This window comes from Solanum dulcamara, chromosome 8, assembly GCF_947179165.1.
Source record: "Solanum dulcamara chromosome 8, daSolDulc1.2, whole genome shotgun sequence".
NCBI lineage: Eukaryota > Viridiplantae > Streptophyta > Magnoliopsida > Solanales > Solanaceae > Solanum > Solanum dulcamara.
In genome coordinates, this window is record NC_077244.1 from 20,867,859 (window position 1) to 20,939,947 (window position 72,089).

General features: G+C 36.3%; 2 protein-coding genes across 8 annotated transcripts; both read right to left on the reverse strand.

Moving 5' to 3' along the window:
- Window positions 1-16,905: 16,905 nt before the first annotated feature.
- On the reverse strand, window positions 16,906-17,418 carry LOC129899843 (uncharacterized). Its single transcript, XM_055974852.1, has one exon. It carries the CDS (start codon window positions 17,416-17,418, stop codon window positions 16,906-16,908), a length of 513 nt encoding a protein of 170 aa, XP_055830827.1.
- A 25,493-nt stretch (window positions 17,419-42,911) lies between these two features.
- Window positions 42,912-56,412, reverse strand: LOC129900408 (uncharacterized). 7 transcript variants are annotated; one of them, XM_055975375.1, is made up of 8 exons: window positions 56,060-56,411; window positions 55,676-55,852; window positions 55,418-55,567; window positions 45,967-46,068; window positions 45,810-45,880; window positions 45,579-45,646; window positions 44,623-44,701; window positions 43,269-43,400 (listed from the first exon to the last, which is right to left on the reverse strand). In XM_055975375.1, exons 1-7 carry the CDS (start codon window positions 56,291-56,293, stop codon window positions 44,640-44,642), a joined length of 864 nt encoding a protein of 287 aa, XP_055831350.1. In that variant the 5' UTR covers window positions 56,294-56,411; the 3' UTR covers window positions 43,269-43,400; window positions 44,623-44,639. The 7 variants fall into 7 exon arrangements, 5 of the variants coding, with proteins under 5 accessions (XP_055831348.1, XP_055831350.1, XP_055831352.1 ...); XM_055975377.1 differs by lacking the exon at window positions 43,269-43,400 and adding an exon at window positions 43,956-44,059 and having other exon boundaries at window positions 56,060-56,412; XM_055975376.1 differs by lacking the exon at window positions 43,269-43,400 and adding an exon at window positions 43,956-44,068 and having other exon boundaries at window positions 56,060-56,412.
- Between the last annotated feature and the right edge of the window lie 15,677 nt (window positions 56,413-72,089).

The following is a 72,089-nucleotide window of genomic DNA, read 5'->3' on the forward strand; positions in this document are numbered from 1 at the left end:
TGATTATTGAATGACATAAAAGTAGACTTCTAGATCAATAATTCATATTAAGACACCAAATCTTAATAAGGAAGTTGTCTTTTTCAAACGCAGCTTCGAAAAAAGGGTATTCCGTTAAAAGAAGGTTCATCTCATCAACTATGGAAAGATCTAGATCCATTTGACATCACTCATGATATTAATAGTCCTCCAATTGACATCATACATGACACCACAATCTTTCATTAAATTTTTGTTTATAATTAGTTTAATTATTATTAGGTCCCTCCTTCACACCTATGAATACCCACCTTATTTCATCATTTTGTTTATCAAGCTTTCTCAAGCAACTCTTTTTTCTATACACTCCTTTACTCATTCTCAAAATATAGTTTTAGTTCTTAGTAGTGTATAAATACTATTCGGTGATTCATATACTCCGGGTAGCATATAAAAATCTCAGTGAGGAGAAAATGCTAGGATTCAAGAGTGTTTATTAAGTCCTTCGATTCTGAGTAACGCTTCGGATTTCAGGTATGTAAGGCTTCAATAAGAATATTCCATCCATTCTCATGCCTAAATTATTTTTATTATATGATAAATTATGTTTATTTTCTTTAATCTTTACTCTAAGTTATGTGGGTGTTTATCCATGAGTTTTGTCATCCATGTAGTTTAAAAACTCTTTCAACTAAATCTCTTGATTTTAAGTAATATTCTCTTATGGGTAATTCTTATTTTTATTTAATAGCATGAATCATGGTTAAAATAATAATTATTGGTCTATTTTGATGCAACGTGATTTTATATGTATGAATTGATGGTTTGCAAGTAATTTCTCCATTTATCTCTTTAAAGGTTCTTGGAATTCATAATGGGTTGTTTAAAGAATGATTTTTAATTAATGGATTTCAAAGTATTTATGCATATTTATTTATATACATGTTTGCAAGTTGAAGTGATTTGAACCCACCTAGTTTTACTTTATTTTTAATGAAGTTTGACTTAAAAGATTTGACTCCAAATGAATATTTATGAAAGCAATGTCTAATATAAAAAGGGAGTCTTATAAAATAAAAGAATGAAGAAATCTATTAATGATGGATTCTTTATGCTATAAGGATAATTATTGCATATTTGAATCACCAAATGTTTTAATGAATTATTCTACCGAATATGATATTTTGAATTCTCAAGCTATATGTTATGACTATTTTGAAGTATTAAATTGTTCTGTAGGATTGACTTAGCACCGAATGGTTCATTGAGGTGGGATTCGGTAAGAGAATCCTAGTAGCAACCCCTTGTCTTATAAACTATGTTCCAACATACGATCCCTTGTAGGCTTAGGCCAATGGATCCATGAAATCCTTTAAAGTTAAAGTTAAAGATATGAATGAAGTAGATGGAATTCTACCTAGAAAGTAGTCTTTCCAGCCAACGTAGGGGGTTATGTTGGATTCCATGTAATAGCTCGCATGGTCTTAAATATCGATTATGGTCATTTTCCCACAAAATGAATATTTAAAGGATATCTATATGATTGATTATGCATGCATTGCATTATGTTTCATATTTCATAAATATTTTAATATTTCCTCAATGTTCATGCATGATTACATACTTAGTACATTCAAAGTACTAACGCATACTTTTTTGCCTACATGATATCACCATGTAGGTACCGGTGCTCCTCCTCGTTCTCCTCCACGTGGCTAGTTGAGATTTTATTTGAAAACTACTTTTGGTGATTTCCCATGTTTCCAGAATAATACTCCTTTATCTTTCTAGCTTATGATATATTGAGATCTTTAGACAATTACTATGGCATTTCTTTCTATTATGATTGAGGGTGAGCTAGGAACTTGTTTTAGCCCCGTTAAATCTAAAAGTTAGAGGTATTGTTGGACATATGTAAGTTGAAGATTTACTATTATGATTTTTTCTTGTTTATTTATTGTCATTACTTATAAAAGGATAAAAGAATGCTAAGAGGCTTGTTTGAGGTACTTTTGGGTTCCTCATTCGCCATGTTACGTCTAGGCCCTAGGCTTGGGTCGTAACAAACTTGATATCAGATCCTGAAGTTTTGAATGGACTTCGGAGTCCAACATACCGCGTCAAATAGGATCTTGTTCATGGTTATGAAGCACGCCATAACTATGAATAGGAGACTATGAGACGTTTAGGAAAGTTTTCACTTCTTTCAAATTCATATCATTTCTTAGAGTGTCCTAAGCTTTCCTTTAACTAATGACTCATTTCGTGTTCTCTAAATAATGACTCATGGAAGAGCACCTCCAAGAACAAGGGTTGATGATTAGAATCAAGCTCCTCCGGTTCCCAATGCCCCACATCATGAGAAAGAGGTAACCCATGCCGAATTTTATAATATCATTAGGTTGTTGACTCAAGTTGTAGCCAACCAAGGGAATCAAGGTATTCCTCCTCCCCAAATGCAAAATCTGGCATCTAGGATTCGGGATTTCCAAATGATGAATTCGCCCGAGTTTAATGGTTCTAAACTAGATAAGGACCATATGGAGTTCATTGATGAGGTGTACTGGATTGTGGCTAAAATGGGTGTGCCACCGAATAAGAAGTCCGAGCTAGTGGCCTATCAACTCAAAGGTGTGGATTGAGTGTGCTATGAATAATGGGTTGTTGAGAGGAATGAACAAATGGGGCCAATAGGATAGGAAGAGTTCAAAGGTGTCTTCCTAGACCATTTCTTACCATTAGAGCTAAGGGAGGCCAAAATAAAAGAGTTTATCAACCTTCTTCAAGGGAGTATGAGCATGAGGGAGTATGCTCTCAAATTCACTAAGTTGTCAAAGTATGCTCCCTTCATGGTCTTTGATCCAAGAGCTAGCATAAGCAAGTTTATTTTCGGTGTCTCAAGCTTGGTGTCCAAGGAGTGCAAAATGGTCATGTTGGTCAAGGATATGTACATCTCTCAGTTAATGACTAATGTAGAACAAATTGAAGAAGAGAAGCTGAGAGAGAGATCAAGGGGGTTCAAAAAGGCTAGAGTGGATGGTGGAGGGTTCAACCGTCAAAGGTCCGGTTATGGTAACAATGGAAAAGGCCAAGGTCGGCAACAATTTATGGGACAAAATTCCACCAATAATCCTCCTCCAAGGTTCAACAAGGAAAAGGGTGCTAAACCAATAGTTCCAAGAGAGAATATTGTTGCTCAAACTTTCCCTACTTGCAAGAAGTGTGGAAGGACTCACAAAGGGGAATGCTTAGTCGGATCCAATGCATGATTTAAGTGTGGAAAGATGGGCCACCATACTAGGAATTGTAGAAATGGTGGTGGTAGTCCTCAAGGACAAATTGTTCATGGTCCACAAGCCCAAAGAGGTGTCTAACGCACCAACTGCTTTTACACCTTGCATGAGAGATGACAGATGAAAGGTTGAGGATGCACCCAATTTTATTACTGGTATGTTAAAGATCTATGCTTTTGATGTGTATGTACTATTAGATCCAGGTGAAAATTTATTGTTTGTTACTTCATTCCTTGCTAATAGGTTTGATGTGTCACCCGAAATATTATTAGAGCCCTATTTGGTCTCTACCCCCATTAGTGAGTCATTTATTATTAGAAAGGTCTATAGGGGTTGTCTTGTGTCTATCTTGCATAAAGTTATTTTTTATGATCTCATTGAGCTTGACATGGTAGATTTCGATGTCATTCTTAGGGTGGATTGGTTACATGCATTTTATACCCCATATATTTATACGTCAAATTATTTGCAAGCAAGTCAACTCAAGTTAAAGGTGGTGTTATATTCCATATTTTTGCACATTTGACTAATCATGAGCTAATAGACATAAATTCAAGGACTCTTATTTTGAATTTTAAAATGGCTCGACTTGTTTGTAAATTTCAATCAGTGTAGAAATATTAGTTGATACTAGGGCTTAATTACTCATGATTGGATTATTAAGTGGGGAGTTGGGCTTAATTAAGATGAATTAAGCCATTAGTGGGCTAAAAAGTGGTCCCCCACTACCACATGGCCAATTTCTATTGGACCATATTTTTGTAGGGGACAATTAGGATTTTTGGGAAGCACACTTGGTCTGCTTGTTGACCAAATATTTTCAGCCTAATCACTTCCAACTCTAGACAATTCCATTAGAGAAAGAAGTGAGAGGTGTAGAGAGAGAGAAAGCTCGGCCAAGCTAGAGAGTGAGGGAGAAATTAAGGGGTCAAGTGTGGTGATTTTTCAAGGTGATGGCAGAAAGGATTGGGTCGTTAGGTAAGCACATATAGTCACTTTGTTGACTGATTATTCATCCACAAAAATCACCCCAACTCCAGAAAATTCTTCAAGAAGAGAGAAGCTCTCATCTTCACCAAGAGAGGGGTGAAGTTCATCCATGGCTGACCATGGAAGGTCTCAAGTTTTTTGATCAAAATAATTAATATTATAAGATAATTCAACCCTTTAGAAGGTGACTTTGACCATTAGAGGAGCAAGAAGGCCTAACATTTCAGTCCTCAAATTTCAGCAAACTAAGGAGCTAAGTTATCAAGGTAAGAGCTGATCATTTTCCATAAATTTTAGGGTGAGTTTGGACATGTTCACTTTTGGGCGCAGGCATCCCTCTACCATCTATCCCATTGAACTTTTGTTATATACGATTAAATATCATGCATGTTGATGTTGAAGCATTGTTGAGCCATTAGGGGGTTGTTTGGGTAGATCATGGTGGACTGATTTTGCTTAGTATTTTGATTGTTATTGTTATGGATTTTATGATGAGAATGAAGGTATTTAATAGTTAAAGTTGAAGTTAAATTGGTTTGTGGGCTGTTGTAAGGATTATAGTGATAATAATATAGTTTACTTGCATATGAATAGGTGACATAGTTGTCTTATGGATGCTGTTATGTCTAACGAAATTAGATGAAAAGATAGTACGAAATAAGGTGTAAAACTCGTATGTGGTTTCCTTGGTATGTTCACAAGTATTCACAAGATTTTTGAGCATATTTATATTGATAGTTAGGGGCTATTTTAATATGTTGTTGTTGTTCTTGTTGAGCTTGGAAGTTTAATGATAGTTAAGATTATATGTTGTGTTGTATGTTGGTTGGGATGTTGTAGGGTTATTTCGATAAAAATGTTAAGATTATGGATCATTAAAAATGACTTGAAGATATAGTAGTTGTATGTGGACTTGGATTATTGTCGGATGTTATGCATTCTATGATTATAATTGTTGGGCTGTTATAAATCATTTTGGTAAAGTGTGGTGACTGCAACCTATTAAGAGTAATTTGATAGCATCGTAGTCATCATGTTGCTAATTAACGAAAGTCAAATATTATGTGGGTTGTTCAGAATATTCTTGAATCTCGTCTTGGCTAGTCTTAACATGGCATTTGAATATGTAATTGTTGATGCTACTTGGTGATTGTATGGCTGGTTTAGATGTGAGAAAAGTGAGTGATGTAGGGGAGGTGCTGTCCAATTTTCTAGAAATAACCTACTAATGATAAAGTATGTTTTATGCCTTTCCATAGCTTAACCATAGTGCTTAACATCTTAATATAGGTTGAGATACCATTGGGCAGCATATACATGTTGTGTGCAAATAAACGTTAAAGGTATGTAAAGCTAACCTTTCTTTCTTTTGGCATGATCCCTATGAAACAAACGAACGGCGAATTTATAAATTCCAAAGAAGCTCTTATTCTTAGATATACTAGGATGGCTAATGTTCTTGATTTCCAGAAATTATATCATTATGTCTTGATACATATGTATGATTCCATCCATCCTAATTTGGTATAATTCATATTTTGGTGCAATTCATATTTTGGTATAATTCATATTTCGGTATACTTCATATTTGGTATAATTCATAATGACAATCGAAGGGTACTTGAAATGACTATTGTCTTGATTTTCAAATGATAGTTTATTTTGATTATTCTATTGAGTCTCAGATGATGATCTAATTGTACATGATTGCGAATGATACCCTATTCATGCATATTGTTATTGTATTATCCACTGTGTTCTACGATAGGCCGGGTATGTTATCATGTATGGGTTCCACTATATTATTCACGGAGTCCCTTACTAGAGGGTCGGGTATGGTATATGATGATATGATTATTCACCGAGTCCCTTGATAAGCCAGGTATGGTATATGTGTACACAACTTTATTTATCGAGTTCCTTACTAGAGGGACGGATATGGTATATATATATGATGATATGATGATATGATTATGGTACCGAGTCCCATAATGGGTTGGGTAAAGTAAATGATAATGATATGCATGACTTTGTTTCATAAGGCACAAGTACAGTGATTTCTTGATTATAATTCTTGTCTTCTGAATCTCTACTTCATATGTGATCTCTTTTATGGTATTTTCTGCTTTATGTAGTCAATATATATGTTGTACTGACCCCCCCTCTCTTCGGGGGGGCTGTGTTTCATGCCCGCAGGTACAGATACTCATTTCGGGAATCCGCCAGCTTAGAATTTCCACTCAACCGTTTTAGAGTGATCCATTGTCCCGGAGCCTAGATTTTTGGTACCAATCTTCTTGATGTATATATTTGTTTATCCAGGGGTACAGCAGGGCCCTGTCCCATCATATGCTACTGTTAATACTCTTAGAGGTCTGTAGACATGTGTAGGTTGTACATAGATGTTATCCAGCTGTACTAGTATGAATTATGTTTGGGATGCTCCCATTCATAGTGTCAGCCTTGTCAGCTGGTGTAAATATATGTATAGTTGGGACGTTCCTAGATGTTGTGACAGCCTTGTTGGCTTACGTACTATGTTATCTTCTGATGTTGTAATTCCTCAGGAGATAGGTTGTGTTAATATATAAATATATGACAGTTTTGAGATGACATTCTATTTCCTTAAGTTCTATGTTATGAGTGGTTTGATTATAGTTAACAAGTATGTACATGAGTGTCCAATTCGGGCACTAGTCATGGCCCATGGGGTTGGGTCATGATAATGCATCTTATGCTTCCATAGATTGTAGGACTCGTAGACTCAAGTTCCAATTTCCAAATGAGTCTGTCATTAAATGGGAGGGTCATGATTCAGTGGTGAAGGGTAATTTTATTTCTTATCTTAAGGCCCGAAAATAATTTTTAAGGGTTGTATTTACCATATTATGAGGGTTAGGAATGTCGACTCCGAAAGTCCTCTTCCTGAGTCAGCTCCTATAGTCAATGAGTTCCGTGATGTCTTTCTCGATGAACTTCCTAGTTTCCCTCCCAAAAGGGAAGTTAATTTTGGTATCGATATCCTCCATGATACCCAACCTATCTGTATTCCTCCTTGCTGGATGGCTCCGACAAAATTGAAAGAGTTGAAGGAACAATTAAAGGACTTGTTAGAAAAGGGGTTCACAAGACCAAGTATTTCGCCATGAGATGCTCCCATGTTATTTGTTAGAAAGAAGGTGGGTCGCTTTGAATGTGCATAGATTACTGGCAATTAAATAAGATGACCATTAAGAATAAGTACCCACTCCTTAGAATAAATGACTTGTTTGATCAATTGCAAGGGGCAAGTCACTTCTCTAAGATCGTCCTTCGATCTAGCTATCACCAACTACAGGTGAGAGAGAGTGACATTCCGAAATTGTCCTTTCCAAATAAGGTATGGTCACTTCGAGTTTATGGAAATGAGTTATGGGTTGAGAATGCACCGGCAGCATTCATGGACTTGATGAATAGGGTGTTCAAACCTAACCTTGATACTTTTGTGGTGGTCTTCATTGATAATATTTTGATTTATTCTCAGGGTGAGGAAGAACATAAAAATCACTTGAGAATTGTGCTTGAAACATTGAGGGATAGGAAATTGTTTGCAAAATTTAGTAAGTGTGAATTTTGGTTGAAGGAGGTGGCATTTCTTGGTCATATAGTATCCGGTGATGGGATCAATGTTGATCCTATAAAAATGGAGGCAGACAAGAATTGGCCTAGACCATTGTCTCCTTTAGACATTAGGATATTCGTGGGTCTAGCCGGGTACTATAGAAGGTTTGTCGAAGAGTTTTCTTCCATCTCATTTCCTATGACGAAATTGACCCAAAAGAAAGACAAATTCATATGGACGGATGAGTGTGACAAGAGTTTCCAGACTCTGAAAGATCAACTTACCTCCGCTCCTATTTTGACTCTACTAGAAAGACTAGAAGGGTTTGTAGTTTATTGTGATTCTTCAAAGATTGGTTTAGGTTGTGTCTTAATGAAAAATGACAAGGTCATAGCCCATGTTTCTATATAATTAAAGGTGCATGAGCGTAACTACCCTACCCATGACCTTGAATTGGCAGCCGTTGTTTTTGCTCTGAAGATTTGGAGGCATTACCTCTATGGGGTACATGTTGATAGGTATATCGATCATAAAAGTCTTCAATATGTGTTCATCCAAAAAGACCTTAATCTAAGGCAAAGGAGGTGTCTAGAACTCCTTAAGTACTATAACATAAGTGTGCATTATCATCCTGGTAAAGCCAATGTGGTTGCCGATGCACTTAGTAGAGTGTTTATGGGGAGTGTGGCCCGTGTGGATGAAGAAAAGAGGGAGTTGGTGAAATATGTTCACCGGTTGGCTATATTAGGGGTGAAGTTATGTGGTACTGATGATAGTGGTATAGTTGTTCAAAATAGGTCTGAATCCTCTTTAGTGGTGGATGTTAAATCAAAGCAAGATCTTAACCCGATGTTTATCGAGTTAAAGATGTTGGTGATGGAAAAGAAGATAGAGGTCTTTTCCCAAGGTGGAGATGGGGTTCTATACTACTAAGGTTGGCTATGTGTTCCAAATGTTGATGGCCTAAGGAGTTTGATCTTGATGAAGGCTCATAATTCTACATACTCCATTCATCTCGGTCTAACAAAAATGTATCGAGACTTAAAAGAGTTCTATTTGTGGGATGTCATGAAGGACATAGAAAGGTTCATGTTCGAATTGCCAACAACTGAAGGCCGAACATCAAAGGTCGGGTGGCCTAGCCTAAGGCATTGAAATCCCTACTTGGAAGTGGGAAGATGTGAGTATAGATTTTGTAGTGGGTTTGCCTCATACCCGAAAGCGTCATAATTTGATTTGGGTAATTATTGATATAATGACTAAGTAGGCTCACTTCCTCCCGGTTAAGACTTCTTATACTGCCGAAGCCTATGCTAAGTTATATATTCAGGAGTTGGTGAAGTTGCATGGTGTGCTGTTTTCCATTATTTCGGATTATGATAACCAATTCACTTCTCACTTTTGGAGATCGTTTCAAAAGGGCCTAGGTACTAAGGTAAAATTGAGCGTCGTATTCCATCCTCAAATGGATGGGCAAGCTAAAAGGACGATTCAAACACTAGAGGATATGTTAAGGGCTTGTGTATTGGAGTTTAAAGGAAATTGGGAAGATCATCTACCACTCAAGTATTGAGATGGCGCCGTTTGATGCTTTGTATGGGAAATGATGTAGATCCCTGGTTGGTTGGTTAGAAGTAGGTGAGATTACCTTGTTGGACCTCGATTTGGTACTTGATGCTTTAGAGAAGCTAAATATCATTAGAGAAAGGTTGAAGATGGCTCAAAGTCATCAAAAGTCCTATTCCAACCTTAGAAGAAGGGATCTTGAGTTTAATGTGGATGATTGGGTGTATCTGAAGGTTTCACCCATGAAGGGTGTGGTTCGGTTTGATAAGAAAGGGAAATTGAGACCTAGGTATGTAGGGCCTTATAGAATCATGAGACGTGTTTGCAAAATTGCATATGAGTTAGAGTTGCCATTGGAAATGTCCAGGTTCATCCGGTGTTCCATATGTCTATGTTGAAAAAATGTGTGGGTGATCTTTGTTCCATTGTTCCTTTAATAGTAGTGAATGTTGAAGAAAACTTGACCTATGAAGAAGTTCCGGTTGAAATTTTGGACCGGCAAGTTAAGAGATTGAGGAACAAAGAAGTTGCATCAGTTAAAGTCCTTTGGAGGAATCAACAAATCAAAATTGCTACATGGGAAGCGGGAGCAGATATAATTAAGCGATACCCTCATCTTTTTCCCTCTACCCAAACCTAAGGTATTAAGTTTTCCTTGCTCAATTACTTGAAATCCTTACATTTCAACTTTTTTTTCATATGCATGCAAAATTATAAAATATATTTCGAATGATGTTTTAAATTGCACTATTGCATTAATGATGGTTTGTTGGTTTACACTCTACTCTACTCAAGCTAAATCCTTACTCATTCGAGGACGAATATTTCCAAGCGGAAGATAATGTAACACCCCCTAAAATTATTGTATATGATGTTCTAATTCTCGAGGAAAATGATATCTCTTTTGTATTATGGGCATAACTTTTAATAGGATGGTACAAATTAGGTGATTTAAATTTTTGAATAACCCGAACATCATTACTATAACTTTTTTGAAGACCATATTTTAAATTTTGGAGGTTAAGTAGGTCAAATAAATTAATTGTTGCAAGATATGGTGCTGTGATAAAATGGAGTATTCATAAAAGAAAAATCATATCTCACTATAGGATGCTCCAAATCGATTGATTCTTGAACGACATGTAAGTAGACTTCTAGAGAAATGATTCATATGAGACACAAAATCCTAATGATGAAGTTATCTTTTTCAAACACAGCTCCAAAAAGGGTATTACGTTAAAAGAAAGTTCATCTCACCAATCATGGAAAGATCTAGATCCATTTGACATCACCCATGACATCACAATATTCCATTAAATTTTTAGATTTTTCTTTATAATTATTTTAATTATTTTTAGGTCCTTCACACCTATAAATCCCCACCTTATTTCATCATTTTGTTCATCAAGCTTTCTTAAACAACTCTTCTCTCTATACACTCCTTTACTCATTCTCAAAATATAGTGATAGTTCTTAGTAGTCTAGAAATACTATTTCGATGATTCATATACTCCGGGTAGTACACAAAATGCTCCGGCGAGGAGAAAATGCTAGGATTCAAGAGTGTTTATTAAGTCTTTCAATTCTAAGTAACGCTTCAGATTTTAGGTATGTAAGGCTTCAATGAGAGTATTCCTTTCACTCTCATGCCTAAATTATTTTGATTATATGATAAATTATGTTTATTTTCTTTAAGCTTTACTCTAAGGTATGTGGGTGTTTATCCATGGGTTCATCCACCCACGGAATCTAAAGCTCTTTTAATTAAATCTCTTGATTTCAAGTAACATTTTCTTATGGGTAATTCTTATTTCTACTTAATAGCATGAATAATGGTTAAACTAATAATTATTGATCTATTTTGATTCAAAATGATTATATATGTATGAATTGATAGTGTTCAAGTATTTTTCTCTATTTAGTTCTTTAAAGGTTCTTTAAATTCATGGTGGGTTGTTTAAAGCAAGATTTTTAATTAATGAATTTCAAATTATTTATGCATAATTTTATTTACATACATGTTTGAAAGTTGAAGTGATTTAAACCCACCTTGTTTTACTATATTTTCAATGAAGTTTGACTTAAAAGTTTTGACTCCAAATGAATGTTTATGAAAGCAATGTCTATGATAAAAAAAGGAGTCTTATAAAATAAAAGAATGATGAAATTCTATGAATGATGGATTCTTTATGCTATAAGGATAATTCTTGCATATTTGACTCACCAAATATTTTAATGAACTATTCTACCGAATATGATATTTTGAATTCTCAAACTATATGCTAATGACTATTTTTGAAATATTAAACTATTCCGTGGGATTGACTTAACATCGAATGGGTCATTGAGGTGGGATTCGGTAAGGAAATCCTAGTAGCAACCCCTTGTCTCATTAACTATGTGCCAACATAGGAGCCCTTGTAGGCTTAGGCCAATGGATCCATGAAATCCTTTAAAGTTAAAGTTAAAGATATGAATGAAGCCTATGGAGTTCTACCCGGAAAGTAGTCTTCCCAGCCAACGTAGGGGGTTATCTTGGATTCCATGTAATAGCTTTCATGGTCTTAAATGTCGGTTATGGTCATTTTCCCACAAAATGAATGTTTAAAGGATATCTATATGATTGATTATGCATGCATTGTATTATGTTTCATATTACATAAATATTTTAATATTTCCTCAATGTTCATGCATGCTTACATACTTAGTACATTCAAAGTACTAACGCATACGCTTTTGCCTACATGATATCACCATGTAGGGACCGATGCTCCTCCTTGTTCTCCTCTATGTGGCTAATTGAGATTTCGTTTGAAGACCACTTTTGGTAAGTTTCCATATTCCAGGAACAATACTCTTTTATCTTTTTAGCTTATGATATGTTGAGATCTTTAGATACTTATTATGGCATTTCTTTTTATTATGGTTGAGGGTGAGATAGGGACTTGTGTTAGCCCCGTTAAATCTAAAAGTTAGAGGTATTGTTGGACATATGTAAGTTGAAGATTTACTATTATGATTTCTGCTTGTTTGTTTATCTTCATTACCTATGAAATGCTAAAAGAATGCTAAGAGGCTTGTTTGAGGTACTTTCGGATTTCTCATTCACCATGTCACGTCTAGGCCCTAAGCTTGGATCGTGACAGTTAGATAGAAAAGAGTCTATGTTGTTGTTTCTTGTTTTGAGACTTATGCTCTTTTTGAGATTTTGTTTCCGTATCTTGGTTTAGCTTTATTGCTTAATTTCCTTAAGTATGCTCATGAATGTTATACTAAGAGTCTTGGTTGGGGTCCTTCGGGATTCTAATCGCTGTGTTATAACTAGGCCCTAGGTTCGGGTTGTGACAAGAACATTTGTCCTTGAATGAAATTCAACTAGCATGAAAAGACATGGAATGAGGACTAGAAACCTAACACTAATGCAAAGACACATTAAAATGCATAAACCATGAGATTCTCAAACTTAACATAAAAGCATGACTTTAAAATCAACTTCATTGAATATGCGTGCAAATAAAAAACATAGGAAAGAACAACCTAATACCTTAGTGTACCGCCCCGCACGCTGCTACACTGGATTCCAGCAGCTTAAAATAGGCCCGTGACATTAGGCTCGAGTGGAAGGAAAGAAATACAGATAATGCTTCAACATGTCCATTTTTGTTTCCCACATAGTATTCTCTACTTGTTGATTTTTCCACAACACTTTGACGGGCACAACCTCTTTGTTTCTTAACCTCTTCACTTGTCGGTCTAAAGTTTTCACTGGAACCTCTTTATAAGTCAAGTTTTCTTAAACATTCATATTTTCCAATGGCACAATAGAATTTGGATTACCCACTAATTTCCTCAACATAGATACATGAAACACTGGATGAACCATAGCCAACTCAAATAGCAAGTCTAACTCATATGCCACCTTGCCAATATGCTTCAAGATTTTGTAACGTCCTACCTGCCTAGGACTCAATTTTGCCTTCTTACCAAAATGCATTACACCCTTCATAGGTAAAACCTTCAAATGGACCCATTCATCCACATCAAATTCAAGGTCTCTTCTTCTTATGTCTGAATATAACTTTTGGCGACTTTGAGCCATCTTCAATCTTTTCTTATGAACCTTACTTTCTCCATTGCATCCAGTATCAAATTGGGATCAATCAATGCCATCTCACCAACTTCAAATCATCCCACTGAGGATCTATATCTCCTCTTATACAAGGCTTCAAAAGGAGCCATTTGGATGCTAGAGTGATAGCTATTATTGTAGGCAAACTCAATCAATGGAAAATGCTCATCTCAATTTTCTTTAAAATTAATGACATATGCCCTCAACATATCCTCCAATGTTTGAATCATTTTTTCGGTTTGTCCATTGGTTTGAGAATGAAAAGAGGTACTTAACTTGACTTTCATACCAAGACCCTTTGAGAATGACTTTCAAAAATGTGAAGTGAATTGAGTACCTCAATCTGGTATAATAGACAAAGAAATACCATGAATCTTTACCAGCTCACGAATATACAACTTAGCATAGTCTTCATCACTATAAAAAGTTAAACCAGTAGAAAATATGCCGACTTAGTCATTCGGTCCACTACCACCCAAATGGAATCATGTTGCCTTCTAGTACGAGGCAAACCTATCACAAAGTCCATATTCACATCTTTCCATTTTGAAGTAGGAATCTCATTGTCTTGAGCTAAACCTCCCAATTTTTGATGCTCAACTTTCACTTGTTGACAATTTGGATACTTAACCATGAACTCAGATATGTCCTCTTCATGCCATTCCATCAGTACACTTCTCTTAAGTTACGATATATCTTAGTGGATCCCGGATAAATTGAATACCAAGAACAATGGGCCTCATTCAATAACAACTCTTTTAAATCATCAACATTAGGCACACACAAGCGACCTTGGTAATGAAGTACCCCATCTCTCCCTTGGGAGAAATCCTCAATGGCCTTTTTAGAAACTGACTTTTTCAATTCAACCAAACTCGAATCATGGTCTTTTGTTTGTCCTTAACATCCGCCACAAGAGACAATTTCGAGCCATTATTCACAAGAACACCCCCATCCTTAGAGTCAACCAAACGAACACCTAAACAGGCGAATCTATAAACATCCTTAACCAACTCTTCTTACCTTCCTCCACATGAGCAACACTATCCATGGACAACTGACTAAGAGCATCGACTACAACAATTGCTTTACTCAAATGGTACAATACACTCATGTCATAGTCCTTTAGAATTTAAAGCCACCTCATTAGGTTTAAGTCACTTTTTCTAAACATATATTTCAAGCTTTTGTGTTGGGTGAACACATCAACATGCACCCCATAAAGATAGTGATGCTAAATTTTCAATGCAAACACAACTGACGTAAGTTTAAGATCATGGGTTGGATAGTTCCGTTCATGCATGTTGAGTTCCCTAGAGGCATATTCTATAAACTTACCATGTTGCATCAAGACACAACCCAAACCAATATGTGAAGCATCACAATATACAACAAACCCATCTGAACCTTCGGGCAATGTCAAGATAAGAGCCGACGTAAGATGATCCTTCAATACTTGGAAACTTCTCTCACATTCATTCAAACATTGAAATTTCAAATTCTTTTGAGTCAAATTGGTCAAAAGCAAAGCAATAGATGAGAACCCTTCAACAAACCTTCTATAGTATCTGGCTAAACCCAAGAAGCTTCTAATATCGAAAGTAAATAATGGTCTCGAATAATTCTTTACCGCTTCTATTTTTTTGAATCAACCTTAATCCCATTGTCGGACACCACATGGCCAAGAAATTCAACTTCCCTTAGCCAAAATTTGCATTTACTAAACTTGGCAAATAGTTGCTTGTCCCTCAATATTTGCAACACAATCCATAAGTGACCTATATGATCATTCTCTTTTCGATAGTAGATCAAAATATCAAATCCATAAAGATAGTAGGAGTATTAGTCAACCCAAATGACATAACTAAAAATTCAAAATAACCATACCTTATTCGAAATCCCATCTTGGAAATTCACCCTCCTTTACCCTTAGTTGATGATGACTAGAATGGAGATCAATCTTCGAAAAGTAACATACCTCTTGCAATTGATCAAATAAATCATCTACCCTCGAAATTGAATACTTGTTCTTTATGGTGACCTTATTCAATTTGTCAATAGTCTATAAATATTCAGAGTGAACCATCTTTCTTCCTAACAAACAACACAGGAGCACCCCATGGTGGAATACTTGAACTTATGAAACCCTTATCCAATAAATCTTTCAACTGCTCTTGCAATTCCTTAAGTTCTGCTGGAACCATACGGTAAGGAGGATAGAAATAGGTTAAATATTGGGAAAAAGATCTATTCCAAAGTCAATTTCCCTTTTGAGAGGAACACCGGGCAAATTACTAGGAAACACATTGGGAAACTCATTAATGATAGGGACTGACTCAAGTAGGAGTTTCAGAATCAATATCTCTATATGATAAATGCAACTTTGGAAATCCCTTTTCAGACCTTAAGACATGAGATGAATCGACTCTTAAACACCAAATCATTACCCTTCCATTTAAGAATCGGCTCATTAGAAAATTGAAACTTGACCCTGTGTGTTCTACAATCAATGGATGCATAAGAGGCATGTAACCACTCCATACAAAAAATAATGTCAAAATATGTCATGTCAAGTTCAAAAACATCACAAGGAATAACTTTATGCAAAAACGACACTAGACAATTTCTACAAACTGTCTTTGCTAACACTAAATCACCAATGGGAGTATAAACCGAAAAAGGCTCTAACAAAATTTTGGGGCACATATCAAATCTCGTACAAATATAAGGAGTAACAAAACATAAGTTGGCACCCAGATTAAGCAATGTATAAACATCAAAGACAAAGACCTATAACATACCTGTAATGACATCGGGAGTCTCATAAACATCTTGCCTAGCATGAAGAGCATAGAATCGGTTGTTGCATTAACCACCCTTTTGTAGAATTTTTTGAACCTTATTGCAGTTTCTCTCCATGAGAAACTTGGTCTTGAGGACGACCTTCTCTACCTTTGTTGGCAATATTAGGGCACTCGAATTGCTTGTGGCCCATCTTTCCACATCCATAGCAAGCATTTGTTCCCATCAAACACCTTTCTTTATGATTTTTCCCACACTTAGCATACTTGAGAAATGTAGAACTACTAGCATTCACACCTCCACCTTGAACCTTAGGGTATGAAACCCTATCCTTATCAAACATCTTTCCCAAACCTTGGACTTGGGATTTTTGGCCTTGTTGAGAGCAGCCATTACCACCACCAGTCCTAGTATTTGAGAACCCATCTTCACACCGGGCCTTCTTGGAGTCTCTCTTCCTCATTTCCTTGAGATTTTCTCCTCCAATTTGTTCGACAAATATCATGAGCTGAGATATGTCCATTTCCTTAACAAAGCATAGTGGTTCAAAATTCCTTTGCAACCAAGTCGGACACCCCTGATATGAATTGGCTCATTCGGGCATGTGGATTGGCAACCAAAGAAGAAGCATACTTGGATAGCTTGGTTGAACTTGAGGGCATAATCCCTTGCACCATGTTGCCTTGCCTAATATTTATGAATTCCAATACCTTTGTCTCTCTTATCTCAAGAGGAAAGAAACGGTCGAGAAAGACAAGTTTGAAGGCTTCCCAACCAATAGGACCTTCATCAACTCTCTTGAACTTCCATTGAGTATACCACACTTGGGCAATACCCTTGAGTTTGTAGGCCGCCAACTCTACTTTCTCTTCCGAAGACACCCCCATAATATCTACTATATTATACACCTCATCAATGAACTCTTGGAGATCTTCGTTAAATTTTGAACCATGAAACTCAAAAGGGTACATCCTTGTAAAATCCCTCACTCTAGAAGCCATAGTAGGAGCATTAGGAGGAGAAACAACTCTTTGAATGGCCACAACTTGGGATAGCATCGTAATAGTGGTTTGGAACTCCCATTAGTCACTTGGTCAAGAAGGGGTCCATTAGCTTGAGGGATTGGAGGAGCTTGGTCTCCATTAGCATTGACCCCTTTTTGCATAGGTACTCTTCTTAGAGGCATTTTCTGAAAAAATAGCAAAGAAGTGAGAATTTCCTAAAATGTATTATAGCCTCCTATTCATAGATATGGCGGGCTTCATACCCATGAATAAGATTTTAGTTTATGCAGTATTTTGGACTCTCCTAGACATCTTAAATCTTGTGCTCTGATACAAAGTTTGTCACAATCCGAATTAGGTCCTATATGTGACATAGCGATTGAAACCCTGAAGGGCCCAAACCAAGCCTCTTGATGTATCATAAGCATGCATAAGGTGTAATTAACCGGAAAAAATCATAAGAAAATCTCAAGAACATGAATCCTAAGAGTATAAAACTCAACAACATAAACTTTACATAGTGTGTCCAATAATGCCTCTACTAGTCAAAATGAACGGGGTATACATGTGTTACACCCCACACTCTTGATCTTGGAATGTCTCTTAAGCTTCTTAGACGTTTTTATGTGAGCCGGATAATCTATGACACTATCAAGCAACTCTAAGGAAAGAAGAATGTGATACCCCATAATAGGGAAGGTTGGAAATAGGGTCATGAGAAGTCGGAAGGCGTTGGAGGCCAAGTGATGAGTTGTAGGACTTGACTTACGTACGAAAGCTACCAACTTAAAAATCTTACATTCCTAAGCTACTTGAGTTCATACCAAGCTTATATATCAAGGATTACATAGGTCCTTAAAGTAAGACGAGATTACGAACCCATAAAGAAGAAGTAAGCAAGCGATGCACCTACTGACATATGGCAACACGTGAGAGGTACACATGGTAGCATATGGGAGTGATACATGGCAGCGAGAGGGGGGCAACAAATGGTAGAAAGAGAAGGTGACACATGGCAGCAAGGGAAGGTGATATGTGGCAGCAGGTAATGCACCTACTTAGGGTCAAGCAAGTGACCCACCTGCTTGGGGGTGGGCCCCACCTCGCCACATGGCAACCTAGGGGGCATGGCATGGATTCGTGACCCAATAGGGGATGGACACGTGTCACCCTTAGGGGATGACATGTGTAACCTCCTAAGGAGGTATATATGTAGGTCTTGATGACTAACTTCTCATTTTCAGCATCTATACTTAGCCAAAAAAAAGCTAGACAAAGCTAGAGAAAAAGAGAGACTAGTCACGGATTTCGCCAAGAAGAGGCAAGCCTCCGATTTTATTCCATGAATTAATTATTTAAGGTATACTATGGTGATATAGATGTGTTTGAAAGAGAAAAATTTCATTTTGGGGCAGCAAGGAAGAGATACAAATAGTCCGCTAATTTTCAGCATGTCAAAAGAACTTCCGAGACAAGTTTTAGTAAGTTTTAGCGAGGTATGGCTTGGTTCTATTCTCCCACATTTTGTTAAGGATTTGTAAATGTTATAGAGGTATTAATAGTATAAAATCATGACTTTTATCAGCACCAAATGGATAGCAAGCAGCCACGACGTTTTAATCACACTAGAGAAGTTCTGAGGTGCAATTTTGGCAAGTTTTGGCCAATTTCGGGTAAGGTAAGGTTTCTCCTTCTAATTTAAATTTTATTGTGATGTTATAGGGTATATTACACACCTTTTAGGATGCTTGAAGTTTAATAAAATCATGAAAATGATCGACGTTCGAAATAAGCTAACTTGGAATCGTTATAGTTAAATTGTAGTAGAAATGAGGTGTTATGCATGTGGGGACTGTTGCTGGTCCTGTGGTGGTGTGTTAGGGTGATGGAATATGTGTTAAAATAGGTATGGGTTCTTTTTATTGCAGCCACCCTACCCTCTATCTCGTGTAGTTAAGGGTTTTATAAAACTGAAACTAGAAATCCTCTTTTGGAATCGTAGTTTCGAGCGAGTCATTTGGACTTAATGTAGTATATTATTGATATAAATTGCTTAAAAACATGATGCAGGTGATTTTTGTTGATTGTCTGTAGTTATTACGAGTGTAATTGAAAATTCAGATAGGGCACATCATAGGAGAGATACTGCCCGATTTTCGTGAACTCTTTAACTAGTAAGGAACTAGTCGAGAAGGCAAGTGAGGGGATGAGTTCTATAAATACTCGTGTGTAACCTAAGGTGATGGAAAGCCAAGGGTTTTTAATATTCGTATTACTTCCATGTTAAATAGGTTTGGAGAACGACGACGTGAACGTGATTAAGAGAAATCCATAAAAGGTATGTAAAGCCTATTCTTTCTTTTCTTTTAGGCATGTCTTAGATTTAAGTGACAAATGATATGTATATAAAGTCTGGGGTAAATCTATTCATGAGCTCTAAACATGATTCATGATTCATAATTCATGTCCACTTCTGAATGTTAAGACTCTTAAAGTAGTTAAGCTCCCATTCCTCAAGTCTTCTATATGCTGGAAAGTAGTGTATGTCAATCCTATCCTTTCCTTTATTTTGGCACATCTTCAAGTTAAGTAACGAATGATATGAGCTTCAGGGTAAATCTACTCATAAATGCCAAACTTAATTCACAAACCTTATTTACTTCTTAATGAAAGCACTCCTACAGTAATCGAACTAGGGTTTCTCAAGCCTTTCATATGTTAGAAAGGGATGAATATGTGAAGCTACCCATTGTTCTCTTTTGGCATGACTTAGATGTAAGTATTATTTATAGGAAATTGGGAGATATTCCACTCTTAAAACTCTGAGTGTGAGTTAAGGCTCTTGTTCACTTCCTACTGATTAGAACTCCTGTAACAAGTTGAGTCATTACTTTTCAAGTCTTCCATGTGATAGAAAGTGGTACATGTAAAGCTTGTGTTTTCTTACTTCTAGAAATACTGGACTATAGATACTATAGAAGATGGAGTTGGAGATAGCTCCATTTATAGATTCTGGATGTAACTCATGACTTTTACCCACTTCTGAATGATAAGGGCCTTGAAGTAGTTACACTACGACCCTTGAGCCTACTATAGGTTCAATAGTGTTGGGATGTGTAAGCTCCTATACCTAGGGGCTCTTGAACATGCTTTATGGTGATATCTAAGGGATGTTTGATATGTTACAGAGTTTTATGTGCACGTATATGCATTATGATATATATTGATCGGGCTAAACATACCTCGGTATATTTTGCTACGTAAGAATCGGGTCATATACTCCACGGCATGTTGTGCTATTTACGAATTGGGTCATCGTACCTCGGCGTTGTTACATGATATACAGACTGGGTTTTCATTCCTTAATCTGTTACACGATATACAGATTAGTCCATCATTCCTCGGAATTGTTACATGATATAGGGATCAGGCCGTCATTCCTCAGTATTATTATAAGATACGTGGATCGGGCCATCGTTCCTTGGTGTGTACTTTGTATATACTTAGATCGGGTTGTATGTTCCATAGTGCTAATGGTATATATGTTCTTATGATGAAAACAATTATGTAGTTATTATACAAATCACCGAACGGGCCGGATGCATGTATGCCTTTATTTTATAAGATACAGGTACGGCAGATGGCTAAATGTTATACTTGCCCCTTGCATCCCTATTTCAACTGTTGTCTCAGTTATGATGTTTTATGCTTTATATACTCAGTACATATATCGTACTGACCCCTCTTTTCTCGAGGGGCTGCATTTCATGCCTGCAGGTACAGATGTTCATTTCAGGGATCCTCCAGCTTAGGATTTCCACTCAACTATGTCGGAAGTGCTTCATTGTTCTGGAGCCTAGCTTTTGGTGCTGACCTTCTAATATATATATTTCTTTATTTAGGGGTACGACGAGGCCCCGCCATATGGTACTGTTAATATTCTTAGAGGTCTATAGACATGTGTGTGGGTTATACATGTAAATTCTATTCAGTGATGTCTACATGATGTATTGTAAATATTAAGATACTATGACATCCTTGTCGGCTTGCACGCCCCTTCATGATAGGATACAAATGAAAGAGGCTACAAGTTTATGAAAATGCTATGCCCCATTGGGGTTCTTATGTATAGTTTTTATATTGATTTTTACATCTGATAGATACGTATACGGGGGTTCAGGTCGGACTCTAGTCGCGGCCCACGGGGTTAGGTCGTTATAGAAGTTGTATCAGAGTAGTTCATCCTTAGAATTTCTACAAACCGTGTCTAGTAGAGTCTTATCTATCGCTGTGTTGTGCACCACATCTATAGACAGGAGGCTACAGGACATTTAGGATGTTACTTTCTTTCATATCTAAGATCGTGTCGAGTTATAAGGAGTGAAATTCTCCATACTAACCTGTGATTTTAGCAGGAGGACAACATCAACAGAAGAAAGTGACTGACGATATTAGAAGTTACAAAGCACGCAGGTAAGTAAAAGCATGAAAGATATACATAAGGTAAGATGTTGAAATACGATTAACATGTAAAGTCAAAAAATGAAAAGAAAAGTAAACAGGAAAGTACAACAGGTGCAGTTTGAGTGGACATACGAGGTAAGTCCATTTTCATACTGCTAATTATGGGCTTCCGGTATCGCTGCGATATGCTATGATGTGAATATATATGTGTGCCCTGTGAGGCACTATTGGTATTTTCTGCATGCAGGTGTTGAGATAATAAGAAATACAGAGGAAACTCTGCCTAAATTTTCTTAGACATAAGAAAAAAATAAGATATAGGGTTGTAGTATGTCTTGAAAGGTTGTGCCCACAACAATGATGAGATTTGACTAAACGAGTATGGTTGACCTCGATAAATGTTGCTGAATTGATGACAATAGAAACTAAGAGGTCGATATTGGTATAGTAGAACAAAGTTGGAAAAGACCTATAAGCCAAAAAGGATGATTTAGGAAAGATTGATAGATCTGGATAAAACGATATAATAAGGCATCATCTAAATTGATACGTAGGGATAAACTATGATGGGTTATAGTTGAAAGAAGTAATAGTATGATTAATACAAGAGTGCAAGGGAAAAAGAATTGTGATGGAAGTGAAGTGTTAATAAGACAGCTTGTGAGTTATTAAAAATAAGACTAGCTAAGAAGGGTAGGTAACCCATAGTAAGAATCGTGAAGAAGGTCAAGCAGTGTTATACTATAGGGCTGAATGCGGATATAACAAAGGTCGTTATGATAATAAGTAAAGCTTAGTAAGGAAGTTCTAACAGAGGCACCCAAGATAGACATAAGCAACTAAATACAAGGACGGAACGAAAGGACAATGTATAGTTATAAATTTCAAGGGGTAGTACAATAAGATGTTGTTAAGGTAGACCTATTATTGAGGCAAGCTCAATATACCATTGAGAAAGTGAGCATCGGGCACACGACAAGGATGGAAACTCATGAGGCATAAAGAAGAATTGTGTATACATGACTCGAGTACCAATAATTAGATTGGATCAGCACCTCACAATTAGGTTAAGACATTGTATATGGGCAATCAAAGGTATGGGTGATATAAAGGAAGGAATAGATATGGCGCAGTATACCAATAATATTGGAAAAGAATCATACGCATTTGAAAATTAGAAATAAAGGAGTAAGGTAGAACACAAACAGATAGTGACATGGGTACACCCTAAAGGGGGGAAGTGGCTTTAAGTGAGACCCCATACTGGCAAGAGTTGGCAGGATTTAAAAGTCAACAATGAACGGATAGGAGTCATGGCACTGAAGAAAGTGTTAAGAATTATTGGTAAGGACCTTGAATAGTATAACCTCAAATAATGGGTGCATATAAAGGGGATGAATACGACAAGGGAATCACAATAAGAACTTAAAGATATTGTAAGGGATAGCCAGGCTTTTCTTGATTAAAGGTCAGAATGTTGGTAACAGAGTTACTGGCTACTGGCATAGTGATATACAAGTAGCAAAAGAAAAGGGATAAAGAATCTCTCTTATATTAGAATATGAGAAAACTTAAGAGTAAGTGAAGGACGTGAAACAAGTACGACAAAAGAGATTGTAAGTGCATGTTAGTAAAATGACACATGTAGAACAGAGTAAGCCAAGAACAGAAAGGACTATTAATAAAATGGAATGCACTTCGTGTAAATTGCACAAGAATAGTTGTGTAGCCTATGAACATTGGTATACTAAGAGTAAGATTAGGTGAATTCTAGTATGATATTTCGCTCTTCGACTAATGGATAGGCCCAGAGGTGATCCAACAAGTTATTGATGAAGTAAAGCTTGTTCAGGAAAAACTATTAGCAGCCTAAAGTTACCAAAAGTCATACGCAGATAGTTGGCGATGACCTTTCAAGTTAAAGTGGATGAATGAGTATTTGTGAAAGTGCCACCAAGGAAAGGTTTAATAAAATTCGGCAAGAAGGGGATACATTAGTCCTTATCAGATCATTTGTAGAATAGGCAAAGTTGCCTATGAGTGGGACCTACCATCTGATTGGAAGCAATACATTTAGTTTTTATGGATTAATGTTCCACAAATATATAAGCAACCCCGCAGAATATTCTCTATAGATGAGGTCCACATAATAGGAAAGTTATCCTACGAGTAGCGACCTATCACCATCTTGGGTCAGCAAATTAGAAAGTTGCAAACTAAGGATGTGGCTCTCATCGAAGCATGGGATGAAATAAAGATAGAGAAAAATATCTGAAGGGGTTCCCTACATCTACAAGTAATCTAAACTCCTAAATCAATGGTGTTGACAAGTAGGAGACCTATGGCTGACAACTGATATTAAGAATCCCCAAAGTCCCGGTAAGACCTTATAAGATTGAACAACATTCGAGGATGAATGTTCTAAAGGGGGGAAGGATGTTACACCCCACACTCTTGATCTTGGAATGTCTCTTAAGCTTCTTAGAAGTTTTATGTGAGACAGATAATCTACGACACTATCAAGAAACTCTAAGGAAGGGAGAATGCGATACCCTATAGTAGGGAAGGTTGGAAATAGGGTCATGAGAAATCAGAAGGCATTGGAGGCCAAGTGATGAGTCATAGGACTTGAATTACGTAGGAAATCTACCAACTTAAAAATCTTACATTCCTAAGCTACTTAGTTCATACCAAGCTTACGTAGCAAGGATTACATTGGTTCTTAAAGTAAGACGAGATTATGAACCCACGAAGAAGAAGTAAGCAAGTGATGCACCTACTTGGACTAAGTAGGTGATGCACCTACTTGACACATGGAAGCACGTGAGAGGTACACATGGTAGTACATGGGAGTGACACATGGCAGCGAGAGGGGGGCGACACGTGGAAGCAAGAGAAAGCGACATATGGAAGCAAGGGAAGGTAGCATGTGGCAGCAGGTGATGCACCTACTTAGAGTCAAGTAGGTGACCCACCTTGTCACGACCCAACCCCATGGGCTGCGACTGGGGTCCAACCTGGACCCCCGTATACCCACCTATCATTTGTAGTGAAATTGAACCATGAACAAGGTGATACTACTCACACAAAAACCCAATGAGTTTAAACTTTTTCGTGTACGTATGGCCTCCTTCACTCATCTCATAACACATAAGGGCATGCAAGCCAACAAGGCTGCTATAACAAAAAAACATTCACAATATGCCGTATAGACACAATCGAAATGAACTAACAAACACCCCACATCCATATGTCTACAGACCTCAAGGAATAGTAACAGCAACATATGGCCGGACAGGGCCGTACCCCTGAATGTATAAATATATACATTAAGTGACAGGTATCAAAAATTAGGCTCTAGAATAGTGAAGCACTTCCGACATAGCTGAGAGGAACTCCTAAGCTGACGGATCTCTAGAATGAACATTTGTACCTGCGGGCATAAAACGCAGCCCTCCGAGAAAAGGGGGGCCAGTACGATATATGTACTGAGTATGTAAAGCATAACACATCGTAGCTGAGGCCATAACTGAAATAGGGATGTAGGGGACAAGTATAACAACTTAACAAATTACTGTACCTGCACCTTAGGACACGTAAATCATACACATCATCATATGTTGTGCCCGACTCTCTAGTGAACTCAGTGTCATAAGCATTTTCTCATATTCATATGTCATCGTATCATCATGTATTTTATTTCATCATATCATCGTATACGGTATCATATCATCGTATACAGTATCATAACATCGTATACGGTATAATCTTATCATGTATGTCATCATATTACATACAGTTCACTACGGGGCTCGGGGTCGCAAATATATCACTCTAATCTCGTATGCATGCCTACATAAAGTATCCGGCCCCTTTAGTGAGGGACTTGGTGAATGGAGTGGTGTACGTCTATAGCGTACCATCATAATATACATACCGTACCCAACCCTCTAAGGAGGGACTCGGTGTTCCTTCCTTATTTTGCCGCATATACTATCATATTACAGCCGGACCAGGACTCGGTGAATAATCATATCATCATAACATATAACATATATCGTACCTCACGTATGTAATCGTCTCCTTATGCATGGAACTACACAAATCCGGCCTGGGATACGGTGAAAGAAATAGTAAAACTGTGCACGATAACTATTCTTGGCCCATCGTGGGATGCGGTGAAGGATGGGTTACAGTATGCATGAGTAGAGTAGTGGGAAACCATATGCAACTAAGTCATTATCTGAGACTCGATGAAACAGTCAAGTAAACCATCACCTGAAGTCTAGGGGAGTAATTATCCGAGGTACCCCTTTAGGTGTCATTAGGGCTTACATCAGTTGGGGCTTCAGGGATCACAGACATGCATCAAGATAATGCCACACATTGGTTGAACCTTTCTAACTGACACCCCAGTCATAATGCCACCCACGTCTTTTTTTCTGCAATCAGAAACATGGTTTATGCAATCAGAGACACGGTTATGCAATCAGGGACACTGTTATGCAATCAGAGACAGCTGCATTTCATGACCGCAGGTACAGATGTTCATTCTGGAGATCCATCAGTTTAGGAGTTCCTCTCAGCTATGTTGGAAGTGTTTCACTTTTCTGGAGCCTAATTTTTGATACTGATCACTTAATGTATATATTTCTACATTTAGGGGTACGGCCCTGTCCGGCCATATGTTGCTGTTACTATTCCTTGAGGTCTGTAGACATATGGATGTGGGGTGTTTGTTAGTTCATTTCGATTGTGTCTATATGGCATATTGTGAATGTTTTTTTGTTATAGCAGCCTTGTTGGCTTGCATGCCCTTATGTGTTATGAGATGAGTGAAGGAGGCCATACGTACACGAAAAAGTTTAAACTCATTGGGTTTTTGTGTGAGTAGTATCACCTTGTTCATGGTTCAATTTCACTACAAATGATAGGTGGGTATACGGGGGTCCAGGTTGGACCCCAGTCGCAGCCCACAGGGTTGGGTCGTGACACACCTTCTTAGGGATGGGCCTCATCTCGCCACATGGCAGTCTAGAGGACATGGTATGGATTCGTAGCACAATAGGGGTTGGACACGTGTCACCCTTGGGGGATGACACGTGTAGACTCCTAAGGAGATATATATATAGGTCTTGATGACTAACTTCTCATTTTCAGCATCTATACTTAGCCAAAAAAAACTAGACAAAGCTAGAGAAAAAGAGAGACTAGTCACGGATTTTGCCAGGGATAGGTAAGCCTTCGATTTTATTCCATGAATTCATTATTTAATGTATCATACGGTGATATAGAGGTGTTTGAAAGCGAAAATTTTCATCTTGGGGAAGCAAGGAAGAGATACAAATAGTCCGCTAATTTTCAGCATGTCAAAAGAACTTTCGAGACAAGTTTTAGTAAGTTTTAGCGAGGTATGGATTGGTTATATTCTCCCACATTTTGGTAAGGGTTTGGACATGTTATGTAGGTATTAATAGTATAAAATCATGGCTTGTATCATCACCAAATGGATATCAAGAAGCCACGACATTTTAATCACACTAGAAAAGTTCCGAGGTGCAATTTTGGCAAGTTTTTGCCAATTTCGGGTAAGGTAAGATTTCGCCTTCTAATTTGAAGTTTATGGTGTTGTTATAGAGTATATTACACACATTTTAGGCTTCTGTAAGTTTAATAAAATCATGAAAATGCTCGATGTTCAAAATAAGCTAACTTGGAATCGTTATAGTTAAATTGTAGTCGAAATGAGGTGTTGTGCATGTGGGGACTATTTCTGGTCGTCTGGTGGTTGTTAGGGTGATGGAAAATGTATTAAAAGAGGTGTGAGTGCTTCTGGTTGCATTCACCTGACCCTCCATCTCATGTAGTTAAGGGTTTTGTAAAACTGAAACTAGAAACCCTCTTTTGGAATCATAGTTTCAAACGAGTCGTTTGGAGTTTATGTTGTATATTGTTGATGTGAATTTCTTAAAGACATGCTGCAGCTGATTTTTTTTGGTTCGCTTTAGGTATTAGGAGTGTAATTTGAAATTCGGATAGGGCACATCATAGGGGAGATGCTGTCCGATTTTCGTTAACTCTTTAACTAGTTAAGGAACTAGTCGAGAAGGCAAGCGAGGGGATGAGTTCTATAAATACTCATTTGTAACCTAAGGTGATAGAAAGCCAAAAGTTGTTAATATTCGTATTACTTCCATGTTAAATAGGTTTGGAGGACGATGACGTGAACGTGATAAAGAGAAGTCTATAAAAGGTATGTAAAGCCTACTCTTTCTTTTCTTTTGGGCATGTCTTAGATTTAAGTGACAAATTATATGTGTATGAAGCAAGGGATAAATCTATTCATGAGCTCTGAACATGATTCATGATTCATATTTCGTGTCCACTTCTGAATGTTAAGACTCTTAAAGTAGTTAAGCTCTCATTCCTCAAGTCTTCTATATGCTGGAACGTAGTATATCTCAAGCCTATCCTTTCCTTTATTTTGGCACATCTTCAAGTTAAGTAATGAATGATATGAGCTTCAGGGTAAATCTACTCATAAATGCCAAGCTTAATTCACGAACCTTATTTACTTCTTAATGAAAGCACTGCTATAGTAATCGAACTAGGGCTTCTCAAGCCTTTCATATATTAGAAAGGTATGAGTATGTGTTGCTACCCTTTCTTCTCTTTTGGCATGACTTAGATGTAAGTATTATGTATAGGAAATTGGGAGTTATTCCACTCTTAAAAATCTGAGTGTGAGTTAAGGCTCTTGTTCACTTCCTACTGATTAGAACTCCTGTAACAAGTTGAGTCATTACGTTTCAAGTCTTCCATGTGATAGAAAGTGGTACATGTAAAGCTTGTGTTTTCCTACTTCTAGAAAGACTGGACTATAGATACTATAGAAGACGGAGTTAGAGATAGCTCCATTTATAGATTTTGGATGTAACTCATGACTTGTACCCACTTCTGAATGATAAGGGCCTTGAAGTAGTTAAACTACGACCCTTGAGCCTAGTATAGGTTGAATAGTGTTGGGATGTATAAGCTCCTATACCTAGGGGCTCTTGAACATGCTTTATGGTGATATCTAAGGGATGTTTGATATGTTACAGATTTTTATGTGCACGTATATGCATTATGATATATATGGATCGGGCCGAACGTACCTCGGTATATTTTGCTATGTAAGAATCGGGTCGTACATTCCACGGCATGTTGTGCTATTTATGGATCGGGTCATCGTACCTCGGCATTGTTACATGATATACAGATTGGGCTGTCATTCCTCGGTATTGTTACATGATATATGGATTGGGCCATCGTTCCTCGGCATTTTTACACAATATATGGATTGGGTCGTCATTCCTCAGCAGTTTTACACGATATACGGATCAGGTTGTCGTTCCTCAGCATTTTTAAAAGATACATAGATTGGGTCATCGATCCTCGGCATGTACTTTGTATATACATGGATCAGGCTATACGTTCCACAGCGCTAATGGTATATATGTTCTTATGATGAAAACAATGATGTAGTTATTATACAAGTCCCCGAACGGGCCAGATACAGTACGTGATGATAGCATGTATGCCTTTATTTTATAAGATGTAGGTACGGTAGATGGCTAAATGTTATACTTGCCCCCTGCATCCCTATTTCAATTGTTGTCTCAGTTATGACTTTTTATGCTTTATATACTCAGTACATATATCGTACTGACCTCTCTTTCCTCGAAGGGCTGCATTTTATGCCCGCATGTACAGATGTTCATTTCAGGGATCCGATAGCTTAGAATTTCCACTCAGCTATGTCGGAAGTGCTCCACTATTCTGGAGCCTAGCTTTTAGTGCTGACCTTCTAATGTATATATTTCTTTATTCAAGGGTACGACGGGGCCCTATCCCGCCATATGGTACTGTTAATATTCTTAGAGGTCTGTAGACATATGTGTGGGTTATACGTGTAAGTTTTGTTCAGTTATGACTACATGATATATTGTAAATATTAAGGTACTATGAAAGCCTTGTCGGCTTGCACGCCCTTTCATGATAGGATACAAATGAAAGAGGCTACAGGTATATGAAAATGTTATGCCCCACTGGGGTTCTTATGTAAATTTCTTATATTGATTGTTACATATGATAAATACGTATATGGGGGTCCAGGTCGGACCCCAATTGCGTCCCACGGGGTTGGGTCGTGACAACATGTCTCTAGCTTACCCTCAAATCAATATAACAAAAGTCTTTCCAAAGAAGTAAACTCATAACTCACCTCGATAGATGAGGACTCACCAATCTTCGATCTATAGAAACTCAAATAGCCACCTGGAGGATAGATGTAACCTTCGACCCCTACATTATGATATAATATAGACAATAAAGTATGCATTAGTATGTTTGAATGTACTAAGTATGTGGTGATGCCATGCAATATAAGACATAAGATGCAATGATCAAATAACTTGCATGATGTAAAATAGGATAAGTAGATTCATGAGAAAAGCATAGTTTGATCAAAGTATTTAAGAGATATTGATGAGATCATGAAGATAACATAAATAAAGTACACATATGTGGGATAAAACTATAACCGATAATATGATCATGCAATCTATAACATGGAATCTCGATGTCTCCCCATACAGTGGAAGAAAGGGGAACCTACTTGCCAAGGTAGAATCTACCCCGCTAGGATGGTCATGAACATATGCTATATGTGGATCCACTAGATAGTCCATAACGGAAAATCCTACGGTGGTATGTAGTTATGAGATAAGAGACTTTATATAAAGACCCCATAAGTCGAACCCTCACCTCAAACCTCATTCGGTGCTAAGTCAAATCTCATGGAATACATAACATAGTAATTATACTTAACATATATTCATATACTTGTTCATAGGTTTCAAACTCATAGAGTAGCTCATTTTCATATCATAATTGCATTTTTAGTAAAATTCTTTCAATATTACAAATCATACTTGCATAATACATGTCATTAGGTTCCTAGGTCACCAATTAAAGATCCTAAGTCACCTCTTTTATAACTTGCATAAAATTCATATCTTGATCATAATTGAGATCCTTAACCATAGCTTATACTTGAAATTAGGATAGAAACTTCAATGTATAAACAATTTAATTAAAAACCATGAAATTGGATTGAAAACATGCATGACTATACCACTTATCAACCCATACATAATTCACAAAAATAATATCAATTAGATACATAATTTAATCAATAATTAAGAAATACCATGAATAAAAAGACACAATGCATAAATCATAAAATTAGGGATTTTGAATTATAGAATCATAAAAAAATTGGAAAGAAAACTTTGGGATTCCATGGGTGAAAGGTACCCATGGATGAAGACCCACATGCCTTGGTGAATTTAATCTTGGAATTGAGAGAAGGAGACTTGATCTTGAAAAAACCCTAACCAAAACCTTGATGAAGAAGATCTCTTGAAGGAACCTTAGGAGAGAAATCTTGTAATGTTTGGGTTAATGAGGGAAACATAATAGGTTTAGGAGTATTTAGTATAGTTAACATTAGGAACCTAGAATTATAAATTTCCACATACATTAATAAAATATATAAAAAATACCAAACTATCCCTCATTAATCCTGGTCGAATGAACCTACAAGTCGTACACTGTTCAACGAGTTGTAGAAATGACTCGTCCTGTAGGTCCTTAAAACCCAGAGATTTTAGGGCTTCTGAAGTTTTTTCCTACGACTCATCTTTACGAGTCGTTATCCCTTCCATGACTCATCCTATCGAGTCGTTCACAATGTTCTGAAACTTTGTCATGTGCAGACTCAGGCACTAATCTTACGACTCCCTTCTACGAGTCCTAAAAACTTAGACGGGTCATAGATAAACTCGTAGACCAAATTCTACACTTAATCAGATTTCCAACCCTCAGCCTCAACCCTACAAGTCCCTCCTATGACTCGTAGGAGTTCCTATGACTTGTAGGTTGAGTCGTAGACTCTGAAACAGTCCATTTTCCAAGTTTCTTTCCTCCGTTTTGACTTTTCAACTTTTGGGGTCTTACAATTATCCTTATGAATCACCTTCAACTACTTCCAGACAAATATGAGGTCAACCTTGAATTAATCCCTATAGTTTCAAATGGTACCTCAAACAAACTTAAGCTTTGACAAGATCTATTCATCTTGCATCAATTAAGGGGTATGAATTATTTGTATCCTCATATTTCAAATGCCCTTACCGAAACTTAAGTCCTACTTCACACATAATAGAAGAAATTAGATCGTAGGATATTTTGAAAGTCACTCACACTCAGAAAGATGTTCAATGCATAAAATTGAGATACCATATGCTTGTCCCTCATGTAAGTATCCACTAATCTGAGAACACCAAATATGGAATCAAGTTGGACTTGTTATCGGCTCATAATGTAGGTTTGGAATGGGTAGGATATCCGTTTTGGATAAAGTGACTAGTTCCTTCCTAAGCATTGCATTATGCTCTCAATTTATGTTTTCATTTCCGAACTTGTTCTTTGTTTTCTTGGTTCCTTCTTTTCCTTTTCCCTTGACTTTCTCCTCTCTTTTTTTGAGTTTTCCTCCTTTTGTTGGAGTTTGTTTTCATAACTTTTTCGTCTTCTTTTTTCTTCATAATTTTCATCTTTTCACTTTGTCATCCAACTCAAATCTTTTTCAGTGCGCTTAGGGAGATGGAAAAAATTAGAAATAGTGTGTTTGTGCACTCAAAAAGATATAGGCTAAGTTGTGGTTATTGAAATAAAAATATTTTAGGCTCAAAAAGGGAAACACTAGGTATCATGTGGCAGTCGATATGCTTAAAAGACACAATTGGATCAAAGAAAGCCTACAATCCTTTCCCAAATTAAATGTCGCTCAAAATTTTGCCTCAACAAATATTTGGGCCAAGTTTTAGATCAACAAGCCATGCCATTGAATTTTATATCTAAAGTTCACCACACAATGCACATAAAATAATGATATCGAATTTGTTTGTCTTAAATTTAAGCAAGAGAATTTCTCACATGTTACATAAGTATAACTAAGCGGTACTCAAAGAATTTATATGGTCGCAACAAAGTTGACCCACTTTATCATGTTAATTAGTTTAACACTTTTCTTTTTCTCATTCACACTCCGAAGTATGTTGGTATCAACCATGTCAAGAGACTTTATTTTTAATAATGATTCTTAAGGAATATTAGACCCATAAAAAGTTGCCTAAGTATCTCACCGAGGTGACGAAAATTAGGTGTTCGTAATTCACAATGCCTAATATGTGTAGTAAGAATAAATATTGAAATTTTAAATGAGGAAAAACACTTCTCCTTCTCTTTTCAATTTCTTGAATAAAGATGAAAACTTTTTTTTTTGAAATTTTGAATAAAGATCAAAACTAAAATTTTAAATAAGGATCACCGAACCCGAGGAGAGTTGCCTACGTATCTCATCGAAGTGAGAATCAGGTGTGCGTAGTTTGTGAAGCTTTTGAACAAACTTTTTATTTTCTTGTTGAATATGAATAACACTTTTTTAGCTTTTTTGAACAAGAAAATATATTTATTTTTTTAATATGAAAAAAAATACCTCTTTTTTGTTTGAATTTTATTGAATAAGGATCACCGAATCCAAGGAGGATTGTCTATGTATCTCAACAATGTGAGAATCAGGTATGCGTAGTTCGTCAAAGATCATAAACAAAATATTTTTTTATTGAATATGAAATAATAATTTTTTTCTTTGTAGCTTTTTTGAATAAGGAAATATATTTTTTTGTGTGAATATGGAAACAAATTCTTCTCTTTTTTTGAATTTTTCTTTAATAAGGACCACCGAACCCAAGAAAGGCTACCTACGTATTTCAACGATGTGAGAATCAGGTGTGCGTACAAAGATCATAACCAAACTTCATTTTTTTGTTACAAGAAATAAATATTTTCTTTATTTTTTATGAACAAGAAATAAAACTTTTTTTTGTTAACATTATTAATATGGAATAATGACTTTTTTTTCTTGAATAACGATCACAAATCCAAGAAGAGTTGCCTACGTATCTCGTCGAGGTGAGAATCAGATGTGCATAGTTCGTTAGGATTGGACAATTAAGAAAAACTTGTGATAATGAAACTTAACTTGACAAAGGCAAATTTTGAAAGTATTATGAAAGTAAAATCTTTTGAGTTTTCTTTTTAAGAGTTGTCCAAAAGAAACTTAAAATAAATATTTTTGTGATTTTTTTAAAATAAAAATAAAACTATTCATTTTTAAGAAATTTATAAGAACGAAAACAAGAAATATTTTTTGTGTTTTCTTCAACTCTTTTTTGTATAAATTGAAAGATAACTCTTTTTCTCATTTCAATAATCACCCTAAAATTGGTCAACATACAAAGATCATCCAAATAAATGTATTTTCAGATAGCATATACAATGATCTAAGTGATCAAATAAAAAATGGATATTTGTTCTAGATGGGCCCAACTCTAGTGTCGAGTTCTACTAAGTCAAATATAAATGATGCAAACAAGCGGAGTCTATAAGGATATTGTAACCTCCCTCAAAACGCCCATAAAATACCTTAAGAATGTCTTGGAAATAGGCCTCTCATGTAACACATTATCCTTAATCTTTTTAGAAAATTCGAGTTCGGAATATCGATATGGGGGTCAAAACCTCTGGGAAACATAGTCTCAGTGGATTTTTAGGATCCGTAGAATGGAAAAAAAATTCAAAGAATCCACAAAATAGTGTGGTCTACGACAGGATCGCGTCGCGGACCTGGGGACAGTTTTCGGACCGAGTGGTCCGCGACAGGACCGCGTCGTGGACCTGGGAGGCAGTTCTGGCCGAAATTAAGTTTTTTGGGGGCGTTTTAAACTTTTCCCAAATTATTAGTTAATGAACCTAGACGTTTTTAGCACCTAATTCAACTCTATAAATTAACCTAAACTTCTAATTCTATTCATTCTTCTATAATTTATCTATCAAATATTTCTCTCTCTACAGAAAGGCTCTCAAGGGTTTCCATTGAATACTTCAAGCAAATTCACTCAATTTCTCCATCAAAATTCTCAAGTTCTTCCAAATTACTTGGTGTTTTCACTCAAGGTATGTGGGTATTGATTCATGGATCCTTTCATCCATGAAGCACAATCAATTTCTCAAGGTTTTCTATCAAATTAAAATATGGTATTTTATGGGTTTTGTGATCTCCATCCCAATTGCATGAATTTTTGAGTTAAAACATGATCATGAGACTATTTTGATATAAATTGATGGTTATTGAATTAAATTGAAGAGTTTTTTCATAAATTCTCCTATTTTGATTTCTAGGGTTCATGATGAAAATTATGGGTAGTTTGATTTATACTTCTAAAGGATATTATCTATATGAATTATGTATGGGTTGATATAAAGATTATGACGATGCATATTTCAAGTTAATTTCATGATTTTCAAGTCAATTGATCATGCATTCATGTCATACCCTAATTTCAAGTTCAAGCTATGGTCATGAATTTTCAAAGTATGAATTATGACTATGTATGTCCATGATGATCATGAATTATAAGTATGTTTCAAGGTATGAACTTCATGCAAGTTATGAAGTAAGGTGACTTAGGATCCTATGTGGTGACCTAAGTCCTAATGATATGAATTATATAAATATGATTGTAATGATGAAAGGACAATTCTCACATTACAAGTATGTTATGAAAATGAGCTACTCAATGATTTCAAGCCTATGATCATGACTATGATATATGATATTATGATCTTATGTTATGTATGTATTCCGTGGGATTTGACTTAGCACCGAGTGGACTTTAGGTGGGGGCCCTACCAAAAGCCTTAGTAGAAGCCTCATGTCCCATAAACTACGTGTCACCGTAAATTGCCTTTATAGCCTAGCTATGGATCCACAAATAGCACATGTTCATGATTAGGAGTCTACAATGGCAATGTAGTCTCCTCCTTCTCGATGTGGGTATCATCAGATTCCATGTTATAGATCGCATGGTCTTATTATCGTTTATGGTTCCTATCCCACATATGTATGATCTCTTAAGTATGTTATGATTTTGAATTTATGTTTTTAAATGCTTTGGTCAATATGATTTCCTCATGACTTTACGTATTCCATCTTATCATGTGTTTTACTTGACCTTAGCATTTCATAATTTACGTTGCATTTCATGCCCTGATACTTAGTACATTCCAATGTACTAATGCATATTTTTTGCCTACATTGTCTCATAATGTAGGGGTTGAGGTTGAAGATCCTAATCGTCTATGTAACTAGTAGGTGTTCTCCATCTGACGGTGTCGTAGTGAGTCCTCATTGACCGAAGACTAGTTTCAAGTTTCTTACTGTTTTCTTATCAAAAGACTTTTGTTTACATTGTATATTGAAGGTGAGATAAGGACATATCTTAGCCCCCACTCATACTTATGTTTAGAGGCATCTCATTGGACATGTGTTTGAGTCTATGTTGTCATAAGACATTTTCAGATTTCTATTCATGTTTTAGACTCCCTTATGATGTTTTCGCTTTTATATTTCACCTTATGATTGCTTATGATAGGTCAAGAGGCTTGGTTGGAGCCCTTCGAGATTTCGATCGTCGTGTTACGACTAGGCCATAGGTCGGGTCATGACAGATAACCATGCTTGTGTTTCATTTCTACAAGATTTAGACCTAAAGAAGATGTGTGTCGAGACTAGCTTACTCGAGCGGACACTTGAGTCGGGAAGGGATAGCCTACCAGTAGTAGTGCTTTCCGACCTCATTGTTTGTCCTTCCCATGCTAAAATATGTGACTTTAAAATCCTTCCCAGCAGCATAATCGCATCTTTGGTATCTTAAAGAAAAGTTCGGGAACGTAGATTATGTCTCCAAAAATGTATCTTTCAGAAGACTCGGATGGGTGCGCGATAGAAGCCAGTTTATATTATAGTTCAAATAATATCAAAACACTTAATAAGTGGGCAATCAGCACATTAGAAAAATAAATAAAATTAATAAAAGTCATACACAAGTCAATATTAACAAGCTCGAATTCTAGTTTTTCTCCAGCAGAGTCGCCAGAGATGTCACATCCTTTTTTTAATGGGTTTTTTCAATTTAAGTGACTATTTTTAAAAGAGATTATTTATTATTTAAAGTCGTCACTTGGAATTGAGTTTTGGTCTGCCAAGTCACAAGGTTAAATCCCTAATCAAAAAAAATGACTCTTTATTTTATGTTCTGCAAACTAGAAATCTGGGTAAGGAGTTCTGTTAACCGAGGGGAAGGTATGAGGCACCCCTCGAGTTCCATAATTTTAGTACGATCGCTCTATTGTTTTATATACACTAATTTTAAAATATATTATATTTATTAACTTAAGAATAAAATGTTATTTACCCGCCTTCTTTGATTTATCAAAAATTTATTTAAACTTGTCTTATTTTATTAGTGTGTGGTGTGTTGGTAGCAGTGCTTTCCAACCTTACCACGAATTATTTATTAACACATATAAACATCTTAATAATTTTCTTTGAACTAAAAATCCTAAACCATTCTTCCGGAGTAAAATGTTTTTACTTTACAATGGATTTAAAACAAAAATTGCACCACTCTCGCTCTCCTCGGTCCTCACTATCTATCAAAACAAATAAATAGACAGAACTTCATATGTTAATCTTACAAAATAAACAAGAATATTTAATTATCCCTCCAAAAAATATTATTAGGTGCAAACCCATTAAAACAAAATATTTGAATTTTACTCAAGACAAACAAATCTATACCAAATATTATTTTTACTATGCAAGATTAAATATTATTTTACACTAACTAATATAATTACTTTATGTTGGAAAAATTAGATCCTTCACCTCCATGTTTTTACTAAAATCTTCATATCCTAAAGTTTAATCTATTTCACCAATAATAAAGTTACCGAACTTTAATGACTCACTCTTCAAATTTCTTGAACTACAAAATGTTCCTACAATAGACTAACGGTGACTTTCCATATAAGCATAACAACTATATTTTTATTTTTGGATTAAAAATTCAACTAAAAAAATAAAAACTGTTAAATAAAACCAATGTTCGCATATAAATATTTTTCATGTAAAATAATGACCACATAATACATCAATTTTACTCTAAATTTAACGAAATCAAAAAATTTCAACATACTTTCTATTATGCTATTAACAATATGAATGAATACAACAACAATCCAGTGAAATTCCACAACTTGGGGTCTTATGAGGGTAAAGTATACGCAGACCTTACTCCTACCAAGGTAGGACGGCTGTTTTTAAAAAACTCTTGGCTCAATAAAAGCATAAAAAGAGGTTAAATAAGGCTAAAAAGTTCAAAACGATATGGAAAAGCAAATAACGAGAGCAAAATAGATAAAATAGAGTAATCAAAGTACAGAAAGTAATAGATAATAACAGAAATCAGAGCACAAGAAATTATAGTGCACTAATGCGCCTACTAATAAGGGAGAATACCGAGACTATGTACTAGCCTACTACCCTAATGTGAATCCTCCACACCCTCCTATCTACGGTCATGTCCTCGGTAAGCTGTAGATGCACCATGTCCTGTCTAATCACCTCTCCCCAATATTTCTTCGGCATACCCCTACCTCTTCTGAAACCATCCATGGTCAACCTCTCACACTTCCGCACTGGGGCATCTTTGTCTCTCCTCTTCACATGCCCAAACCATCTCGGTCGCATTTCCCGCATCTTATCTTCTACTGAGGCTACTCCTACCTTGTTCCGAATAGCCTCGTTTCTAATCTTGTCTCTGGTATGCCCACACATCCATCTCAACATTCTCATCTCGACAACTTTCATCTTTTGAACGTGAGAGACCTTAACTGGCCAACACTCCACCCCATATAATATAGCCGATCTAACCACCACTTTGTAAAACTTGACCTTATGTTGTAGTGGCACCTTCTTGTCATATAGCACACCAGAAGCGAGCCTTTATTTCACCCACTTTGCCCTAATACGGTGTGTGACATCATCGTCAATCTCCCCGCTGTCTTTCATGATAGACCCAAGGTACTTGAAACTACTTTTATTTTGGATGGCCTGGTCACCAAGCCTAACTTCCGTGCCAACCTCCTAAGGTGTCTCACTGAACTTGCACTCTAAGTACTCTGTCTTAGTCCTACTCAGCTTAAATCCTTTAGACTCTAAGTTATGTCTCTAATCCTCCAGCTTATCATTGACTCCACTACGAATCTCATCAATCAGGACTATGTCATCCGCAAAAAGCATACACCATGGTACCTCACCTTGAATTTATCGCGTCAAACCATCCATCACTAAGGCAAATAAAAATGGACTGAGAGCTGATTCTTGATGCAACCCCATCACAATTGGAAAGTGCTCTGAGTCCCCTCCTACTGTCCTTACCCTAGTTTTGGAACCTTCATACATGTCCTTGATCACCCTAATGTACGGCAAAGGTACACCTTTAGCCTCCAGGCATCTCCATAGTACCTCTCATGGAGCTTTATCATAAGCCTTTTCTAGGTCAATGAATACCATATGCAAGTCCCTCTTCCTCTCCCTATACTGCTCCACCAGTCTCCTCATAAGATGGATGGCTTCTGTATTTGAGCACCCCGACATAAATTTGAACTGGTTCTTTGAAATAGACACGCCTCTCCTCACCCTCATCTCCACCACTCTTTCCCACACTTTCATAGTATGTCTTAGAAGCTTGATACATCTATAGTTGTTACAGCTTTGGATATCACCCTTGTTTTTGTATAGGGGGATCATTACGCTCGAACTCCATTCTTCGGTCATCATTGTCGTCTTAAAGATAACCTATTCAGCCACTCCAAACCTATTAAGCTCGTGCTCTTCCAAAACTCCTCAGGAATCTCGTCATGTCCGATCGCTCTTTCCCATCGCATCCTACGAACAACACCCTTAACCTCCTCGATCGTAATATTCCTTTAACCCCCAAAATTGTGATGCCTCCTGTAAGTTCCAAATCTCCCAACACAATCTCTTTTTCCCCTTCTTCATTCAAGAGTTTATGGAAGTATGACTGTCATCTCTGTTAAATGAGGGTGTTTTCTACCAATATTTTTTTATGCTCGTCCTTAATGCACTTCACTTGATCCACATCATGAGACCTTCTCTCTCGCGCCCTGGATAACCTGAACAATTTCCTATCCCCGCCTTTCTCTTCCAATTCAGCATAAAGGCATTCCAAACATGCCATTTTTACCATCAAAACCGCCGACTTCGCCTCCTTCCTCGCTATCTTATAAAGTTCCCTATTCGTCCATTTCTCCACCTCATCCTTTCTGTCTATCAACTTCGCATACGCCATCTTCTTTGCTTCACCTTCCCTTGCACTTCTCCATTCCACCACCAGTCCCCTCGATGCCGACTATGACTACCTGTCGAGACTCCCAACACTTCCCTTGCTACAACCCTAATACAACTAGCCGTCCTATCCCACATACTATTTGCATCCCCACTACTATCCCAGGCCCCCATATCCTTTAATTTCTCTCTCATCTCCAGGACACTAGCTGTGGTCAAGCTCTCCCATCTGATCTTAGGTCGGTCATCCCCGACTCTCTTCTTCCTTGTCATCTTGATCTCTAAATCCATCACCAAGAGTTTATATCGGGTTGTAAGGTTATCTATCAGAATAACCTTACAGTCTTTGCACAGACCTTTATCATCCTTCCTAAGGAGTAGAAAATCTATCTGAGTCTTAGCAACCGAACAATGAAAGGTTACCAAGTGGTCCTCCTTCTTTGGGAAACTCGAATTGGCTATCACCAACCCAAAAGCTCTTGCGAAATCCAAAAGTGAAACTCCTTCTCCATTTCTGTCCCCGAAGCCAAAGCCTCTATGCACATCATCATACCCTCCCGAAATAGACCCGATATGCCCATTGAAATCCCCTCCCACAAAAAGCTTCTTAGTAGGCAGTATGCCTCCCACTAACTCGTCCAAATCCTCCTAAAATCGCCTCTTATCCTCCTCGCCTAAACCCGCTTGCGGCACATAAACATTAATAATGTTCAACGTGATCTCTTCAACGATCACCTTAATAGACATTATCCTATCAGTGACTCTCCTAACCTCCACCATATGATCCATTAAATCACTGTCTACTAAAATGCCTACCCCATTCCTATACTTCGATCTACCAGAGAACCAAAGCTTATACCCGTCTACCTCCTTAGCTTTAGAACCAACCTATTTGGTCTCATGGATACAAGCTATATTAATCTTTCTCTTCTTTAGAAGCTTAGCTAGCTCTATGGATTTTCCCGTTAACGTCCCAATGTTCCAAGAACCTACTCTTAGTCTAGACGCTCATTTAACCCACTTACCCCTCCTTACCCTCGTACCTATCCCCGTCCCTGAGCGAGAACATGACCCTAGTCTATCATCACTACCCAAAGCCACGAAAACGTGTATGAACTAATAAATTATTCAAAGATCTAAAGTCAGCAAAATGTAACTACAAGTGTATGAACAAAGAATAGATATGAGAAAATATGGAAACTGGAGGTACCAACTCCAGTTGAAATGAACTTGGTTGCCGCCGGAAAACACTATTCACTTTAGAGTTATCGTTCACGTCGGCTTACCAACAAGCTTATTTTCCTCCTAGATAATTTATCGAACAGGTAAGGTGCATTCAAAATCAAAGTTGCACAGTCAACAACCTCAAACCCAGCAAGCTAGAACCGAGGGTGGATCCGACGACGGCGATGATGACTAACAGAGTACAGAGGATTTGGAGGATGCAAGTCCAGATGTAGTTGAAGATACAGCTGCAACAACAGGTGAATGGGTTGCAGCAGCAGCAGCCTCCTCCGCCGCCATGCAGGTCGATGTCACCGAAGAAAGAGATTGCTGAGGATTTCGCCGGAGAAAGAGATCGTCGGGCAATGAATTTCACCGAAAAATAAATCAAGTAGTTTACCAAGGTATTTACCCAATATTCAATATGAATGAGTAATACATACAAAATTTGAGAAACTTTATAACATTGAAATAAAATATCATAGAAGTGTGACATTAAAATATACAAAAAAAATCTAGGTGTTACCTTTTGTGAAGATTAATTCACAAAGAAGACTACAATAGGAACACGAACTCGGAACCACGAAAGCAAACCTCGATCTCTGCCTTTTTTTTTGTTTTTGTTTTTTCTCTCTTTTGTTGTTTTTCGATTTTTGTTGTTCTTGTTTTTTATGTACTGTTTTATGGGTGTTTTTGTGAGAGTTTTTGTCAGAATTTTTATTTTTGAGCCTTCTTTTTGTTAGAAGTAGGGAATGAGCTTTGAAGTAGTGGGGCTAGTGAAGAGTGGTGAGGTAATGGTTAGTGAAATAAGGGAAAAGGAAGGGTTGTTGGAATTAGTGGTTTTAGAATTTATTTTGAAAGATAAAAAATAAAATAAAAAACTATAATAATAGAAATATTAACTAAATCCTTTCATACTAATAAAATATACTGAAAAAGTTAAATGGCTAGTCTAAAATAAAATATAACTAACAAAAACATTAAAATAACTAACTTATTTGTTAAGCATAAATTAAAAGAAAACATATATGTTTTTGTAAATTTTCTTTTCTTTTGAAATAGAAAAATAAAATGTAAACTAAAATGTGACACTACTTTTCGTAGTTTTTAAATCTTTTTAACTTAACTTACTAAAATAAGATAAAATTAAAATATCTAATTTAGATATAAAAAAAATATTTAAACATTAAAAATGGTGTAAAATTTCAAGTTCAATCAAGAATTATGTGTCTACAATGGAAAATATCGTTTCATTGAGTAATTAGCATCTCTAAGAGTGTGCTTTATAAAAATTCCTAATTATAATGAATATGTTTTAAATCAAGCTCTTTTAAACTTTGTAAGTATAAGATTGGCTTTGTTTTGTATGTGGCATCCTTCCAAGAGGATCACTACATATATACTCAAGCTATATAATCACTAAGTTTCATAGCATTGAAATACAAAGATCTTAAGCTTTTCCGTGACGTTGCCAACCATCTGCACCAGACTTTCATGCTCAATTCACTTATCTTGTTATTTCTGTTCAGAGCATAGGCTTTATCGAATGCACCGAAAAGAATCATATAAGTAATGCATGGTTAAAAAACCTGTGGCTTCTTTTAACTGTATACATCATGAATGTGTGAATTTACATACAACTAGAGATTTCAAAAGAATTACAGATTCTCCTGATATGTAATACTGTGGCGCCTTGTACCTGTTAGTTTACTCTCCAAGTATGTCAAGCCAACGTATCAGTCAATATCTGAGAGAAGCTGCTTCATTTTCTCGTACGTCATAAAGACAATACCAATACTAGGCACAACCTTGTAATATTCGGGCAAAATTCCGCGATATAAACCACGTAGGCCCTCTGTCTGGATAATATGACTGAATGTACCAAACAAACCAGTCTTATAAATATGGGCCCGACCACCTGCTCCTTCCAATTGCATTCGGCGCCTCACAAGGTCCAAAGGGAATGTTACTGCAAATGCATCCATGAACATAAAGATGAAAAAGCTAAAAACATTGACCCAGTTGAAGTAATAAAATGGAAAAGCAACTGATCCACTTACGACAATCAATAATATCAAAATGGGAACAATGGAAGTGATTGCACATCCACTAGACATCCAAATAAATTAGAAGCCAAAATATGTGCCAGTTAGTGTTAGCCATCAAGTGGGGGAGCCACCATGAGGTGTAGGTATGGTGCCTCAGTAGAGCAGAGAGATGTGTCTCTAAAAGAAGTGCTCGCTACAGTGGCGCAAATTTTAGAGACATGAGATGCGAGCTTCTGTCTGGATTCTGTGGTACTTGAGAAAAACAATGAAAAATATAAAAGGAGTCTAGATTACTATCTGCATAAACAGATGGAGAGGCAGTATGACTTTGTATGCTGCTACAATACAAGAAAAGGTGGAGAGAAAAATAGGTCGGTCCTAAACATCCTTCACTTTGCTCCAAAAAGGTTCCTCGTTTTCTTTCTTGATGATTTAAAATTCCATCACTTTTTGAGTTTTAATTTCTTCTCTTTCTCCCTCGTCCTGTAATTGTTCAAATTCTGTCTGTGTCTGATTTCTTTTCTTCTCGTGCTTCATCATCCTCCCCACTTTGATCTTTCTCCTATGCCTTTCTTCTATTCTGCTAGCACTTCCACAGTTACAGTATGTTTTAGTTCCTCATTTTTTACCAACCACCTCAGGATGGCTTTTTAGCACTTTTTTCTTTTAAATCACGGGTGCTTGTTCAATGGAATAACATAAAGCAGACTGGACTACTACAACTATTTTTATATCCCAATTTGATCTCTCTATTCGTCAATATACAAGTTTCTATTCTTTAGACAGAAATAGCATTTTACACTGGGATGATGCATCTAATCTGGTAAGATGACAATAATAAAGCATGCTACAACGAAGCCTCCTATCCTATACCAACAGATACTATGCAATGGGAGGGGAACGGATTGAAATCATGCATAATATGTTTTCTTCTTTCTCTTTGTTAACTTGTTATTTTAGTTGGTGTGATCATTTAGTTACCCAGTGCATCCATGTTATTTCGCTGCTGCCTCTTATCTTCTCTTTGAGGATTTCTGCGAAATATATGGACACATAAAGACCAGCATAAACAGAGGCAATTCTTGATTGGTCCTACAGTTAATTTTTGGAACATAACATTTCAAGCCTAGTTGAAAAGCATACCTCAATGAGGAAGCCTCTCACACTTGATAACTGCAAATACATATGGCTCCAGTGCAAATATCCAACATGGTGGAGCCAACTGCATGTTTGGAGATTCAAATTATCCAATTAATGAATGAGACGAAAACTATGTCTGACATTTCGAGGCAGAAACAATAAGTTAGTGTCGAGAAAGACAAGGAAGCAAATTATTTTTTTAGGGGTGAACTTTCTTACTAAATTCAAATGCCAGATAAAAGTGCTCGGTTTCAGTCTCTAAGAGTCGGTCCAGTTAGAAACTTAGTGAGAAGCCAGCACCCTAACTTGCCTCTCTGCATCAAAAGCCATGAAACAGCTCCATGCATCAACATCTACTTTCAAATACCTGAAATTCTGCCTAAGTGTATACTAGTTAAGGGTAAGGCCTAATATTGTATATCTAGAACTAAGTTAGTGCCTCATCAATTTTGAGCTGGAGAAACAACTTGTTGACCACAATGTCAGCTTTTCCATTTCTTCATCTATTTTTGTGAGGAGCATATAGAATCATGATTAGATATTGCATTTGTTTTGATGTGGAGAGCTAACACAACACATGTGCCAAAGAGAAATATAATATAGATAAAAGTTGCATATAAGGTGCGAGACTGCCAGGAGAAATAGCCCAGAGGAAGATAAGCAGGGCTTTTCTTCTTCCCAAACACATACGGAATAGGAAGCATGTAAAAATTGAAAGCTTTGGCAATATTAATATGTCTCCATGTAGTAACCAGAGGTTGGGATCAAAAAATTCTGAGGCAACAACAAACTAAAAGAATGCAGTGACCTGCCAACAAGCTGGGGGATATTAGACAAAATTCAAAAAAATATAGTTAAGACAATACTTTTCTTCATCACTATTTCCCTGTATAGGAAATCAAAGCATAATTGGAAGCTCAAAACTTCTACTACATTTCATGTTACATCAGATTACTAACCTGTTGATGACGCAACACCTGAAAGACTTCCACAAGCAAGGCTGACCAAGACAGTTGAATCATCTGGTCTGATATCAAGAAGTGTGTTAATATAATGCTATCTAGAGGTTAATACACAAAGGGGCAAACTTGAGAACTAACCGGTGAGTGACAGCATATTTCATGGATAATTATCAACCAAAAAAAATGATAAAGGAGAGAACAGAGAGTACCACTCTTATCGAATATTACCTATGAGACTGCCAGTACGATCTCACAGTGTCATAAACAGAAAAGCTGATTGCCAGATTTGGGCCAACCCCCTTCATGAGATTGAGATATTCATTCAGCATAAAACAGGAAAAGCACAATTCAGCACACAGAGAATCTCAATGAAAGAAAGAGATACCAATAGAGTAGCACCCATTCCTTTATAAAGGCCGGCTATCCCTTCTTCCCTACTGATGGTTTGTAATGCATGCCATATGCCTCTGTAATATATTACATTCATCTGCAAAACTCAAAATAAGTACCTATGAAAAAGATCTAATGTCTCAAAAAAGGAACCAATTAGACAGAAATAAATAAGAGAAACAGACACGAGAATATTTGACTTTCCAACAACTCTGGCATCATGTGTGTGCTCTAGATTAATGCTTTCTTATTCTAGTAATCGAAGCATTTGATCTCACCAAAAGTTAGGATAATAGCAACTTCCAAGCTTTCAACCAAAAGAATAAAGTACAGGACATCGCTTATGGGATAGAGCAACCCGAGCTATTTGGTAAAATAACCAAACCGGGAGATGATAATTTGTGTGCAGCTTTTAACATTTTTGCATTTATGTACAGCTCATTTACCAGAGAATAATTAAGAAGAGAGCCTCCTAAGGCTAACATCTGATCTATGTTAAAATATCTGTTACAAAAAGTGTTGTCAACGGCTCACCTGATACGCTTAAACCCTAAAACCAGTTGGAAAACAGACCAAGTTGTTAGAATTATGCTTTTGAACTGCAGTAACTTTATTTTACTGCTTAGTTTTTTGAATAAATCCAAGTTGATAGTTGGTTAGTAAGTTTTTCCTATTTATTAGTAATTAGTTTATTAAGATATTTTGCAGAGATATTGTAGGCTAGTTTATCATTATCTTTTTACTGTTTTTTGTTCTTATAAATGTAATGTAGAGTACAAGAAAGCAAAATAAAATAATTCTCTTTGACCTCATTGCAGTATTTTTCTCTCAAAGTCTTTCTCTGTTATTTTTCTTAATTTCTTTATTGGAAAACCAACAATTGGTATCTAGAGCTTTTTTCTTGAGGGACCTTTGAGTGGAAAAAATGGATTCCAAAAATAGTTTTTCACGAATGTCTCCAATTTTTGATGGTGAGAACTATCAACTATTGGCTGTGAGAATGGAAGCCTAGTTGGAGGCTCTTGATCTTTGGGAAGTCGTGGAAAAGGATTATGAAGTTAATTCGCTGCCTAATAATCCCACCGTGGCCCAAATCAAGAGTCACAAGGAAAAGAAAATCATTAAGTCCAAGGCAAAAGCAACTTTTTTTGTTGCTGTTTCAACAACTATGTTCACGAGAATCATGACTCTCGCATCACCAAAAGAAATTTGGGACTATTTGAAGAAAGAATATGCTGGAGATGAAAGAATACGAGGAATGAATGTATTAAATTTAATGAGGGAATTCGAATTGCAGAGAATGAAAGAGTCAAAAACAGTCAAGGAATACTTTGACAAATTGCTTGGTATTGTTAACAAGGTAAGACTGCTAGGCACTGAATTTAAAGATTCAAGAATTGTTGAAAAAATTCTTGTAACAGTGCCCGAAAGATATGAAGCATATATAACTACTTTGGAAAACACACAAGATCTATTCAAAATTACCTTGACAGAATTGTTAAATTCTTTGCACGTACAGGAACAAAGGAGGATTTTGAGACAAGATGGCATGGTTGAAGAAGCATTAGCAGCCAGCCATAAGGGTAAATTCTTGAAAAATTACCCACCTTGTCAGCACTGTGACAAAAATGGACATCCTCCATATAAGTGTTCAAAGAGATCAGATGCACAGTGCAAAATCTACCAACAACTTGGTCATGAAACTATAATTTGCAAAAGTAAATTTCAAAAAGATGAAGCAGTTGCCCAAGTCACCACTGAAGAAGAAGACCACTTATTTGTGACAACCTACTTTTCAACCAAAAAATCTAATTTTTGAATGATTGATAGTGGTTGTACAAACTATATGACATATGACAGAAATCTTTTTAAAGTGTTTGTCTATGGAAAATAAGAAAGTCAGAATTGAAAATGGTGACTATATTCCTACAAAATGAAAAGGGCCTGTTGCAATCAATTCAAGTTCAGGTACTAAAATAATTGAAGATCTTCTTTATGTGCCTGATATTGATAAAAGTTTGTTGAGTGTTGGTCAGTTAATGGAAAAAGGATTTAAATTATTATTTGGGGACAAATATTATCGAATCTTTGACTCCACTAAGCAAGAGATTTTACAAGTTGAAATGGGAGATAAAGGCTTCTCATTTAATCCAACAGAAGATGCACACAAGCCTTGCAAGACAAAAGATGAATTAGCAGATTTGTTCATGAGGTCAATTCCAGCCAAGTTTAGAATCTGCAGTTCCTCAAGCAAGGAGGATTGTAAGAATTATGCTTTTGAATCTGCAGTTACTTTATCTTTTGCTTCTGATAGATATAACATGTGGATGTAGGCTGTGTTGTAAATTTTTGATACCAGCTTTAAGCTAATAATTGATATACAAAATGTTATCTTTATCAAAAAAAAAATTAATTCCTCATACTCCAACAGACTTGTTTCCCTCCTCTTCTGTCAGCCTTTTCTCTTCCATTATTCTATCAAACTCTGCTAGTTTATTGAGTAAATTCCTTCTTCTTATTCCCGGGTTTCCTTTCTTTAAGCTTATTTTTTTGAGAATTGGTAACATTGTTGGAGCTTTAAGTTTAGATGCAAGAATGAAATCCGGCTTTCCAGAGAATTTGAAAGAGTTCCTTCATTCCTTCCTTCATTCTATCATTGAATCCTTCTTTGCAAGCCACCAAATTTCAAATTTGAAGTAGTTTTTGTTCCCGAGACTCGGGTTAGAAGGGGGAGGGGGAAATCGGATCCCTTCCTAGTAGAGATAGGTCTACATCAAGGATCAGTGCTAAGCCCGTTTTTATTTGTCGGGGTGATGGATGAACTGACATGGCATATTCAAGATGAAGCTCCATGGTGCATGCTATTTGCAGACGACATAGTACTGATTTATGAGACTCGAGATAGAGTTAATGATAGATTGGAGGTGAGGAGACAAACTCTGGAGTCCAAAGAATTTAGATTGAGCAGGACCAAAACGAAGTATTTGGAGTGCAAATTCAGTGTAGCGTTGGTTGATCCAGCCGTAGAAGTTAGGCTTGCCTCACAGACTATTCCCAAGAGAAAATATTTTAAATATCTCGAGTACGTCATCCAGAGTAGTGGGGACATCGACGATGATGTCACATATTGCATTGGGGTATCTTGGATGAAATGGAGGCTTACCTCTGGAGTCTTGTGTGATAAGAAGGTACCACCTAAACTTAAAGGTAAATTCTACTGAATGGGGGCTAGACAATCCTTATTGTATGGAGTGGAGTGTTGGCTAGTCAAGAACTCTCATATTCAGAAGATGCATGTCGCAGAAATGAGGATGTTGAGATGGATGTATAGGCATAATAAGAGTGACAAGATTAGGAATGAGGTTATTCGAGAGGTGGGGTGGCTCCGATGGCGGACAAGATGAGGGAAGCGAGACTGAGATGATTTGGACATGTGTAGAGGAGGTGCGCTAACGCACCAGTGAGGAGGTGCGAGAGGTTGGATGTAGGGGGTACGTGGCGGGATAGGGGTAGGCCGAAAAAGTAGTGGAGCGAGGTGATTCATCATGACATGGTGCGGCTACATATCAACGAGGAGATAATTCTAGATAGGAAGAAGGCAAGTAGGGGTAGAGTGTTGTCTTACCGTGTAGAGGTATAGTGCAGGTCATAGGTCTTGCCCTTATAGATTTTTCCATAGGTTGCTTATTGCATTTTGTTTATCATTTTATTTGTTGTTGTTGTTCTCTCTCTTATGCTTGCTCCATTGTTTTCTTCCTTCTTCCTAGGTTTGATTCACTTGAGCCAAGGATCTTTCGGAAACAGCCTCTCTACTTCTACAAAGTAGTGGTAAGGTCTGCATACACTCTACCCTCTTCAGATCCCACTTTGTGGGATTTCACTAGGTATGTTGTTGTAGTTGTTGTTGTTTGAAGTAGTTTTTGTTCTTGTTCCCCACTCTTCCTTGTAAGACATTGGGTGAGTAATCAGATCTTAGCCTCTACAGTGGCATTTATATTAAATTGTTGAAGATGTCATCCCATTCTTCTGAAAACAGGATCCTCTCAATCCTGGAGGCTATTACAGGGTTATCCTATTTGAACCAAGTATAATTGCAGTCTTCAAGTGGTATATCAATTAGCTTCAAGTCTTCAATGACATTATAGAATTCTCTCATACCCCTTGATCTTCTTAGACAGTTTCTCTTTTCAAAGATGAATCTAGCCACATTAAAATCCCCACATACTACCCAACGACCTTCCATCAGACCCCTTATTGCCCCCGTCTCCTCCCATAGTAATCTTCTTTCTATGCAAGAGTTGGGAGTACCAGTGATATGACAAGAGAACTCTTGCAATTATGCCTCAAATTTGCAAGTTAACAATTAAGCACTTCAAGATTTCTCCCTTCCATACGTTGTTGTCCTATAACAATAGTATACCCCCTATAGTGTCACTAGCTTCTAAACAAGCAAATCTAACCCATATTCCTCCCCAAATTTGTTTCATCTCTTCAGATAAATTCCCCTCTAATTTAGTTGCAAGAATTTAGTTTCTTCCAAACAAATAATAGTTGCATTCCATTCTATTACTAAACTCTTAACCAATCTCCTTTAACATTCCATGAGACAAGTTTGAACTTCATCCATTATTGCTTGTTTCACTTCTCCCCTTGCTCCTATTCCCATTGTTTTTGAATTTGACATCAAAATACACAAGACTCTTCAGCTCTTGAGAGCCTCTAAATCTTGTCTTCTTACAAAAAATTTCAATCTTTATTCAACTTTCTTGCCTAGAATAGCCACATGTAAAAGTAGTTCCAAAGCTTCTTCTTCATGGCCATGAAAATCTACTTCCAAAGCTTTGCCCAATTTGATCATATTCTGCTCCACCCATAATGTTGTTTTCCTTTCCTTGCATATTATCGATTGTTGTTGTTGGACTTGCAGTGGTTTTACCTCCTAAATCTCCCATTCCCCTACTGTAGTAAGTGAGTTTCTCTCCCTTGCCTCGATTAATCTATTTTCGATATTGTTGGTTTTCTTCTCTTCGTCCTCCAACTCCATGTTGGTTGTTTCTTTTAATTGCTTCTCAACTTCTACTATTACTTCTCCCGATATGTTCGTTGTCTCCCTCTCCTCAATTATCGATCAATTTCTAATCTACATGGTTGTTGGCTCTATTCCTAGGAGATATCGAACTTCTGGAGTTTCGATAGAGATCTCTATTCTATTCCAAAGCAGTGTTGTTATTTAAGTCCTTAAAAATGTCTTGGCTTGAGAAATCAAGCCCACCGCTTCTTGAAATTTGGGCTCTTTATTGGGCTTCTGAAACTTGCGCAATTTTTCAATTTTATTTAAATTGGTTACATGCTTCTCATATGCTCCTCTTTTAAACACTGTGACAACTTTCGAATTGAACTTTTCCTTGTATTCTGTTGCTGGCAAATCCTTAGAAAAGTGGGATTATTGTACTTCACAATAGTAGGAACCATCCATTATCCTTTAGATAACAGGAACCCAACACCACATAAATGCTGCAAGGAAGCTACTAAAAGAGCAAAACAGTAAAAGCACGCAAAAACACGAAAGTAATTGAGTCCTTATCTGTCCTTTCTTCTCCGACAACTCTTGTGTCCATTTTTGGCGATACTTCAAATCTGATTTTACTTTCCGACCCGATTGAAAAATAGTACTTAACACCATTTCTGGATATCGCCACTTCTTTTGGTATATTCTTTCTGTCATTGAAAACCAAGATTCTAGCCCATTTCATATGGTTCTTCAGCTTTGTATCTTCTTTTGTGGTCACCCATTCCCCATAAGGGTTTCAATTTCTTGAAAGACTTTTTGTGACCATAGATGCAGAAGGATTCTAACAATTTTGATCCAAGTTTTGATAGACATTGTACTATTAGGTACACAATCTACCATTGAGTTTCACCACTCTAGGCTTATAATTCCTCCAACTCCATTGCCCTGTGAGGTTCGCTCAGCCATGAGTTTGTTGAGGAATTTGAAGAGAAACTTATCATTATACATTTCATAAAGGTTCACTCCGAAAGCCTTCTTCTAGAGCATTGTCGACCATCTTCTTATCGCTATCAAGGATGATTTTTCCTTACTCCTTCCTTCCAATTGCCCTACCAGACACCTCTTCAATAGCCCAGTATCCTAGCTACTATCTGAATCTCAACTTCAATGTTTCCCTCCTTGTTTTTGATGTCTGCATCTCGTAGATTTTTGGACTACCATTTACTATCACGTACGACTCTTGCGCCAGGGTAGTTTGCATCAGTAACTCCCAGTGGGACTACAACTTCCATCCTTTTCGGGGATTTAATGAGATTCTCAATCTTAAATGCAATGTCTAGCCATCCAGCATTAATGGCTAACTTTGGGATCTCCCCCATTATTAATAGTTACGATGCTTATAAATCCCCCATGTTCATTGTACTTTCTTGTGCAAAAATGCTCAGCTCTTTTCTTTGCATTTTTCCACCTTATGATCTTCTTATGGTCGTCGGAAGTTTCTCTTAGAATGGCACAGATCCACTCCATAATTATGCGGCTCATGGAGCATCTCCACATCATCTTACGGCTTCTTTCTACCCATTTATTCTACTCTGCATTCTCAGAATTCCATTGTGTAATATCTAACGACTTGAATCCCGCATTGAAAGAGATAACTCGAGTTAGATGAGAAAAGAAGGTTGGAAACTCATTTAGAAACCTACCGGGGAGAGTGAAGCCCCCTCCCCTTGCAATAGGAAAGAGAGTGTTTTGGAGAATGTGCCTGAGAGCATTTTTTATGTGATAAATTTCCAACGACCTAGAGAAGAATGAATGATACAAATTTTTAAAATTCTTTCTTCATTTAAACTCGCTCTTTGTTAGTGCTTAAAGTTTTAGCAGACCTTAGCACTTATCTTTTATGCGCTTTTCTTCATTGATAATACTAACTATTGAAGTTCAAGGAAAAATTGCTACATTCCATTCATGACACTTGTCCTATCCCATATTCCATTCCCAATACCTTCCCCCTGTCATTTGGGGAATGATCAAAAAAATTATGGTATTGATGGAACATAATCAAAATAATCAGATTGAAAAAATGTTCACACATCCATATGATTAGCACCCAAGACTTTGGTTCAATGGTAAGTATACAACACATGATGTATGGGTTAGACGTACATCACTTGTTCGAACCCAAACCACGGACAAGACCTCGTATTTTGGTTGGGAGGAGGGTAGAGGGGCAGAATGATACTCCTCAGAGTTTTGAACTATTGCTATAGTAAGGCGGAAAGCCAAGTAAAAATTTCTACGAATTAGAAAATGCAAAAAAAGGCTAAATACATAGAGGGGGCCCTAAACTTGTCGGATGTTTGACACTTGAACCAGGACTAATACCTATAGAACACGTCATACTAAACAAATTTTAAAAGTTCAAACCAGAACTAGTGTGTGAGTTTCACTCTCTTTTGAAGTGGCAAACCAAGCCAATTAAAATAAATACAAATCATAAAAAAAGAGATACATAAGAAATTAAAAATAAAATGGTCAAAACCTGACCCAAAAAATACAACAAATAAAAAGGACGTGGTGGCGACAGCCAAATTTGGAGAATTAAAAGAAGGAGGTGGTGATGGTGATGACAACTGAATCTGAAGAATAAAAAGTAGAAAATGGCGGACAAGAAGTTAGAATCGCAGTGGGTTGATGAACAAAACTAAAAAGGAAAAAGGTGGTAGCGCCAATTGAATATGAAGAACACACAGGACAGCCCAATGCACAATGCATCCATGTTAGCAAAGTTCGGGGAAGGGCCACACCCCAAGGAATGTGATGTACAAAGCATACCCTAATGCAAGCATTACTGGTTGTTTCCACGACTCGAACCCATGACCTATAGTGCACACCCCTTGAATCTGAAAAAGGCTTCTAGTAACAACTCTATCTCAATTGTTCGGTCGATATTTGCTAGGGACACGGGAACAACAATGACCTCAATCGCAAGCCAAGAACCATCAAGAACCGCCACTGCACTTAGAGTAGAACTCCAGTTGCAAAAAGTCCAATATCCTTGGGATATTCCACTCTTGTTAGTGGACAAAATGGGGTAGTGCACATCAAAAAATGGTCAAATAGTTGCCACCATTGGTGAAAACATGGGAAATTCAGGGACTATACAAATCATTCGCGATGTAGAGAAACTATTAACAATGACATTGGAGAATTCTTGTGCATCTTCGACAATCTTTTGACCCTAAGATATTTAGCTTGACATTTAACTTCCATTAGCAAATTCTTGAGATATTAATAGGGTCGTTGATGATCCTTGAAGTATTCTAAATCATGTTATACCAAATTGTGATACATCACCCCATAAGTACTGAATCTTTGAAATGGAAAAGAGGAAATGAAGTGATTGTGTACTGTTTTCGGTGGTGGATGGAGTTGTGAGGAGGTGGTGGCAGAAGAGAGGTGGAAGGAGAGTTTTTTCCTTTTTATTAAAAAAAAAGAACTTCATGTGCTCAGCATTATTGTAGAACACACAATGTGCCATGTAAATGAAAAGTGTCTACTAGGTATAAATCTTGAGTGGTGTAGGTGTTCAATAGGTACTAGTCTTAGTTTAAGTGTGCAAATGAAAATATTTGACAAGTTTAGGGGGGCTCTTAGGCATTTAGCCAAAAAGAAATCGGAGAAAAATTGATTGTTGGAGTCTACTAGATCATGCCTTAACATACTGCAAATTTGCTTAACTCTGTTTGATCAAGAGAAAAGGAAGCAAGAGAGAGAAAAGATGGTGGAGGACAGTCCTAGCTTGCATCTAGTCGAACATTTGGAAGGAGAGGAACCAGAGGATCTTTGAAGGAAAATAATGCACTATACAATAGATTAAGAGGAAAGTTATTACTTCACTAGGTTTTTGGTGTAAAGAACAGAATATAGAACAGGAAATCCAACTAGTAGCTTTTATAGGATCTATGTAAGTATCTTTTATTCTCGGTACTGTATACTTTTTGGAGGACGCCATCACAGCCCTTGATGTTGAAGAATACAAATTAACAGCTTCATAAAAAGAAATAGGAGAAAAATATTCACGTCCAACATGCTACTCCTATGAGTAATTAGACAAATCACTTTGATGAAGGCAAATTAGGACATGATGAAAAAGAGAAAACTACATGAAGATATGAAATAATAATATAGACTATTAGCCAGGATTGTTTTCAAAACTGAAATATTTGATTCATGTTTTCATATAGTAACTATTTCAGTTTCAGAAACCAAAACTTTTTCCTCGTACACCAATTAAAAGTAGTTTTTTAAATTATTATTTTCCAATGTGGAAATACATTAATTGGCAAACAAAAGATGGTTCCAAATCCAAAATTGTTACCGAATCCAAATCAAATTTCCATGAATTAAATTAAAACGCCATTAGAATTCCACTCACCTGAGCTGAAAGATGTGTCCTAACAAGATCCAGTGGGTATGTAACAGAAGCAGCAGTTATTCCAGCCAAACCACCACCTACAAGTCGTATACATAGGTCTGCAGTTATATTCTCTCCTTGGCTTTCAACTCCCAAAATCAACTGCAACACCTGTTGCATATAAAATGAAGAAAAACCAAACATTTTAGACAAACGAGTTACGGAAATTACTGGCAGTGATATTTTGAAATATAGAATTCTCAGAACGTTTGTACCAACATTCGTGTAGCGTTCAAATGCATAAAAGCTGATAGAGGAATATGGAAGCCGATGAGCAATTGTGACCAAATTACCCTTCCAAAATGCCCTAAATCCTTCTTCACGTACAATACGTGAAGCCTCTTGCCATATACTGGCCTTTTTTAAGCTAGCAGCATCCGTGTGCATTCCTTGCAGCTGTACCGGCCAAAGATATCGAGGAAAATGGGTATAAGCTTCTATAGGTTTCTCTACGTGAGTCCACGTAACGTAGGACTCCATTATTTCCGAATGAATTCATACAAATCACAAATAAAGGATAAAAGATGATAGATTTATCGATTTCTTCTGCATAAACCATAATCAACCTCGAATCTCAGGAGAACATCATATAAAAATTCAAACCTGAAAGAGAATAGTGAGGCGAGCTAGAGGCGCAGTGCATGTCTTGCTGATGGCACCGGCGACACCACCGGCGAGAAGCTGAGGAACCGTTCCGATCTGAGACTGCTGACGGTGCTGAGTAATCAATTTTGGAGATGGTCCGCCGTCCACAACGACTGTTCCGCGACCACATCCTCCACCGCCGGCGCTTCCTCCTCCATCCATCACTACTCCTACCCTGGCTTCAGTCTGCATCGTACCCAATGGATTGAGTGTAATTTTGGTGACAGCAATTGATTTTCGTCGATTGTTTTGGTACCGTAGTTTGAACGAAGCGGCCTTAATAAGTGTGACAGCATAAAATTAAGGGAAACTTGGTGTATGTTTAGGAAAGCAACATTTGGGGTAATTGGTGTAATTACAAGTTAAATATTTTTGAATTTCTTTTTTTAGTTTAATTTTATTTTTTTGTTTTAATTTATTTTTTTCTTTCTATTATTTTAAATTCTTTTTATTTTTATTATTCTAATATTTTTTAAAATTATATATTTTATTTTATAATAATTTATTTTTCATTTCCTTCTCATTCTCAACATTTACTTCATGTGATTCCATGTAATTTTTCATATTATCTTTTTTATTTATTTATTCTATATTTATTTATTTTCATTACGTAATTTTATTAGTATTCTAATTTTTAAATTAAAGTTGAATTCAATTTTGAATAAAGTTATAAACATACGTTTTTCCTTTTAAATTATATTTATGCACGTTATGTTGAAATTTGAAATAAGAGTATTTTGTTAAATTTTTATTTTGAATTTAGAACTTATGTTATATTTTTAGTTTCATTTAGTAGTAGTATTGACTTGATATTTCATATTACAAAACATTTATTTTTAAATTATATTTGATAGATTATCTTTTTGTCAATTATTTTAATAACTTTACTATGATATTATATTTATAATATTTAATAATTTTGTCAAACATGCATTTCATGATGTTTGTATAAATCTTGTATTTTTAGTTTTTATGATTAACTTAATTAAAATAATTTAATTTGAAAAATATAAATTGATTTTTTATAATATTAGTTTACTAAGTAATATATTTTCAAAAGACAATATCTATCTTAAATATTTAATTTATTATTATTTATAAATACCCTGATTTGTCTAATATAAATTTTTAATTTTAGATAATTAATTTTTTTCTTAAAATCTAATATAATCTTGTAATTACACTTGTGCAACCAAACAGCACACTTGTAATTACATTGTGACAAACAAATAGGTCAGAGTAATTACTAGATTGTGTAATTACTAGCCTAGTAATTACTACCCTAGTAATTACACCAATTCCAATTACCAGATGGTTTTTCAAACATACCCTTACAAAAAGCACATAGTGTAAAGGTCTAATTACTATTTTTTCCTATCCGTTTTCAATTAACAGAAATTTCTTAAAACATGATAATTCGGATACATGAATTCAATAATCTGAATACATTAATTCAGTAATTCAGATACATTAATTCAGTAATCCAGATATATTAATTTTGATTCATAAATTATCTCTATGTTTAATGTATTCAGATTACTGAATTAATATATCCGAATTGAAAGAAGAAATTTTTGAAATTTTTAAAAATGAATGGGAATAATGAAAAATATGATAAATAAAAGAGTATAATTAGGTAATTTTTCATAAAATTAAAGTGATAACTTAAGTCGATTGGGCATATCTAGAGCTGTCAAAATGGGCTAGCCCAACCCAACCCAATCGTAAAGGGCTAGTGAGTTAAATGAGTTAGGACAGGCTGACCTTTTTAAATAAAGGGCTTATAAAATAGTAGTCTAACCCAATCCTAAGTGGGCTACGAATTGGGATAGATTGACCCTTCAATCAAGAGATGGACAACATTGACCTCTTAAAAAGCCTATTGAACATTGATGAACACATCACCAATACGTCAAAAATCCGCATGTCCATGAATTGCACATACTTTAGTGGAATACTTACAAAACAATAGAATAGGCCAGATAAAACAGTCAACATTCATAGGATTCATCATAACAACATACATTACATGACCATTTTTTTTCATAAACTAGACAAGAAAGGAGAATGAAAAATTAGGCATAAACACAAAAGTAAAAGAGGTAAAAAATTCATAGTTATAATAACTTCAATTATCTAGTTACTGAATATTTAGCAAAATAAAACACTATTTAAAATATATATATATATATATATATATATATATATATATATATATATATATATATATATATATAATATATTTTCAAAATTTATGACCCACAAGCTGGGCTCTGAGGCTCGGGGGTTGAGCCTATGAGGCTAGCGAGCAAATAAGGCTGACTAAAAAACCTCGTTCCTAAATGGGCTGAAAAATTTTAGCACAACCCCACTTAATTCAAAGGTGGGTTGGGTCGGCCTTATGGGTCAAGTCCATTTTGATAGTTCTATGCATATTTTAAGTTTACTTTTCCCAATAAACCCAATTACTTATCCACCCACCTTAACATGCTCTCAAGTAATCTCTCCTCTCTATTTTTGGGTCCAAATGGACGTATTATTTCCTCTGTATTTTGATTTGTTTGTATATTTTGATTTGGTATGAAATTTAAGAAATAAAAGAAGTTATTAAAATTTATGGTGTTAAACTAAAGATATGTATAATTAATATATCAAAATGTTATTTAATCATGTAATTTTAAACATGTCATGTTGAAATGATTAAACTTAAAAATAGTCAAAAAAAAAGAAGCAAGACAAACAAATTACTATAAGAAAAAGTATAATTTAGTTATTCAAAATACACATACAAGGACCTATTTCCAAATGTCCAAAAAAGCACCTTCATAACAAGTACATAAGGGGATTGACTCAATGAATCATTACAAAAGAGTTTATTAATATTTAGGTCTCATTTTTCAGCATTTAATGAAGGTCTTAATCTTAATCATTCAGTTCTCAGTCAATAAGCTTGTTTGTTTTCAAAGATTGAATTGTAATCATTTAGATCTTAATCATTAAGTATATTTATTTTTGTTATACAATCACTTAATGGGTCTGAATATGTTTGAATGATTAAGATTGTCACGATTCGAACTAGGGCCTAGCCATGACATAGCAGTCGGGAACCCGAAGGATTCCAACCAACCCTCTTAGCATACATCGCATATTTAAATTAAGATAAAACATAATAAAAACAAGCGAAAGAATAATATCAAACATTAAAGTCTAGAAATGAAGCAAAATCTCAAGTCATATGTCCAAACGGACTACATCAACTCTATGTTTAAACATGCCTCTATCATACTAACATTGATAGGGGCATAAAACAAGCCACTAGCTCCCCAAAAAAGAAGGAAACGTCTCAAAATAACAACATCGTCTAGAGGTAGCAAGAAAAGAAATAAGCTTGATAGGTAGTCCCCGAAGTATGACGATCCAAAGTCCTGAGACTCTCAAATTTGACAGGATAACCCGTAAGAAATATTATGAGTCATAGAAATGACTCATAACCAAAGTCCTGAGACTCTCAAATTTGTAGGTTTTTAGGACCTATATGACGATCCAATAGGATGAACCGTAGACAAGATGACGGGCCATAAACCTTACCTGTTCCAAAATTTCAGAGACTCGAATTTCAGACCTTTCCTCAAACATGTAGGACGAGTAGTTTAAATGACTCATCGTTACTTAAGACGACTCATAGAAAGGGATCCGTAGGGTCAACTTTCAAATGTTAATGAAGGGCAATTATGTCTTTTCTCAAGTTTGGTTCAATGAACCTAGACACTTTTATGGCCTAGTTCAAAGTCTATAAATATTCAATTCTTTAAATTCTCCTCCTATTAAATTCATTCTCTTAAAATTTTCTAAGGCAAGAACAAATTATCTCAAGGTTTCCTCTTCTAGCTAAAGCTAGGGTTTCCAAATTTCTACAAGATTTTTTCTTCAATTCTTAGTAAATTCTAACAAGGTATATGGGGACTAATTAATTGGCTCTTTTCATTCATGATGTCCCAAAGATTCCTCAAGTTTTCATTCAATTTTCAATTGATTATGAACCCTAGTTTTTTATGAATTGCATTGGGCTGGTTTGATTTTATTTTTAAATGTTATTAATGATTTTTATATGCATGTTCTCATATGAATTGCATGATTTCAAGTTGAATTATAGATGTCCATGCATAAAGCTGTATTTTTAAGCTATGATTATGAATTTAAGATAAGTTTATGAGTTGGTCATGAGTTAAAGTTGAGATTTATGATTCTAAAGTTAAAGTTTGATGATGATCAGAGTTAAGATCAAAAGATGTTTTAAAGATGGCGATAAGGACAATTCTCACTGAAGTTATAAATTCTTATGAATCACCAAGTAGATGAGCTATTCCTCATATGTTTTAAATATAGATTGATAGGCAGTTACTATCTTTCCCTACTATGTTATGATCAAGTTTATGAGTTTTTGTTGGAATATTGACTAAGCACCGAGAGGGCTTTTAGGTGGGGTTTGGTCCAGTAACACAGTTAGTTACCCAATGGAATCCTAGTAGCAACCTAAATTCCCAAACTACGTCGCCCACGGGAGTTGCCTTCATGGCCTAGCTAGTGGATCCACATAGCCCAGTTGAATAGTTACTGTTGGAGTATGCCCTGGCAAGGTAGCCTCTCCTGTTTCGATGCATGATTCATCGGTCTGTCTCGATGCATGAGTCATCGAATTCCATGACATAACTCGCATGGTCTTAGTTTTCGGTTAAATGTCCTATCCCATATAAGTTGAAGTTAAGTTATGAGATGTCAAGTTATGAGTTTATGATGAAATTCTTATGATATGCATTGACCATGAGTTTCTTATAGTTTAAATTGGTTTAAAGCTTTACTCATGTTCATTATGATTGGTCATGCATCTTATGGCATATTGATTACGTTCTTTTACTTGTTCATGTATACTTCACATACTTAGTACATTCAAATTTACAAACGCATATTTTACCTACATTGTCTCATAATGTAAGGACGGACGACTCTCATGATCATCCTACTCATAGCTAGAGATTTCTTTAGATTTCAAAAAGGTTGGTGAGTCCTCATTCTACCGAGGATAAGACTTTTATTCATGTTACTATTATTTTCACTTTTTTTATTGTTAGAGTGAGCTAGGAGCTTGTCCTAAGCCCCCGTCAAAGAATAGGATAGAGTTATGTTAGACGATACTCATTGGTGTAGTCCGGGTTGGATGTTTATAGAGTTGATTTTCCTTAGTATCATTCCTCACTTAATTATTACTTCCGCTCATCTTTATATTATTCTTTACCTTATGTATGCGATGTATGCTAAGATGACTTGTGATTTGGTCCTTCATAATCCGATTGTCGTATTACAATTAGGCCTTAGGTCGGATCGTGACAAACTTGGTATTAGAGAATAAGGTTTAGAAGAGTCCAAAAGAGTCTAACATGCCGTGTTAAGTGGAGTCTTATTCATTTGTGTGAAGCGCGCCACATCCATAAATAGAATTCTATAAAATGTCTTAGGAAAAGTCTCATGTGTTTCATGATCTATGTCGTGCGGTAGAGTAGTTAAGTCTTTTCCTCTAATGGTTGTTCTTTTCAATTTTTAGAATATGCCTCCACGAAGATACCCGCTAGAAGGAACGTGGTTGAAAATGAGAAACAAGCTTCGAATGATCCTTTGAACGATCAAGTTTCCAATGCCGAGTTCTAAGCGGTTTTTCAAGTACTTTCTCAAGATATTATGACTCAAGTAAATCGTGAGGTAGTTTCTCCCGTGAATCCGAATGCTAGTACAACGGCAACCAGAGTTCGCAATTTCATGAGGATGAATCCTCTGAAGTTTTGGGGTTCTAAAGTTGATGACGATCCCCAAGAGTTTATCGATGGCATCCATAAGATTGTTGAGATTATGGGGATTATCCCAATTGAGAGGGCAAAGTTTGCTATGTACCAATTAAGGGGTGTTTACCAAATTTGGTTTGATCAATGAAAAAGTGAGAGGCCTAGAGAGGCGGAGACCGTGACTTGGGATGAGTTCAAGGGGGTGTTTCTAGATCGCTTTTTTCCATTAGAGTTGACGGAGGCTAAAGTGAAAGAGTTCATCAACCTTAAGCAAGGTGGTATGAGTCTGAGGGAGTATGTCCTCAAGTTTTCTCAATTGTTAAAATATGCTCCATTCATGGTTGTCGACCCAAGAGATCGTACAAGCAAGTTCGTATCAAGTGTTTTGACATGGTTGCAATGGAATGTAAAATGGAAATGTTGATTTGGGAGATGGATATATCTAGACTCATGACATATGCGGACCAAGTAGAAAGTGAGAAGCTAAAGGTGAAGAATAGGGAGTTTAAGAGGCCAAGGACCGATGATAGTAAATTCTCTCATGCTAAGTCCAGAAGTGGTGGACGTCCTCATTTTTGCCAAAAGTACTCAGCCAATGATCTTCTAATGCCACTAATCTAAGATTTGATAAGGATAGAGTGCCCAACCCTAAGCCTCAAGGAGGTTCTCCTATAGGCCAAGTTACTCCCGCATGCAACAAGTGTGGTAGGAACCACAAGGGCAAATGTTTAGCCGAATTGAATGTGTACTACCGGTGTGGTAAGCCGGGTCATCATGCTAAGGAATGCAAGGTAAAAGATGTTCGTCCTCAAAGACAAGTTGCTCAAGGTGGCCATGGACAACCAAAGGGTGGACAACGCAACAATAGGTTCTATGCCCTCCATGGTAGGCAAGAGGTAGAGGAGACTCCCACCAGTATGTTACGGGTCTTTTACTATGATGTTTATGCTTTGCATGATCTGGGTGCAAATTTATTTTTTGTTTCCCCTTATGTGGACATGAGGTTTGATGATAGTCCTGAGATATTGTTAGAGCCTTTCTCTATTTATACTCTTATAGGTGAGTCGGTTATGGCTAAAATAGTCTATAGAAGTTGTCCGATTACGGTTTTCCATAAAGTTACCTTATGTGATCTAGTTGAGCTTGAGATGACCGATTTTGATGTTATCCTTGGTATGAATTGGCTATATGCATGTTATGCATCTATTGATTATAGAACCAGAGTGGTTAAGTTTCAATTTCTGAATGAGCCGGTCCTAGAATGGAAGGGTAGTAACTCCGTGTTTAAAGGTCAATTCATTTCATGCCTTAAAGCTCGAAAGATGATTCCAAAGGTTGTATTTATCATCTTGTAAGGGCTATGGATGAGAATTATGAAGCCCCAACCCTAGAGTCGGTCCCCATTGTAAAGTTTTACAGTGTCAATTTTTAATACCACAGTCAACAATGGACCTCACATGGACCCATATAAAAATTGTTGTATATACCAGTAGGGTACCCGATCTAATATGTGTCGGCGTGACACCTGATCTAATATGCACCTGTGTGCTACTCAATCCAATTATGTGTCGGCGTGACACCTGATCTAATATGTACTTGTGTGGTACCCAATCTGTAACATCCCCTAAAAACGTTATATACGATGTTTCAATTCTTGCCTAAAAATGATACAGCCTTTGTATTTTGAGCATAACGTTTTATAGGATTGTCCAAATTGGGTGATTCAAATTTTTGAGTAACCAAAGGATCATTACCTACAACCTCTGGGAAGACCATAATTTAAGTTTCGGAGTTTAAGTAGGTCAAATAAATTAATTATTGTAAGATAGTGTGCTGTGACAAAATAGAGTATTTGTAGAAGAAAATTCATATTTCACTGTAGGCTGCTCCAAATTGGTTGATTTTTGAACGACATGAAACTAGACTTCTATATCTACAATTCTTATGAAGACACCAAATCCTAATAAGGAATTTATCTTATTCAAAAGTAGCTCTGAAAAGGAGTATTCTGTCAAAGATAACTCATTTCACCTACCATGGAAAGATTTAGATACATTTGACATCACTCATGACATAAATTGTCCTCCAATTAACATCATCCATGAAATCATAATTTTCCATTAAATTTTCAGATTTTTCTTTATAATTATTTTATTTATTGGTAGGTTCCTCTTTCCCACCTATAAATACCCACCTTATTTCTTCATTTTATTCATCAAGCTTTCTCAAGCAAGTCTTCTCTCTATACACTTCTTTGCACATTCTCAAATATAGTTTTAGTTCTTAGTAGTGAAGAAATACTATTTCGGTGATTCATATACTCCGGGTAGTACACAAAACGTTCCGGCGAGGAGAAAAGCTAGGACTCAAGAGTGTTTATTAAATCTTTAGGTTCGGACAAAAGCTTCGGATTTCAGGTATGTAAGGCTTCAATGAGAGTATTTCTTCCACTCTCATATCTAAATTATTTTAATTATATGATAAATTATATTTATTTTCTTTAAGCTCTACTCTAAGTTATGTGAGTATTTATCCATGGGTTCTTTCACCCATGTAGTCCAAAAACTCTTTCAATTAAGTCTCTTGATTTCAAGTAATATTTTCTTATGGTAATTCTTATTTTTACTTAATAGTATGAATCATGGTTAAACTAATGATTATTGGTCTATTTTGATGCAACATAATTTCATATGTATGAATTGATGGTTTGCAAGTAATTCCTCTATTTATCTATTTAAAGGTTCTTGAAATTCATGGTGGGTTGTTTAAAGCATGATTTTTAGTTAATGGATTTCAAAGTATTTATGTATATTTATTTACATACGTATTTGCAAGTTGAAGTGATTTGAACCCACCTAATTTTACTATGTTTTTAATAAAGTTTGACTTGAAAGCTTTGACTCCAATGAATGTTTATGAAAGCAATATCTATGATCAAAAGGGAGTCTTATGAAATGAAAGAATGATGAAATGATATGAATGATGGATTCTTTATGCAATAAGGACAATTCTTGCATATTTGAATTATCAAATATTTTAATGAGCTATTCTACCGAATATGATGTTTGTATTCTCAAGTTATATGCTATGAATATTTTGAAGTATTAAACTATTCCGTGGGATTGACTTAGCACCGAATGGGGCATTGAGGTGGGATTCGGTAAGGGAATCCTAGTAGCAACCCCTTGTCTCATTAACTATGTGCCAACATAGGAGCCCTTGTAGGCTTAGGCTAATGGATCCATAAATAGCCCTTAAAGTTAAAGTTAAAGTTAAAAAAATGAATGAAGTTGGCGGAGTTCTACCTGACAAGTAGTCTCCCCGGCCAATGTAGGGGGTTATGTTGGATTCCATGTAATAGCTCGCATGGTCTTAAATATCGGTTATGGTTATTTTCCCACAAAATGAATATTTTAAAGGGTATCTATATGATTTATTATGCATGCATTACATTATGTTCCATATTACATAAATATTATAATGCTTCCTCAATGTTCATGCATCCTTACATACTTAGTACATTCAAAGTACTAACACATACTCTTTTGCCTACATGATATCACCATGTAGGGACCAGTGCTCCTCCTCGTTCTCCTCCACGTGGCTAGTTGAGATTTCGTTGAAGACTACTTTTGGTGAGTTCCCATGTTCTGGGATTAATACTCCTTTATCTTTCTAGCTTATGATATGTTAAGATATTTTACTATGGCATTTCTTCTATTATGATTGAGGGTGAGCTAGGGACTTGTGTTAGCCCCGTTAAATCTAATAGTTAGAGGTATTGTTGGACATATGTAAGTTGAAGATTTACTATTATAATTTCCGATTGTTTATTTATCATAATTACCTATGAAAGGCTAAAAGAATGCTAAGAGGCTTATTTGAGGTACTTTCGAGTTTCTCATTCGCCATGTCACGTCTAGGCCCTAGGCTTGGGTCGTGACACAATCCAACGATCATAATCATAATAAAAAATTAATAGCTCACAGCATGTATAATCAAGTAATAGGTTCATTGCATGCAATCGAACTAAGTCTTATAAATAACACATAATGTCCCCATCTACGTACAAGAGAGTGTTGTGGCTATAATTACACACACAAGTGTATGTAGTCTCTCAAGTAGTAAAACAGCTCTTTCAAGCCAAATGTCGAACCCACAGAGACCTTAATGATGCGAGTTATTTCTTCTCAACGAACTACACTAATTGCGATTGTGTGATGGATTTGAGATAATTTGTTAATAGTTTTGGATGTAAGAATATTTTCTATGAATAAAGCATCTGTTGGCACACCCTTGAGGCGTCGTCTAAAATTTTCCACGGCTTCCTTCCTGAATGGCTTTTTCTTCCCACTACCATTCTTCAATGTTTGTTTTGGAGGCATTGTACCTGTGGAGGGAGAGTTAGGACACAAGCACAACAAGAAAAAGAAGTAAGGACAGAAAAGAAAATAACTAGAAAGTCAGTTTTTTTCCTACGAAGGTGAATTTACGAGTCGTAGAAGAGTAGACAACCCATAGACTCAACTCATACACTCAAACCAGCAGATTTGAGTCTATGAAGTTTATCTATGAAAGGAACCTACAACCCGTAAAAGTTTTTACAGATCATAACATTCAGTCGTAGACTTAGACCTGCAAGTTTGTAGTCTATGAAGTTTGTCTTCGAGAGGACCTTACGACCTGCATCATTTTATTTAGACAAGTCCAATGCACTACCCGTAGAATATTCTATGACCCGTAATTAGACTCGTGACACTTGGTGAATGTGAAGACTTAACCACTTATCTCGAGGTGTCATTTATGAGGGGTAACTGCGATTTGTTGAATGATCTACAAATCATAGAAAACCCTCGTCTGAACCATGTAAGATTCAGTTATTACATTTACAAATACAGTTCAACAACAAAAATTTCTTACTTGTTCCTTGTTCTTATATTATAAATATTTTTTCAACAAAACCCAATGCTCCTAATCATATTTAAATGAATCAAAACCACAACCTAAAAACACTCAAAATCTAGAGCCTATTCTATTGACGAATCTAATTGATGAGACGTAGGAGAGTCTATGAGTCGTAAGTTAGCTCGTACTGGTCATTACCTATGAAGGTTCAACTACTGAAATAAAGGCTCCTTGAAGAGGGGTACCTACGCCTCATAGAATTATCAACAACTCATAAAAAACCCCCGTTTGAAAAATTCTTCAAGTTCAGTGGGTGAACTTATACAGGCTACACATCAATCAAACTCAATTACCCATTTTCAGTCAATTGAAACATAAACTCAAAAACCCAGAACACCATTTCGCACATTAGTTCAATAATCGAAATTTTAACTCTCAAAAATCCCTAATTTTGTTTAATATAGTTCTTCAGTCCTACTAAATAATTTAAGCAAGACAAGTGTGGAATGTAATATCTTTGAAAAAATAACTTACCACAAGGAAGAATTCATGCGTTCGAGTTAAGTTGGCACTGGGACTAGTATTACTAGATGCTTTAGGAATTAGGGTTTTGAAATCTGGTTGTTTATTACTTAAATGGTATGGATTAATGATGGGGTTTGCATGGCTTGGGCAAGGGTGGAAATTGGAGAAGTTGTTTGTGTGAAAGGGAAGGTGAATAGTGATCTATTTTACATTTTTGAGAAGAGTGAGTTTTAAACTTTGGATCTTTTATTTGATGTATTCATGGGTCGGGTTGGTTGTTTGACTTACTAAGTCCATGAAAGAGTCAAGTTACGACTCATAATAATTATTATGGGTCATAGACTTGCATCATAGATTGTCTCAAAGGAAAGAAAATATACCTAGAGTCCATAAGTGTAGGCTACGAGTCGTAGAATGTTCTACGGGTCATAAAGTACACTCGTAGACTTAAGGCTACTTCATATTTTGCATATGGAGTTTGACGAGTCAGGTTTACGAGCTGTAGAAGTTTCTACATCCCGTAAATATGACTCATAAGTCTATCCAAATACTTTTCAGTTTCCAGTAGTTTCAATTCCTCATGGGCATGTACTCAACCTTTGGCCTATTTTTTATGATTTTTATTTGTGACTCTAATTTGACATGGATTCTAACAAAGTCCATGCTATCCTAAAAACTATCAAGTGAGAATAGAGAAAGATAAAAGTATACTGAATGAATACAAAGTAAAGTGGGTTGCCTCCAAAGTAGCGCTTGATTTAATGTCGCGAAACGACATATATATGCCTAGTTACTCAGACTTTACTAAGCTCTAATACTTCCATGGTTTTTATTTCATCCTCTATGCCTATATATGCTTTAATTCATTGACTATTACCTTTTAAATTCATACCATCCTTCTTTTCTAGCTTGACCGCACCATGTGGAAAGACTTGACTCACTCTAAGGGATCCTAACCATTTTGACTTGTGTTTGCCAGGAAATAAATGCATCCTTGAGTTGAAAAAAAGGACCAAGTCTTTTGGCGCCAATGTTCGCTTTTCAATCTTTTGGTCGTGGTATTTCTTCATTCTTTCTTTGTACAAGGCTGCACTCTCATATGTATTTAGGCGAAGCTTATCAAACTCATTTATTTGATTCATCCTTTGCTTTGATGCGGTATCCCAATCCATGTTCAATTTCTTCAAGGCCCACATAGCTTTGTGTTCCAACTCTATTGGCAGATGACATGATTTCCCAAAGACAAGTTGATAAGGCGACATACATATAGGCATCTTGAATGTAGTGCTGTAAGACCATAGACCGTTATCAAGCTTCCTTGACCATTTCTTTCTATTTGCGCTCACCATCTTTGCAGTATTGTTTGATTTCACGATTTGAGAATTCAATGTGTCCATTAGTTTATGGATGATAAGTAGTTTCTACACTATGTTGAACCCCATACTTTTCAAGTATGGCTTTGAATAATCGATTGTAAAAATGGGAACCTCCGTCGCTGATTACTGTCCTTGATGTACCAAATATTGAGAAGATGTTATGCTTGAGGAAGGTGATGACACTCCTTGCTTCATTATTTGGAAGTGCAATAGCTTCAACCCATTTAGACACGTAATCAACCACAACAAAGATGTATTTCATTCCACTTGAACTCACAAAAGGTCCCATGAAATCAATTCTCCATACATCGAACCATTCAATGACAAGAATAGGAGTGAGTAGGAGGTCATATTTCCTTGAAATTCCTCCTCTCTTTGACAATGATCACAAGACTTGGCAAAATCATGAGTGTCTTGATGAATTGTTTGCCAGTAGTACCCACATTGTAGGATCTTGTAGGCTGTCCGGATACCACTATGATGGCCTCCAATAGGAGACGAATGGCATGCTTCCAAAATACTCATAATCTCTACTTTGGGTACACAACGACGAATAATCCCATTTTCACAAACACGAAACAAGTGTGGTTATTCCTAAAAAAACTTCTTCACATGGGACATGAACTTGCGGCATTGGTGAACATTTAAATTGGATGGCACTGTATTACAAACCAAATAGTTTGCAACATCAGCAAACTAAGGAATTAAGTCAAGCTACCAATAATTGTTCATCTTGAAAGGTATCATTTATCTTAACTCCATCTTGCAACTTTAATATTGCCTCTTCTTTAAGCCTAGAGAGATGGTCCACAACTTGGTTTTCTGTGGTCCGCTCTGTCCCTTTTTGGTCTTTTACTTCAAAGTTAAACTCTTGTAAAGGAAATACCCAACAAATAAGTCTTGGCTTGGCATCCTTGTTTTCCATGAGATATATAAATGTAGAATGGTCTATATGTACAATGACTTTGGTTCCCAATAAGTAAGATCTAAACTTCTCGAAAGTGAACACAATAATAAGCAACTCTTGTTCGGTCATGATGTAGTTTCTTTGAGCAACATTAAGGGCTTTGATATTATAGTATATCAGATGTAAAATATTCTTGCTCCTTTGTCCTAATACTACACCAAGTATTACTCTACTTGCATCACACATGACATCAAAGGCTGCACCTAATCTGGTGTATTGATGATAGAAGCCGATACTAACCTTTTCTTTAACTCTTCGAATGCGTTTAGACAGGCTTTATCAAGAACAAAGTTCATCTCCTTCTCTAGTAGTTTGCATAAAGGATGAACTATTTTGGATAAGTATTTGATGAAGCGGCGATAGAATCCAGCGTGCCCTAAAAAGCTTTGAATACCTTTGATGGAGATGGAAGGAGGTAACCTTGCGAATACCTCAATCTTTGCTCGATCTACCTCAATGCCTTTGCTTGAAATCTTGTGACCCAGCACTATGCCTTCTTTCACCATAATGTGACACTTCTCCTAATTTATCACAAGGTTGTACTCTTCATACCTTTTTAGTACATCTTGGAGATGAGTGAAGCAATCCTCGAATAAGGCACCAACCACTGAAAAATAATCCATAAAACCTCAATTGTATCTTCCACCATGTCTGAAAATATAGACATCATACAACATTGAAAGGTTGCCGGTGCATTACATAATCCGAATGGCATCCATTGGAAGGAAAACGTCCCATATCGGCATGTGAAAAAGGACTTCTCTTGGTCTTCTGGTGCTATAAAGATCTATAAATCTTAGAAATCCCTCGTCTGAACCACGCAAGATTCAGTGATTACATTTACAAATATAGTTCAACAACAAAAAAATATTACTTGTTCCTTTATCTTATATTATAAACATAATTTCAACAAAAACCAATGCTCCCAATTCATATTTAAACAAATCAAGACCACAACCTAAAAACACCCAAAATCTAGAGCCTATTCTATTGACGAATCTAACTGACAATAAGAGAGTCTACGAGTCGTAAGTTGGCTCATATTGGTCATTACCTATGAAGGTTCAACTACTGAAATGAAGGCTCCTTGAAGAGGGCTACATATGCCTCATAGAATTATCAATGACTCATAGAAATTTATATGTCCCGTAAAAATGACTCATAAGTCTATCCAAGTCCTTTTCAGTTTCCAGTAGTATCAATTCGTCACGGCATGTACTCAATTTTTGGCCTATTTTTTATGATTTTTATTTATGACTCTAATTTGACATGGATTCTAATAAAGTCTATGCTATCCTAAAAACTATCAAGTGAGAAAAGAGAAACATAAAAGTAGACTGAATGAAATACAAAGTAAAGTGGGTTGCCTCCTAAGTAGAGCTTGATTTAATATCGCTAAACGACATAGATATGCCTAGTTACTCAGACTTCACTAAGCTTCCATGCTTCTATGGTTTTTATTTCACCCTATATGCCTATATATGCTTTAATTTGTTGACTATTACCTTTGAAATTCATACCATTCTTCTTTTCTATCTTGACTGCACCATGTGGAAAGACTTGACTCACTCTAAGGGATCCCAAAAATTTTGACTTATGTTTACCAGGAAATAAATGTATCCTTGAGTTGAAAACAAGGACCAAGTGTCCTGGTGCCAATGTTCGCTTTTCAATCTTTTGGTCGTGGTATTTCTTCATTCTTTCTTTGTATAAGACTGCACTCTCATATTTATTTAGGCGAAGATTATCAAACTCATTTATTTGATTCATCCTTTGCTTTGATGCGGCATCCCAATCCATGTTCAATTTCTTCAAGGCCTACATAGCTTTATGTTCCAACTCTATTGGCAGATGACAAGATTTCCCAAAGATAATTTGATAAGGCGACATACATATAGGCGTCTTGAATATAGTGCTGTAAGACCATAGAGCTTCATCAAGCTTCCTTGACCATTCCTTTCTATTTGCGCTCACCATATTTGAAGTATTGGCTTGATTTCACGATTTGAGAATTCAAATTGTCCATTAGTCTGTGGATGAGAAGGAGTTGCTGCACTATGTTGAATCCCATACTTTTCAAGTATGGCTTTGAACAATCGCTTGCAAAAGTGGGAACTTCCATCATTGATTATTGCACTTGATGTACCAAATATTGAGAAGGTGTTACACGTGAGGAAGACGGTGATACTCCTTGCTTCATTGTTTGGAAGTGCAATAGCTTCAACCCATTTAGACACGTAGTCAACCGCAACAAGGATGTATTTCATTCCACTTGAACTCACAAAAGGTCCCATGAAATCAATTCTCCATACATCGAACCATTCAATGACTAGAATATGAGTGAGTAGGAGGTCATGTTTCCTTGAAATTCCTCTTTCCCT

Excerpts from the sequence above, each read along its gene's own strand:
- LOC129899843 (XM_055974852.1), bottom strand. The coding sequence starts at position 17,418 with ATGCTATCCCAAGTTGTGGCCATTCAAAGAGTTGTTTCTCCTCCTAAT.
- LOC129900408 (XM_055975373.1), bottom strand. The coding sequence starts at position 56,293 with ATGCAGACTGAAGCCAGGGTAGGAGTAGTGATGGATGGAGGAGGAAGC. Across the intron at positions 45,881-45,966 it reads GAATGGGTGCTACTCTATTG|GGGGTTGGCCCAAATCTGGC; the intron begins GTATCTCTTTCT and ends AATCTCATGAAG. Across the intron at positions 43,401-45,578 it reads AGGTGTTGCGTCATCAACAG|TAACATTCCCTTTGGACCTT; the intron begins GTTAGTAATCTG and ends ATGCATTTGCAG.